The sequence below is a fragment of the Panicum virgatum genome, chromosome 7N (genome assembly GCF_016808335.1).
Source record: "Panicum virgatum strain AP13 chromosome 7N, P.virgatum_v5, whole genome shotgun sequence".
Lineage (NCBI taxonomy): Eukaryota > Viridiplantae > Streptophyta > Magnoliopsida > Poales > Poaceae > Panicum > Panicum virgatum.
In genome coordinates this window covers 10,885,152-10,957,240 of record NC_053151.1, presented here as the reverse complement: position 1 = coordinate 10,957,240, position 72,089 = coordinate 10,885,152, and the positions used below count along the sequence as shown (strand labels likewise).

The following is a 72,089-nucleotide window of genomic DNA, read 5'->3' as shown; positions in this document are numbered from 1 at the left end:
CATAGGGTAATTACTTAGAAGCTAGAATGATAGGAAAAATAATAAATTGTGCATTAAAAATTAATATACAATTTTTTGATATGCCAACTGTGTTCCTGCTTTGTCCGAGATCAAACTTCTCTAAACTTTAACTATATTTTTTTTCAAAAATATTAATATCTATAGTGTATTATCAATAAAAAGTAAAATAAATAACGTCTATACTCTACATTATGAAATAAATGTGCTCCCTCTATGCTAAGTTGTTGGGCTCTCTAGATGCATAGTAAAAATTATAAAAAAAACAATACGACCTACAATTTAATATGGAAGAAGTATTAATATATTGTATGGTTGATTGAATAATTAATAGAACCTTACTAATGTCAATGCTTTTTCATATAAATTTGGTCGTAATTTGAGAATTTTGACTTGTGACAAAGCTAAATTTTGACTTGTGACAAAGCTACAGTGAGCAAACATTGCAAAGGTGGGAGTATTGGATACTTTTCCCCTTATAAGTAGTGAAGGAGTTGAACGAGACCAGAAAATCCGATTCGAAGACCAAAGGTTAGATATACCATCTCGTTTGCCAACTCAAAAAGGGTTCTAAAGACTGAATTGTCGTTGAGTTCATGCGCCCAGTCTCGTTTCCTCGCATGAAACAGAAACCACATGTACAGTATAAACACGAAAAACCATTTCATACGGACTGAAGATCCATATCAAATTAAGTACTTAGTACATAATTACAGCTAAGATCATCATCTATGAATTAATTCTACAACCGAACCAAGTTGAAACCCAAACGAACAGAACACAGTACAAGTTCCAGACTGTCTGATTCAATAAATTGTAGCTTCATCTTGGTCAATCTTCTGCTGTATACCATAAGTTGCATGCAGAAGCATCAGGCGAGCCCATTTCAAATAGATCAATGGCAGGGTGCCTCAAATCTTCCACTCCCTGGTTCTTGCATGCATAACATTGACCTAGTGGAAAAGGTCAAGTGAAATGTATTAGTACACTGTAGTACATTCACATACATTTCAATACATGATTTACTTTACAATAATTATTACCATTTTCGTTTGGGTCCAAAGGATAACATAAATAGTGTTTTGTCCTAAAAATTTCCTTTACTTCGGCGAAATACAACTCCACAGTCCAATCAGCTGAATTTGGCATTTTCATCCTCACCGTGAAGTTATAATGATGGTACACCTTGTCATAGCTCTCCACATTAAAGCACTGGTCGCAAAGTTCATGAAGGTGGTAATCCTCCAGCTCCTGCTAACAAATCAAAACAGTAATATATTGTAAAAGCTTTGCAGTTTGAAATTTTAAATTACAGAAAACGACACGTACCATGAGATCCGGACTTATCTCAATGAGCTTCTTGAAACACAGCATCACCTCCTCTTTCATCCATGCTGTTGAAGCTTCATGCCTGCATTCACAATTAGTTTGATAAGATATTCTTCTTTGGTGGAGATGGAAATCAAAGTATGATCAAACTAATTCCAAAAGTTCATGATAAGTGTAATTCTCAGCTGAAGACATTAATAACTAGATCATTAAAAAAAGAATAAACCTCCACTAGAGGTATGACTAATAAGTCTGTAAATACACTACATGCACCAAGTTCAAGAGGAGGCAAGATACCAATTGTTTAGAAGTTTGACACTTGCTAAATAGGGACAATGCTAAGGTGTAGGGGTAAATGATACCATGAACGAATATTGTCAAGGTTCTCCCACAAATTTACCAAAGTGTCAATGTGCAGCGGCAATTGGACAATTTTTTACATCCCACCATATGATCATATCATATGGGTTAACTGTGTTGGGGGCACCACCTTCGGCCATCGACTGAAGGCCCGCACACAACTTGAATGCCACGACAAGGTCTTCTGCCGGCTCGGCAGGCCGAGCGAAGAGAGGCGAAGACGAAGCCGGGCGAAGAGAGGCGAAGACGAAGCCGGGCGAAGAGAGGCGAAGATCAAAGCGCCAAAGGCGAAGACGAAGCCGAGCGAAGAGAGGCGAAGATCAAAGCGCCAAAGGCGAAGACGAAGCCGAGCGAAGAGAGGCGAAGACCAAGGCGCCAAAGGCGAAGACGAAGGCAAGCGAAGCGAGGCGAAGGCCAATGCGCCATTTGCAAAGTCGAAGACCAGCAAAGGAAGGTGTAGGAGACCGAGCACTTCAGAAGCCGCGAAGGGATCATGTTCGCCGAACGATGATGTGCGAACTTGGGCCCGATGGGCTGTAATGGGCCCAATGGGCAGAAAGGGGTCTGGATGTAATCTACTAAGTGATGTAAAAATACGGTTGTGCCCCGAGAATATACCGGGAATATAGTTGTTAGGGGTTATTACAGTGTAATAATGGAGGGTGGTAGGTGAACCGTCACCTATAAATACCCGACCCCTGTACATTGATGGGAGACATTGAATACAGAGAGTGAGTTGTGCTTAACTGGACGAAGCCTTGTTTCCATTTCGGAGTTGTTCTCTTCGATAGGCGCGCACTTTTCCTCACTGTTGTAGTGTTCATCCATTCCGGAGGCACTCTCCTCCAACAGTTTGGCGCCCACCCGTCGATTCGACACACCACGCCACACCACATGGCGGCGAAGAAGAAGGGAGACGCTACTACCACTTCGACAGACACGACAACAACGACAACTCCGCAAGACGAAGCCGCCCCCGGACAAGAGCCCACAACTGGCAACGAAGACATCACCGTCGAAGACATCGCAGAAGGCCAACACGAAGTCGATCTGCTAGACCTTGGCATCTCTGCCGAAGACATTGCTGCAATGCGAAGGGTTGATGGTCGCCTCGAAGAGGCGCGAAGAGCCAAGATACAAGCTCTTTAGGAAGAATCTGCGGAGCCTCAGATCATCACGAGGGCGAAGGCGAAGGAAATTATGTTGACTGAAGCAGAAAGGCAAGAGCAGTACAACAAGCTGCAAGAAGAAGAACTTCGCTACAAGGCGTTACAAGAGAAGATAAGAGCACAACGACTGATGCTCAAAAAAATGCAGGCACCGCAGCCGCCGCAGCCACTGTCGAAGGGCACGGTCGCAACGAACCCACCAAGAAATGCAAGGGTCCGAACAAGGACTATACCAGTCGAAGAGATCTCTGACCAGTCTGAGCCAGAGGAGGAAGGGTATTATCGAAGGGTCCACCCGCGAAGAACGCCATTGTCCGAAGAGTTAGAAGAGATACAATGGCCTCATCGCCTCAACCCAGCAGTACTACCTCAGTTTGATGGTGAGTCTGACCCCGAAGAGTTTCTCCTGAAATACGAAGCCACCATATAGGCAGCTGGAGGAGTGTAGGGTCGAGATGGCGGACTAGAGGGGGGGTGAATAGTCCTTTCTAAAACTAATTGCGCCGGCTAACCGAAACTTATGCGGAATTGAAACTATTCGCTTAGCCAAGACTTCACCCCTCTAACTATGACTCTAAGGCACCTCCAAAAAGGTACTACACAAAGCAAATGGAGTGCCAAGCTAGTAAGAGCTCACTAACAATTCTAATGCCAAGTCATACAAGCCTAAGCACTAGTACTTCACAAACCGGGGGGCTCCTACACAATTCTAATGAGCAAAAGCACAAAGCCAAACTTAAGCTCACTAGATGCTCAAGGACAAGGATACACAATCCAAATCCAAGAGCTCAACTTGCTTAGCTACACAATCTAAGCAAGAGCAACTAATTAAGCTACACAAGCTAACTAGTTACACTAAAGAGCAACTACACAAGCACAAGATATAGATGAATGTAAATACAAGGCTTGTGATTTGGAGAATGCAAACCACCGAGAAGAGTAGACAAGATTGACACGGTGATTTTTATCCCGAGGTTCACTTGGTTGCCACCAAGCTAATCCCCGTTGAGACAAGCTCCAAGGTTGCCGCCGATCCTCTTGCTAGTGGTGACTCTCAAGTCACACTCTCCCACGTGGAGTGCTCACACCGAGCTCTAGCACATGATCCGGCCGGACCACTTGTTGCTCTTCACGTCTCGCTCAACTAGAGTTGCTCTTCGCGGCTCCCGCGGGGTGAGCACAATACCCCTCACAATCTCTTCTCCGAAGCACCGCACAATCTTCTTGCGGGCTTCAACGGAGCCTCTTGCCACCAAGCCGTCTAGGAGGTGGCAACCTCCAAGAGTAACAAGCACACCGGCTTGCAACACGATCACCTAGTGCCACTCGATGCAATCTCTCAAAGCAATCGCACTAGAATCGCTCTCTCACTCGATCGAATGATTACTATCAAGTTAGAGTAAGTAGAGGGCTCTCAAGCACTCTCACACATGGACACCAAGTCCTCAAGGTGCTCAGCCATCTCAAATGGCCGGCCACACCCTCTATTTATAGAGGGAGGCCCCAAACTAGCCGTTACACTCAAAACCCGTGAAAACAGAGTTTTCGCGGACTGTCCGCCTCACAAAAACCGGACTGTCCGCCATTCAAAACCAACGGCTAGATCTGCAATGATTATGTGTCAGAGTCGACCATTAGAGCCCCGGGCGGACTGTCCGCACCCCTGGGGCGGACTGTCCGCGGTTCAAAACATTGAACCAACCGATTTGCAAACGTCTCTGACTAAATCTAGAAGTGACCGGCGGACTGTCCGCTCTCCAGGGGCGGACTGTCCGCCGTTCAAAACGTGAGCACACACAGAAACCGCAGTGTTTCTGTCCCAGAATTTTCAGTAGGAGGCGGACCGTCCGCCCCCAAGGACTGGACGGTCCGCAGTTCATTTTGGACACCCAAGACAGAACTACCAAGTTTCTGCGCCCGTTTCAGCTTTTAAAGGCAGACCGTCCGCCCCCATGGACCGGACGGTCCGCAGTTCATTTTGGACCACCAACAGAGCCAAAAACGGTTCTGTTCGAGCTCATCCGAGATAACGGCGGACCGTCCGCCCCCTTTGAGCGGACCGTCCGCAGGTATATTTCCAGCAGAAATGTACCTCGGTAAAACGGCCATAACTCTTAGCTCCGATGTCCAAATTAGGTGATCTTGGACTCTATGGAAAGCTAATTCAGAGGGCTACACAACCCAACTGAATACTTGATCCAAAACACAATGGATCAAAGCAGTATTCCACTCCAAGAGACCACATAATTTCCGGAGAAAACCGAAAAACCTTTCTTGCTTCCCAAAGTTGATCAACATCAACTCCAACTCTTTCTCCTTTGCAAATGTGCCAACACAACCACGTGAACAACACCATGTGCATGTGTGTTAGCATTTCACAATCATTTTCAAAGGATTTTCACTTGATCTCACCACGCCACTCGATCCTAGCAACATCGCAATGTTAGATCGCTCAAGTGGCACTAGATGACCGATATGCAAACAAGTTTGCCCCTCTTGATAGTACGACCATCTATCCTAAATCCAGTCATGCACTTCTCTACACAACCTTTGACCGGTGAAATGAAATGCCCTACAAGTCATACCTTTGCCTTGCGCATTCTATTTCATCTTCCCAAATGTTGATGCCACACAAGCACCAAACTCCATCAAGCCTTTTGATCATCTTCATGAGTCAACACTTGGCTTGATCTTCCTTGAATGATTTGATCCACTTCATATCATCACATGACCTCTTTGGTCCATCGATCTTGACCTTGCTCGCTCTTCACCGTTGCCTCGGTCCATCGGCGCCAAATCTTGCCCAAGCTTCACCGCCTCGCGGTCCCTCGCTTCAAAGCCTTGACTTGCCCTTCTCCATTGCAACCGGTCCATCAAGCCAAGCCTTGTCTTGATCTTCTCCACTTTGGTCACATAACTCCATGTCATGTCTCATATGCAATGAGCTCCTCGATCACACTATATGAGCATAGCATCAACCCTTAGTCATTTCTCCTCCATGGCACATGTTGCTCATACTAGTGTCTTTGTGTGGACTAATCTCCTATGTATCTCAACATAATCACTTATTAGTCCACCTAAGTTGTCACTCAATTACCAAAACCAAACAAGGGCCTTTCAATCTCCCCCTTTTTGGTAATTTATGACAACTCTACAAAGATATGGAAATTAAGCATATTCCAAGCTAGCACTTCACACACACGTGTAAATAGCTAACTTGGTTTGGATTTTATGTTTCTTATCCACCATTAAGACCACTTGTAAAAGATTGGATAAGCACCATAAAAATCCGACTTGGTAGTGATAACTCCCCCTACATGTGTGCTCAAGAGATTTGATTTTAAACTCACACACATGCATAAATATGAAATTTGTGGGATTGTTATCACTACTAAGTGATGCTAAGGTATATAGGATAAACCTTTGAAGCGTGATACCAATTTGAGTTGCATCCTTGAAGTTCATTCCTTAGCATCAATGAGTAACTAGACATTTATCAAAAAAAAACTCAAGATACCTCATGAGATCAACAATATTAGCAAGGCTCTTGATTCACTTGTAAAAAATGTCTAGCTACAATCTATGCATGCTAGTTATCAAATCATCAATCAAGTTCTATGACTAGCATACATCACACACAAGCAGTGCATATATAAAATTTAAAACTTATGCAAATGCAAACAAGCACATGAATATGCACATATCAAATGCAAACAACTAAGTTCATGAGCTTGCTCCCCCTACTTGTGTGCTCCTCTTGTCCAAGAATATTGATCCTCCTCAATATTGCTCCTCTTGATCCATGTCCATGATCGCACTCTCATCTCATCTCTCCCTTTGTCATCCAAGGATAATTCATATCTTTGTTCATTTCTCTCCCCCTTTGTCATCAATGACCATAAAAAGGGCCGAAACCACATGAAATTGGCCATGTGAAGATCAATGGCTACCACTTGAGGTTGTACCTCTTGTACTTATAGGGTTACCACTTGAATACCCCTTGTAGGCAATCATATGAAGCGTTTGTGGTTTGATACAAAGAGTTGGACTTGGGTAGATTGTTGAGTCTTGAATCTTCATTTTTGATGGACACTTTCAATTTGATTGGAATTGACACCACTTGTAACAACAACATGTGGAAGCATGAAGACCACCTTGAAATGCCACATGTAGGACACTAGTAGGATCCTTGACCTTGATACTTTGTAGTGGGGCTCCTCCCCCTAGTCAAAGTGTTTGTCAATCTACTTGAATCTTGAGCTCTTCTTGATGAGGGTAGCTTTCTTGATTTGAATTGATCACTTAAAGTTGAGGATCACTTGTGGAACCACCATTGTTGCACTAGATCTACTTGAATGAATACCACTTGTATGACCATGTATATCACTTGTAGAGATACAATGATATACCTTTTGTTGAATCTAGTATCACTTGTAAAATCATGATGGATCACTTTATTGAATTTGACATTGATAACCAATTCTTGAACTAGATTGTTTCCATGAGCTTCTTTCTCTTTGACTTGATCTAGACTACTTGCCCAAATAATTCAACTCGGTTTGAACCAATGACAAGCTTCTTCACACCTCATTCTAAGGGTTATCTTGACAATGTTGAGTTAAACACTTGAAAGCTCATTTTCTAGATCAACTACTTGGGTTTACTAGCTCATGAACATGTCATATGTTACCACTAGATCATATCAAGCATAGAAGCAATAGTGGCATCATAAAACATTTAAAATTATTTTATTTTTCATGAATGATCACTATATATGACTATATGCACTAATCATGTCCTTAGCATAGTATGAATGCATATGTCAAGCAATTTCACCTTGCTATGTTGGAGTAGAGGATAGTCATTAGATTCCAATTTAGCTCTCCAACTAGCATCATGAAGTCCAATTATAATAGCTTGGTGAAGACAATGAATACCAATATAAAAATCATTCTTCACCCATATGAAATGAATATCACTTATTATCAAATGCACTATCTTGTTGTGGTTGGCTTGCTTCATCTCTTTGATCCTTGCTTGCATGAGAGAATACCATTTGAATATTACTTGAATTTTCATGAATCTCTCTACTTTGGGTGTTGCTTTCTTTTCTTGATCAACCCATTTGATATCTTCAACTAAGCATCTCCAATGACTCTAGATCACCACTTCCATGTTGGCCTTCCAAGCACCATGCTTGTCAATCCCACTCTTGGGCGGCTCGCCCCTCTCCATAGAGAAATGATCTCTCCAAGAACCATTCTTGACACTCACTTGAAATGAGTTTAGTTGATTGATCAAACAATGGACTTGTCATGATGAGTAATTTTGGAGTCTGCTCTAAGTCCTTTTTTTTCTACTTGAGGTTGGTCTTGATCTTCCAATTTGAGTACCAAAAATGTGATAAGTACACTCAAATGGCCTTGTACCCAACACGTGTTATGCTTCTAGCTCCTCTCAAAACCAAACCTAGGTTCCTCAACCATTTGTAAAGATGATTCCAACTTGAGGACCTTTCAATTTAAGTGACTCAAGATCAATCCAATATTTGTCACTTTTCTTGAGCAGATTCAACTTATCTCAGGCGGGCCGTCCGCGGTATACTGGCGGACCGTCCGCGCTTGCTAAGTGCACATATCATCGGTGTAACCGAAGTTTACCGGTGCATCTGGCGGACCGTCCGCGGTCTATGGGCGGACTGTCCGCGCTGCAATTTTCTGCTGATCAGAGCCTCTGGTGAAAAACTCCATGAATGGCGGACCGTCCGCCTCTTACACGCGGACCGTCCGCGCTACCAAATTTCAGATAGCCCAGAATTTTTCCAACATTCACAATTTCAACTTTGAATTGGGATCATTGCTCAAATAAAATTCCAAAAATCTCAAAACTAGCATGAACACCATCCAAAGACTCATATGAGCGAGTAAGAACAAGAAATCAAAAATAAATCGAGTAAAATCAAGAAAACTCATAAATAGCCCATAAATGCCTCAAAAATTCAGAATTTTGAACCAATGAGTGCACAAAAGAACCAAATGTCATAAGAACTAGTTTTCAAGCCATATTTGAGAAGTAAATGACATTTAACTCATTTTTCAATTTGCAAAAAGATTTTTCATCCAAAAGCAAGATTTAACACAAATAAATTTGCAAGCCATCAAATATTTTCAATGAATCACCCACAACATGATAATTGCACTTGTATGTTGAAAGTACTTTGGAGTTCATAAGCTTGTCATGGCATTGGGTTGTATATATGCAAAAGCTTCAATTCCTTGATTCAATCATAAGATCAAAAATATGAATTTTATTTGAATCAAGCCTCCAATGCCTTTGGTACCTACACACATTCATCCACGTTTTGATGGTATCCAAACTAGGTTGGGTCCTCTCAAGTTAGGAGCAACATACTTTGGCAATGTCTTAGTATGAATAGCGGGATGTTTTGCAATAGTAACAAATGAGGTACCATTACCATCCTTTCTAAGCATAATATTTGTATCAATTGAAATAGGCTTAGAATTGTTACCTAAGGGACATGAATAAGACATGTGTCCCCTTTCCCGGCATAAGTAGCATCTTCTCTTTTGTTGAACCTTTTCTTCCTTACTCATTTGATGCTTCTCATTGCCTAGTTTCTCATTGTTTGCTTGAGCCTTCTTCTCAAGCTTGTTTGGGCAACCCGAAGCTAGGTGACCCAATATTGCACAACTATAGCACTTGATGTGAGCATGTGGATTCTTCTCTTGAATCTTGTTCTTGCTCAACATCTTGGCATCTTGAATATGAGTTGGATGCCTTGCTCTTGTTTTGCCACCCCTTCTTGTTCTCTTTTTCATCATCTTCAAGTCATCAACTTGATTATCATGGTTGCTCTTGACTTGAGGTTGGGGTGCCTTCTGTTGCTCAACTTGTGGCATTGATTGAGGTTCTTGTTGCTTCACCAATTGCTTGGTTGGGCACATTGAGGTGAGGTGACCCTAAGTGCGGCACTTGAAGCATTTGATATATTTAATCTTCTCTTCTTCCTTCTTCAACTTGAGCTTTTCTTTGTTGGGGCAACCAATTGCAAGATGTCCCATCTCATGGCATTGAAAGCACATGAAATGAGATAGCTTCATTTCTTCTTACTTCTTCATCTTCCTATTATATTTATTCTTTCCCCATTTCTTGCCTTTGGCTTTGCTCTTGTTGGAACCAATGCCACTCATGTCACCGAAACTTCTTTGATTTTTTATTATGCTTTCAAGGGTGACTTTTGATTTTGTCCATCTCTCTATCTTGTTGCTCAAATACTTCACTTGACTTTGGAGCTCTTTGTTTTCTTCTACAAGGTTAGTCTCATATTGCATAGTAGAAGAAGAACAAGCATCTATATGTGAAGTACATGGCATAGACAATAAATCATCACATGAGGTGGATACATGTTTCTTTCCTACATCACAAGGGTTAGCAACATTTTGCAATTGATCTTTTAACCCATGTGATGAGCTCTCACTAGTTTTAATTACTTTACTAGAAAGCTTGCTAGTGAGTAAAGCATGGTCTAGTACCAAATTCTCATGAGCAACACTAAACTCCTCATGAGTCAATTTTAGCTCCTCATGTGAACAACTTATGACATAAAGTAGATGCTTTTGTTGTTCACATGTGTCTCACACATGGACACCAAGTCCCCAAGGTGCTCAGCCATCTCAAATGGCCAGTCACACCCTCTATTTATAGAGGGAGGCCCCAAACTATCCGTTACACTCAAAACCCGTGAAAACAGAGTTTTCGCGGACTGCCCGCCTCACAAAAACCGGACTGTCCGCCATTCAAAACCAACGGCTAGATCTGCAATGATTATGTGTCAGAGTCGACCGTTAGAGCCCCGGGCGGACTGTCCGCACCCCTGGGGCGGACTGTCCGCGGTTCAAAACATTGAACCAACCGATTTGCAAACGTCTCTGACTAAATCTGGAAGTGACCGGCGGACTGTCCGCTCCCTAGGGGCGGACTGTCCGCCGTTCAAAACGTGAGCACACACAGAAACCGCAGTGTTTCTGTCCCAGAATTTTCAGTAGGAGTTTGACTGTCCGCCCCCAAGGACCGGACGGTCCGCAGTTCATTTTGGACACCCAAGACAGAACTACCAAGTTTCTGCGCCCGTTTCAGCTTTTAAAGGCAGACCGTCCGCCCCCATGGACCGGACGGTCCGCAGTTCATTTTGGACCACCAACAGAGCCAAAAACGGTTCTGTTCGAGCTCATCCGAGATAACGGCGGACCGTCCGCCCCCCTTGAGCGGACCGTCCGCAGGTATATTTCCAGCAGAAATGTATCTCGGTAAAACGGCCATAACTCTTAGCTCTGATGTCCAAATTAGGTGATCTTGGACTCTATGGAAAGCTAATTCAGAGGGCTACACAACCCAACTGAATACTTGATCCAAAACACAATGGATCAAAGCAGTATTCCACTCCAAGAGACCACCTAATTTCCGGAGAAAACCGAAAAACCTTTCTTGCTTCCCAAAGTTGATCAACATCAACTCCAACTCTTTCTCCTTTGCAAATGTGCCAACACAACCACGTGAACAACACCATGTGCATGTGCGTTAGCATTTCACAATCATTTTCAAAGGATTTTCACTTGATCTCACCACGCCACTCGATCCTAGCAACATCGCAATGTTAGATCGCTCAAGTGGCACTAGATGACCGATATGCAAACAAGTTTGCCCCTCTTGATAGTACGACCATCTATCCTAAATCCGGTCATGCACTTCTCTACACAACCTTTGACCGGTGAAATGAAATGCCCTACAAGTCATACCTTTGCCTTGCGCATTTTATTTCATCTTCCCAAATGTTGATGCCACACAAGCACCAAACTCCATCAAGCCTTTTGATCATCTTCATGAGTCAACACTTGGCTTGATCTTCCTTGAATGATATGATCCACTCCATATCATCACATGACCTCTTTGGTCCATCGATCTTGACCTTGCTCGCTCTTCACCGTTGCCTCGGTCCATCGGCGCCAAATCTTGCCCAAGCTTCACCGCCTCGCGGTCCCTCGCTTCAAAGCCTTGACTTGCCCTTCTCCATTGCAACCGGTCCATCAAGCCAAGCCTTGTCTTGATCTTCTCCACTTTGGTCACATAACTCCATGTCATGTCTCATATGCAATGAGCTCCTCGATCACACTATATGAGCATAGCATCAACCCTTAGCCATTTCTCCTCCATGGCACATGTTGCTCATACTAGTGTCTTTGTGTGGACTAATCTCCTGTGTATCTCAACATAAACATTTATTAGTCCACCTAAGTTGTCACTCAATTACCAAAACCAAACAAGGGCCTTTCAAGGAGGCACATCTTGCAAGGCGAAGGCACTAGTCCTTGCGCTGCGAGGATTGGCTCAGCGATGGTATGCAAACATACCCCCAGGAAGCATTTTATCATGGAACCAGCTTCGTTAACAGATGCGCTCAAGTTTTCGAGCCGTCAGACCCGACGAAGTCACATCCTGTGACTTCCATAAGTTGAAGCAAGAAAGCATGACTTTACAGGAGTACCTTCAGAGCTTGATAAAGCTTCGCGCAAGAGGGCCAGATGTCACTGACCAGAGTATTATCGACTCAGTAGTCAATGGGATCAGCCTCGGCCCATGCGGGGAGTACTTAACCCGGCGAAGGCCAAAGACAGTTACCAAATTGTTCAAAATTATGCAAGAATATTGCATATCAGACCGTGCGAAGAGGCAAAAGCTTGAAGAAATGAATGAGAAGAGGAAGTCAAGAAACAGCGAGAGGTCGCACCAGAAGCCATGGCATTCCGACCAGTCGAAGCAAAGAACTGTCAATAGTGTCTCCGAGGAGGAGTCACGTGAAACCAGGCACCACAAGAACAAGGGCGCCAGAGACCAACGCGAAGACAGATCTAGCCGCGAAGACAGATCTAGCCGCGTAGATAGATCTCGCCGCGAAGATAGGACCAGCCATGATAACAGGTCCAACCGCGAAGACAGATACAATCGCGAAGACCACTACCAGAAAGGCCGAAGAGAAAAGGGGGCCGAAGGGGAAAAACATCATTTTGCTATTTCCATGGGAAGGACCAAGGTCATTGGACCAATGAATGCCCAATCGCAATTGAAACGAAGGCAGAGCTCGAACGCAAAAATGCACAATCAGCAAAACCAGTAAATTACACTTCGCAACCACCGCATCCAGTTCCTCTTCCACAAACCATATGGACCCCAACACCAAATTGGCTTGTATCATACCCAGTTTACAACTACAACCCATCATACACACCTCCAATGTCATTGCCTTCGCAATAATCCATGCCACCACCTTCGCACCAGTCGATGCCGATGCTACCCGCTCCGCAGTACGCCAACACATGGTCAAGGAGCTCCACGCCTCTACCCCCACCACCGAAGATCGAGTCAGGACAGATACCGGAAAGAGCAGGCGACGGACCATCCGACAGTATGGTTTACATCATCAACGCCATCTCCGGAGGATCCAATGAACCGGTTCATGAGACGAAGAGGCAACGCAAAGAATACTTCAGAACTATCTCTCATGTGAGCAAAGGCAAATGCTTCCAAACTCCGTGGTCGCATGTCCCCATAACTTTCACACAGGCTGATCTTCGACTGCAACACTACCCTCACAATGATCCCCTTGTCATCAGAGCCAACATCGGCAAGAATTCAGTACACTTCACAGGGAATGATGTCGGAAGGATCTTGGTCGACAATGGTAGCTCCGCAGACATTCTGGTATGGCAATGCTTCGTCAAGATGGGGTTCACAGAGCAAGCCCTGAAGAAATCGCAGTAACCTCTCATTGGCTTCGGAGGCAAGAGAATCGAGGCCCTCGGCAAGATAGAGCTCAACGTCACGTTCGGCGAAGGGGTCACGCAAAGAACAGAAGCAATAACCTTCGATGTGGTGGACATCAACTATCCCTACAATGCCATCTTCGGCCGCAACACGCTGGTGAAGTTTGCAGCTGTAATCCATCAGCCGTATCTATGCATGAAGATACCTTCGGCAGGGGGAGTCGTAACCGTCTACGGCAATCAAGAAGAAGCGCGCAGGTGCGAAGATAACGCGTACAGCACCAACAAGACTGTGCATGCCATTGAGGCATCCGAAGAGGACACAAAAACATTTGTTGCCGAAGACATGCGAAGAGATAATAAAAACAAAGGGGTCTTACCAGCAGAACATACAAAGAAGGTACCGTTATGCGAAGATGTGCCTGATCGTATGGTGATCATCGGCAAAGAGCTCGAGGAGCACGAAGAGGCAAGACTCATACAGTTCCTAAGGAACAATCAAGACGTCTTCGCATGGTCTTCGTCTGACCTGCGAGGAGTAAGTCGAGAAGTCATTGAGCATATGCTTACAGTCAACCCGAAGGCAAAACCGATAAAGCAGGGGCAGAGGTCAATGTCCGAAGAGAGGAAGAAAGCAGCGCAGGGTGAGGTGCAGAAGTTGCTAGACGCAAGTGTCATTCGCGAGGTGCAATACCCAGAGTGGCTGGCAAATGTGGTCATGGTACCGAAGAAGAATGGGAAATGGAGAATGTGCATCGACTTCACCAATCTCAATAAGGCTTGTCCGAAGGATGAATACCCTTTGCCTCGCATCGACACATTGGTCAATGCGGCGGGCGGCTCAGAAATGCTGAGCATGTTGGATTGTTTCTCCGGCTATCACTAGATTTTCATGAATAAGGAGGACAAAGAGAAAACTAGTTTCACCACTCCCTTCGGGACATACTGTTACATCAGGATTCCAGAAGGCCTCCACAACGTAAACTGTACATTTAACAGAATGATCAAGAAGGTGCTCGGGGACCAGCTAGACAAAAACATCTCCGCATATGTGGATGACGTGGTCGTTCGGAGCAAGAAAAAAGATCACATACAAGATCTTCGTGAAACATTTGCAAACCTTCGCCGGCACGGGCTAAAGCTAAACCCTGAAAAATGTGTCTTCGGTGTTCGAAGAGGCAAGCTATTGGGTTGTATGATCACAGAAAGGGGTATAGAGGCGAACCCTGAGAAGATCGAGGCAATCAGGCGGATGAAGCCGCCAACAACAAAGAAAGGAGTTCAGAAATTGACAGGTCGATTGGCTTCGCTGAACAGATTCATCTCCAGATCGGCAGAAAAGTCTCTCCTATTCTTCAAAGCACTGAAGGGAGCTGGCAACATGCAATGGGGCGAAGAGCAAGCGAAGGCATTTGAAGCCTTGAAAACATTTATAGAAAACCTGGCAGTCATGACCAGCCCTTCTGAGAAGGCAAAGCTCTTACTATACATCGCCTCTTCGGGTGCCGCGGTCAGTGCAGCTCTCGTCGAAGAGAGATTAATCGAAGGCGAACTTAAGCAAGTCCCCATCTATTTCGTCTCCAAAGCCCTGAGTGGCTCGAAACTACTTTACTCCGAAATGGAAAAAATGGCTTACACAGTAGTCACAAGATAAAAGTTCCAACTTCGTTCCCTCTCCGGGATATGTTTGAAAACAAGGAGGTCTCCGGCAGAATAGGCAAATGGGCTACAAAACTAGCAGAGCATACAATTGACTTCGTCCCCAGAACAGCAATCAAGTCACAGGTCTTGGCAGAGTTTATTGCAGACTGGACTCCAGCTTCGCCTTCGCAAGAGACACCGAAGTTAGAATCAATATGGCAGCTTGAATGTGATGGGGCATACCAGAGAGATGGGGCAGGGGCTTCGGCAATCCTCACTGCCCCATCGGGCACACAATTGAAATATGCAGCGAGGCTAGACTTCAAAGGGTGCACAAACAATGTTGCAGAATACGAAGGTCTGCTCCTAGGTCTTCGCAAGGCAAGAGCACAGGGAGCGCGGAGGCTGTCTATCAGATCCGACTCGGAGCTAATCACCAGGCACATCAATAAAACTAATAGAGCACTAAAGCCGTAGCTGTCAAAGTATCTGGCAGCCGTCCGAGGCATGGAGAAGTTTTTCCTCGGATTCAACATACGGAGCTTCCCAAGATCGCAAAACAAGAAAGCCGATATACTGGCGAAGGCCGCAGCTCAACATGATCCTCTACCACCAGATGTGTTCTTTGAAACATTGAAGCAGAGCTCTGTCAACTGCGCCGAAGAGCCTGTAAAATTCATCAACGCCATAACCAGCGAGGGCATTTCGTCCCTGAAGATGACAAGGAAGAAAAGAGAATGGCTCTCCGTGCTCGCAACTACAAAATCATCAACAGAAACCTATATCAAGGAGGTGTCTGCGCGCCCCACCTAAAGTGCATCTCTTGTGAAGAAGGCCGACAGTTGCTCGAAGACATTCACGCAGGCATGTGTTCTTCGCACATTGCAACAAGGGCATTGGTAGGCAAAGCTTTTCGCGAAGGTTTCTATTGGCCTTCGGCGGTTGCAGACGCGCACGAAGTGGTCCGAAAATGCTCAAATTGCCAAAGGCATGCACCATACAGCAAATTTCCACCAGACGAAGTGCAGTTATTGCCTCCGGTGTGGCCCCTCGCTCGATGGGGCATCGACATAGTAGGGCCTTTGCCCACAGCGCCAGGAAACTACAAGTATGCTGTAGTCGCAGTAGAATATTTCTCAAAGTGGGTCGAAGCTAAGGCACTCAGAGATATCACAGCCGGAGCCTTGCAGAAGTTCTTCTGGCAAAACATTGTGTGCCGCTTCGGCATACCAAAAGAAGTCACCGTAGACAACGGCAAGCAATTTGATTGCACCACATTCAGAGACTTCACCACGCAGCTTGGGACGAAGCTATGTTTCGCTTCGGTCTATCACCCGCAATCGAACGGCGCGGTGGAAAGGGCCAACGGCATTATCTTCGCAGGCTTAAAGAAGAATATCACCGAGTTGCCGAAGGGGAAGTGGATAGATGAGTTAACAAGGGTAATTTGGTCACACAATACGACAGAGTCAAGAACAACGAAGTTTACTCCGTTCAAGCTCTTGTACGGCGAAGAAGCTGTCACGCCCGAAGAAATCAAGCTCAAATCTTGGAGGACGTCCGAAGGGACGAACAATATAGAAGAAGACATGAAGCCTTCAATCGACACAATCGAGGCAGCAAAGATGCAAGCAGCAATCAACCTCGGCAAATACCAAGAAGAGACTCGAAGATGGAAGAACAAGAAGGTGAAGCCCAGGGAGATTCAAGAAGGAGATCTTGTACTTCGTAGAATCCCGAAGGCCAAACAGAAAGGAAAGATGCATAGCAAGTGGGATGGACCATTCATTGTCGCCTCCATGGTGAGACCAGAAGCCTGCAGACTTCGCACACTGGAAGGTATCGAAGACCCATACTCATGGAATAAAGATATGCTGCAAAAGTACTATGTGTAGGAACAATGTAAGAGCCCACGGAGAAAATAACCGAAGGGGCTCAACAGTTTAGCATTTATTTCCGCAATTTTTATTTTTTGTTTGCGAGAAATTCGCACAATGTATCGAAGGAATCGTACTCTTTTCCTCACGGGGGAAGCCTTCACACGTTCACTCTGAACGTCGGAGGTGTGAGGTTTTTAACGAGGCGGAACCCTGTGTAACCCCTTGTGAAATATAAGCAAGGTCCCCGAAAAGAAAAACCTCAAGAACAGGAATATGGTGAAAGCACCGAAGCGTCTATCCCTCTTCGCCAAGCGAAGAGGGGAGTCATCGGCACATAAAACAAGTGATGAAGCTTGAAAGAAGTAAGCACGGGACGCAATCCCGGATAGGGGCTTCGCACCCCTTAGCTTTACTTCCAACTAAATAGCAAAGTCCTTATGAGCGAAAAGCCTAAGGCAGAGAAGTCCTTGCGAGCGAAGAGCCCAAGGCAAAAATTCGAAGACATAAAAGTCCTTATGAGCGAAAAGCCTAAGGCAGAGAAGTCCTTGCGAGCGAAGAGCCCAAGGCAAAAATTCGAAGACATAAAAGTCCTTATGAGCGAAGAGCCTAAGGCAGAAAAGTCCTTGCGAGCGAAAGAGCCCAAGGCAAAAATTCGAAGACATAAAAGTCCTTATGAGCGAAAAGCCTAAGGCAGAGAAATCCTTGCGAGCGAAGAGCCCAAGGCAGAAATTCGAATACATAAAAGTCCTTATGAGCGAAAAGCCTAAGGCAGAAAAGTCCTTGCGAGCGAAGAGCCCAAGGCAAAAAGTTGAAGACACAAAATCTTCGTGAGCGAAGATCCCAGGGCACAAAATCTCGCGTAAAAATTCATCTACCCCCCGCAAGTCGAGCAAAGGGGGGATGGCGCTTCACAAAACGTACACACGCTCGACTGCGGCGTCGATGACTTTCATCCTCCCGCCCGTGCAAAAGGAGGGGGTGGCGCTTCGCAAAATACAAGTTTGCACAGTCGAAGGATAGAACCAGGGAGTACAAATATACTCATTTGTATATATAAAAAAAGAACAGTTCGTGTTACAGGAAAAAATACACTATGCAATAATAAGCGAAGAAAATGCACGTGTACACTTCGCACAAAAGCGAAGAAAGATACAAATTTCTTCCCTAAGCGCTCAGTCGAAGACACTACGAAAACTAAATCATGAAGTTACATCTGAAATTTCTTCGTCGAAGATAAGGCGGTCCAAGTCAGATATGACTTCGCGGATCGCAACATCTATTATTTCTTCGACTGTCCGGCGAAGAAAGGCTTCAAATTCAACCCCTGCAAGCGAGGGCACCCCATCGTTAAGAAGAGCCTTCGTCAAAAATCCCTTGGCGACGGTACATGAATTCATGCGGAGCAAACATGTCTTCGACAGGCTCCGGCTTCGGCTCTAGAAGGCCCCTGGGCTTTTTGTAAGGCCTATCGGTGTCCAAAAGACGTTTTATTTCACGGCGAAGACGGCGCTCAGACAGAACTTTTGCGTGTTCTTCGGAATTGCGCTGGAATTCCGCGAAGAAACGTTTTGTATCAGCGTTCCGATAGTCATATACGCATTCTCGGTCAGACCAAAACTCATCAAATGAAAGCCAAGGACGACGGGCACGGAACTTCTCCCAAGTTAAACCAGAAACATAAAAATTCCCGCGGTTCAAGCGCCAAGGAATTATACCTTCGATGATCCACACAGGGGCCAACGCAGGGTCCTGCGCAGACATCGAAGGCGTTAGATACAGTGATACTTCTGTTTTCAATACTACACTACTACAAAAATCACTAGGCCTTTAGTCATCACACCTCGCCGATCATCGGCGCATCATCTGCTTGCCCCCCGCCATCTTCGCCCTCGCCATGGCCGGGGCTCCGTCTTCACCGCCACCGGGGTTTTGTTATGTCAAAAAAAAGCATCAGCAGGTAGATTTTACTTGCCGCATGATAACATCTTGCACTAGTGCTACGTGCATATATATATGGTAGAAGAAAAAAAAGGCGACAACTTACCGTGGGTTGGATCTTGACGTCGTAGGGTGGTCCATCGATCGACGGCGGCGACGCTGCAGTCGTGCGTACGTACGTCGGCGTTGATCGATCCGCCGGCGTCGTGGTAGAGGATCCTTGTTTTTTTTTTATAATAGCGGCGGCCCTGACCGATGATACAAAGTCCGAGTTCTATCAGGCTCCAGACCCGGCCGATCACCAAATTAAATCGCGAAAGGTTTCGAAATATATACCGTATTCAAGTACGTTTAATTTACGTATGCAGCATAAAGAATATTCTCCAACAGCCCCCCTAGTATAGTTACAACAAGAAGGTAAGAAAAATAATATTGATGCTGCATGTATTATTGCAATACCAATTTGTCACTATATTGCAACGTGAAAACGATACAATCTCGACATTTGAGATGATCTATCCCCGCAGCATCAAAATCCAAAAAAAAAACTAAGAAAACGTACTTCTAGCAAAAATCGCAATCCCCACGCCGCAACGTCTGACGTTAACCATTGCAACACCAGAAATCGAATATCAAAATCCTAGAGAAAGAGGCGAACGGAAACGGAAAGGCAGAGAAGAGGAGAGCCGAACATTGCTCGGTTTTCTTGGTCCTTTAACGTCTCTCTCTCTGGCTCTCTTTTTTGAGCAAATTCAACTTCAACGTCTCTCTCTGACTCTCGCAAGAGCCATCCAATTCCAAACCAAGCGTCTTGGGAGCCAAGAAACCCAGAGGAAACCACGGCTCAGCAGTCAGGCCACGCAAGGTCTCTAGGTTCCGATCCGTTGCAGCCAAGATACCCCGTTCGTGACCGTGTCGGACACGAAGCCCGCTCGTCTTCTGCGACTGCAAGCTTGGCCGCGCCAAATCATCTACTCCATCCTCCTCTCCTCCTACGCCTACTAGGTAGCAGTTCCTGAAGCTACGGCGGCGGCGCCGAGGTGATGACGACGCCGGAGGAGCGGCTGGCGACCCTGCGGGGCGCCGCCGACGAGTGCGACGGCGGCGGGGACGACGACGAGCTGCTGCGGCTGCTGCTGCGGGACGACGAGAACCCCCACCCCGTCTGCCTCGCCTGCTTCGAGCCCTCCGACGCCATGCCCGCCGCGCAGTGCGTCGGGACGGCGATCCGCGCGAGGGCGGCGGCGCGGGCCGGGTGCCGGGTGAGGATCGTGGTCGCCGACACGCTCGCGCTCCTCGGCGGCAAGATGGACGGCGGCGACTGGGCCCGGGTCAGGGACGCCGCCCGCCGGAACGTCGGGGAACTGGAGGCGGCGCTCAAGGCGCTCGGCGTCGGCGTCGGCGGCGAGGTGGAGTTCCTCTCGTCCTCCGACGAGATCCTCCGCCGCCGCGCTGCCGAGTACTGGGGCCCGCTCGTCATGGACGTCGCCCAGAAGTTCTCTGTCCAGAGGGTACTCTTGGGCCGGGACGAGAAGAAGCTGACCGCCGGGCAGTTCTTATCCACCATCATGCAGTGCGCCGACGTCGTCTTCTTCCAGGTTGATTGTTCATGCCTGTCCTCAACTCACACCACAAAAGGAGAAGCTATCATATATTTATATATAGTTCGATTTCGATCCTGTTGCAACTTACAGAATTGATTTTATAACTTTATATATGCTATATTTTAATTATTTCCTAGTTCATTCACTCAAGATTATGGCGTAACAATTTTTAGCTATAGGATTTTGATGTATACAATGTGCTCCATCTCATCATCTCCTTAACTCCTTTGACGACAGGCAGACATATGCCACATGGCCATGGATCAACGTGAGATGAATCTTCTTGCGAGAGACTATTGCGATGCCAGCGGAAGGGATAAGAAGCCAGTCATTCTGTCATACAGTACGTGTTCTTTTTCAACAGGATATATGTACTGTCATATTTTTTTGCAGTTTGAAGATATAAGCAGGTTTCTGAAATTGTTTGCCCGTTAACGTTAACGACAGATATGCTACCTGATCTTAAGAAAGGCCAGAAGATAAACAACGATCAATCATCGGCTATATTCATGGGAGATGACAAGGTTCTTCTCATGATTCTTTTTTTTTGTTTAAGAACAGTCTCCATTACTTTCTTCTGACATTACGACCAATCGTCCACCTATGCTCTCTGATAAAAAAAAGTATGTGCTTGGTTAAGTTACTTTACATGCTTATTGGTAAGAACCTGCCATAAAAGTATTAACATGTATTAACTTTTTTAGAAAAGCTTGGACGCTCATTTTTAATATATATGCATGCTGTGTCTTCTAAGTGATGCTCATTTATGATCCTAATGGATATACACGTGATGCTCATTTTTATGTTAATGATTCACATAGTGTCTCTTCTTTTATGTTCACTTGGGTTTTTTCAAATGGTACCTGGGCATCACTAATCATTTGTAAATACTACATCTAAAAGATAACCTTTTTCTGTCAAAATTCTATTATACATGTCGCTATAAGTAAGTGCAAAATCTCATTTTTCCCTATGGTAACAAACTCCGTATGAACTTGATTATTACAGTCCAAAGTGAATAACAAGATAAAAACGGCTTTCTGCCCCCCTGCAATAGTTGATGGAAATCCATGCTTGGAGTACATAAAGTGCATCATTTTCCCTTGGTTTGGAAGGTTTGATGTGCTTCGGGCAGAAGCTAATGGTGGTAACAAGTAAGATTTAAAGCAAACTTGCATTTTTTTTCTGTTTTTAGGTGGGCCATTACTACAAGTGTCAGTTAGCTAATTAGTTCTACCACAATCTTTATGATATGCAAGATTAACACATAATATGCAGCATTAACTTTGTAACATGCCAAGACTTAGTTCTGGTTCTAGTTTCTAACATTTTTTTCCTCTTAAACAGAACCTACAACCAAATGCAAGACGTGTTCGTGGATTATTGTGATGGTGCTCTGCATCCTGCTGATGTGAAGAATAATCTTTCAAAAGCAATAAATGAGATATTGCAGGTAAAGCAACGCACCCCCCCCCCCCATCCTTAACTAATATGACTGAAAAATTATTGCACTTCTCCCCAACCTTTTTAAACGGGAATAGGCAGATTTTCTCAAATTGGCACTTTCCTGAACTTTTATATTCAGTTATGTTCAGTATATGTTCACTTTTATCCATCAACACTTCTATGACCTTGCAATTTCTATTTTCCAGGCAGTTCGTGATCAAAAGCTTCACTTCAAAAGCAACAATGATGCTGAAGTTCTGGTTGATACCGTTAAGGTACATGCTCCTTTCAAAATATAAATAAATGACAATTACTTCCATTATTGTAAAAAAACTTTTTTGGACAGTACACATGAGAGCTGCGTATTTTTGCATTATGTAGAAAAAGAATTTGTTCACAATGCAAATGACTTCTATTCACCACCCATGCTTTCATTCAACATCCTTCAGGCCACCCAGCTGTTCAAAAGAAACCTGACCTGTGTTTTGTGTCCAGTCCACCCAGTTGTCCTCGACTGAGAATCTGCCTAGCAGTATGCCCATGATGACAGCGGAGGAGCGGTTCAAAATCCTGCAGGGCATTGCAGAGGAGTGCACTGAGGAGGCCGAGCTGAGATGGCTGCTGCAGGAGAAGCCCAATCCAATCTGCTATGATGGATTTGAGCCTTCTGGCCGCATGCACATTGCACAGGTTAGGCACGACAAATAATCCATATGTCTTCTCAGACCTCAGTCAATTTACTCTTGGAAGATTTCTCTCTTTATTGATTTTATATTCCTATGTACAATGGAAATTATGAATTCTCGTCTTTTGTTTCCAGGGTGTTGGGAAGGCGATAAGTATTAACAAGATGCTCAAAGCTAGATGCAGAGTGAAAATCTGGATAGCCGACTGGTTTGCGATGCTCAATAACAAGATGGGAGGGGATTTGAACAAAATCAGAACTGTTGGCAGCTACATGATTGAGATTTGGAAAGCACTTGGCATGAACGTGGACGGGGTCGAATTCCTATGGGCCTCAGAAGAAATCGAGAAGCGTGGAGATGAGTACTGGTCACTTGTGATGGACATCAGCCAGAAAAGAAATTTCAAGAGGATAGTCAGGTACACCTATTCTCATCTGCAGTTCGTTTTCCTTCAGATGTCATGAACAGACATAGGATATGGTTATGCTCCTAGTTTTTTTTTTGTGCAACTAACTTTTCCTTAAATACTGCACAGGTGCTCCCAAATCATGGGTCGAAGAGATACTGATGCCCTGACTGCTGCACAGATTATGTATCCCCTCATGCAGTGTGCTGATATATTCTTCCTCAAGGTTAGTATGCACTCAGCAACCTAGCTGGTACAGCTAATGTGAATTAACACTATGTTAGGTTTCTGGTACGCCGTTCTTTTTTGGTAACACTATACCAAATTATTCCTTTCCTTCTCCAGGTAGACATATGTCAGATGGGCATGGATCAAAGAAAGGTGAACGTGCTTGCCAGAGAATATTGCAACGCCATTAGAAGAAATAATAAGCCCATTATACTGTCACACCGTATCCTTCATATGTGATTATTACAGATTTATGTTGCTATATTCGTCCAAAATTAATGTTAATTAGGTTTGTAAAATTGTTTCTGTTAACAACAATTATAGATATCCTACCAGGTATTAAAGAAGGTCAGCAGAAAATGTCAAAGAGCGATCCATCCTCGGCCATTTTTATGGAAGACGATGAGGTTTTTATCATGATGCATACTTTTTTATAAAAAAAAAATTGACAGCCTTGCTTATTTCAACACTGTGACCACTTTCAGTGGTCTATTAGTCAGTTATAATGTATCAAAGGGTTCTCTTGCAAAATAATAAAAGTTTAGAATCTATTAATCAATGCTTAATAATGCCCTTCTTTTCCTGTGCCCATAATCCTGATCAACCTGTTTATTGCAGTCTCAGGTGAACTCCAAGATAGCACAGGCTTTCTGTCCGCAGAAAATTACTGAAGGAAATCCATGCTTGGAGTACATCAAGTACATCGTTTTCCCTTGGTTCGAAAGGTTTGAGCTGCTTCACAAGGACGCTGACGGTGGTAGCAAGTAATATTCCACTAAACACTTTTCCAGTTAATCAATCTACACATACATGAGAGGATGGAATGTACAGCACATCATAACACAACACAAACTGAATTTTGTTTCCAGTTGTAACATTTGCTGCTGTTAAACAGGACCTACAACAGAATAGAAGAACTCTTTGAAGATTATGCTAGTGGTGCTCTGCACCCTGATGATGTTAAGCCTGCTCTTGCAAAAGCAATAAACCAGATACTACAGGTAAACCCCTCCTCTCTCCCCTGCTGTTTGGTAACTGTTTTCAGTTCTGTTCACAAAGTGTATGTTCATTTATACTAAAAAAAATTATGCTTACGCAACCATACCAATTTCTTTGATTTCCCCCAGCCTGTTCGTGACCACTTCAGCAACAATCCTGACGCCAAAGTTCTGCTTGAGACAGTAAAGGTACATTCTTTTCCAAACGAAAAAATCGTCAGGCACATTGTGACTGTAATTTCAATCTCATTCATCCTCGTACTGAGTGCTTCGTGATCTGAAGTTTAGCGCTGAGCACGCACATGATCTGAATTTTAGTACTGATCGCATTGCTGTTGCTCCCTCTCTGCAGGCGTACAAAGTAACGAATTGATCTGAAGCGCAGGGTGGTGCAGCTGCGCTTGATCGTATCACCACGGACCTCGGACGCAGTAGCGTATGATCAGCTGCGTCCACACGTAGAATGAGTGGATTATATATTGCAAGCTTGTTTAGTGCAGAATCTCGTTTTAGTCACGAAGTAACTGAATCCCCATGGTTAGCATAACCTGTGATGTGAATATGTTGATCTCTGTCCCGGCTTTCGCGCGCGCAGTGGTCCAAAATTCAAAACGCATCGTGTGGGCCGTCCCCTCATCCTGGACTAGTACTGGGCTGAGCAAACTCCTCTTGACTGGCCAGCAGGCCGTCCAGATCCACTCACTTATCGTGTGTTGTAAGCCAAGCGAATACTTACTTTTTCACATGTTAGCCTGAATTTGTTGTTTTCTTGATAAGCGTATGTTCATTTATACCAACAAAAATTTACTCTCTCCGTTCTTAAATATATTACGTTTAGAACAAAGAAATTAGTTCATTTTGAACTAATTTTTTTATCCTAAACGTCATATAAGCTGGAAAGAAAGACATTAATCCACCAGCAGCTTTAGAACCACAAATAAAAGTGCTACTAGTAGCAATCGTAATAATTCTGTGTTGTTATAGGATTCCCATTGGTAACCAGTTTTCTAACACAGGTGCCAGCCACAGAATTGAAGAACTAAAGGGGGAAAAAAGACTTATACTACTTCACACACATTATTTAAGAGTGGATCAAACAAAAAAAATTCTACCTATGATGCTTTTGTGTGTGTAGGTGATGGAATTAGAATCCCAAGGGAGCCCTAAAATAGAGAACATAGCAAGGGGATGGCACCTAGTTTTTAACTTGTTTCACTGAACACATACTAATGCAAAAATCTACTACTCAAACCTACAAGTGCCTCCCTAGATCAAACACATACTGAGACCATGATTTTGAATTGTCTACCACTAATAAAACCGTAGAATGCAAAATGGATTACGCACCGTTTCCGAATTCCTCCACCTCCGACGACCGACGCTTCGCAGCGTGCAAAATCGCTGGATCCATTGACGATAAGGCCCAATCGCCGATGAGAAGAGAGATGAGAGAGAAAAAGAAGGGGAAAATGAGCTACCGAGGATGAGGAGACAACCCGGTGAGTTATCAGCGACAACCACCTTCATGGTGTGCCGGTCGGATCTGGAAAAGAGCTCCAGAAAATGGGGGGAGGGAAAGCATCGATGCGCTCGAGGGAGAGAGTATGCATCAGGATCCAAGAGCAGGCACACCAAAGAAGGGAGGGAGCGCGCACCAAGATCAGGGATCGGGAAGGTGAGGGAGAGCGTTAATCTAACAGAGCCTCTCCTGCTGCCCCAAGACGGAGAGAAGAGCTCGACGAGAGAACCTGGCAGGAGTTCGGGACCGGGGGTGACTGGGTAAGCAAGGCGGCAGTGCAGTTGATTAAAAAAAACGGCCGTACTTTATTTAAGTATTTTTTGTTTCGATACATCCAAGTGTTCTACATTTTTTTATCCCACAAATAATCAAAATGATAATATGAATATAAGTGTAATTTTTTTGGCCCAAACCTAACTGTAATTATTGCTTGTAATTATTGATTACACAATATTTGTTCTTTCCATTTTCAGGAAATAATAATTAGTTTCTTGGATCTTCCTGTGACTCCTCTTTCTGGGTTCCCGAGGTCTCTTTCTTATTAGAAGCAGCATGGATATATGACACACTTTCCCGAATCGGCAATGCGTCTGGATCATGATTTATTAGAGTTATGAGGTGGCCAATGTGTTTATGCCATCCCCTTTCCAATCCTGAATGCTTCTCTGGTTGACAAATGATATTCTGTTTCAAAGTGTTAAGTAGGCCTCTTTTTGTTAGAGAAGAAGCATGGATGATACATTTTTGTCGAACTTCAATGTTTCTAAACTAGCTAGGATTTATTGCACGTACTTATGTCATCTGCGCGCTTGCCTATTCTGAATGCTTCTTTTTCCTGTTGACAAATGATATTGAATGTTGTACGACCACATTTGAACAATGCTGTGGGCGCCCTTCGCTGCCGACGTTGCTTTATTAGGTAGTAATTTCACAAAAATGTTAGCATAGATTTTGACTCCGAAACTGATGATGAATTATTGAAGCTCGGTATACCAAAGGTGAGCATTGATCGTAAGATTTTTCTAACCGTGTTTCATAATTTGTCCTTTTTTTTGTGATATCCGTTTCTGCATATCTTTATTACTTCTCTAGAGACAAATGCCGCGCCCTTATTGGTGCATGACAACCAATAAGAACTCCAACGATTCGGAGTTTAATCTGTAGAACATACATGTCCTTTTTGTTATCATTTACCATGGCAAACATACGTTGTTGTGATGAAACAGCCCGTAGGAAAGGAGGATTCTTAAAGCTTGATGCAGTTGAGACTTGCAGCACGATTTCCTTTTGATTCAACCATCAAAAACCACATCAACATTTGGATATATAGTTATCTAAAATAAGCACAGTATTATTGTTGGAAAGCATGAACGATGATGGGTGTTCCGTTTATATAGCATCAACATTTAGAGCGCTTCAGAAGACGCATCCGCGGATCTGCCTCGCACCCGCGCCCGCCGCTGTTGTCTACAGCGACGCCACCGTCGCGTCGTCCCTCGCCCTTCAACACAAGCGTCCGCAGCGGCGGTGGCGACGCCGGACGAGCCGGCGAAGGAGCCGGTTCTCCGTGATGGCGGTGCTCTTCCTTGCGGGGTCGCGCCCTTCTCGTACCTCGCCGCCAGATGTTCGACTATGACATCAACAACAAGGGCCTGCCCCCGGGCGAAATCAAAGTTGCACATATACCATTGCTCTAAGAGTAGACATATCTAGATTCGAGTGTTTGGCTTCATCAGGACATACTTGACTTCAGTATACTCTTAACCAACTCTCGAATGTGTTTAAGATTTTGGATAGCTGTGTAGAAATTCATATTGGACAATTGAAGACAGAACAAGCGGAATAGTATGGGCCATTCATACAAAATCTCTTGCAAGATGTGACTATAGTTACAAATGTTAGTTGCCATCCTTGTTTTAATCAGTTTTGAGGATCATTTAGGGTAATCCACTAAATTCAGAGCGAGATTGTTTTTTTTTTCTCAATTTGATATCATTCTAATGTTATGTAGTTTTATTATTCCCTTTTTTTTCTGGGCAAACATCAAGAAAAACAATGGAGAAAGCCTTTTGAACATGGTTGCAGATTTACAAGATATCCTTGTAATAAAAGGGAACCATTGTGAATGTTTGCAACCACCGGTGCAAAGAAAGTGGCAAGATCAACCTTCATGCACTAGACCAGGTATATGTAGAGTACAGTTACTGCTTTCTACCAGAAAGGTACCGAGTTAGGCTTTCAGCACATATACCTTTCTTCAGCAAAGTTCGATATTCTCTGATATGCTGTGAAAACTATCTTCTCCTGCAAAGGAAGACGAGATGGAAAAAGAGTTATGATACATGGTTTTGCAAATTGATCTATGAAATCTAATTTTAGAGATCCATATCAGTTGTCATTTTTGTCATGTGCTTGCCCTATCTAATTCTAGAGCAGCTACATCGCAAAGTACGGATGGGGATTGGAGCACTTTGCCTATGGGAGCTTCAATGCTACCAGAACTACACCGATGAATAAGCTTCAATGCTACCAGAACTACACCGATGAATCCGTAACCTCATTTGCCCAATTTGACTTGAGTCAATTTCCTAGATAAATGTTAAATTCAGATTTTGTAAGCAACAATGAATTTCTATTAAGTATGGGTGACAGATTAGTTTGTAGCCGATTCATCACCTGTCATTTTGTACAACCAAATATTCTTAGACAGCTCCAGAAGTGATTGGGAGCCTGCACAGTATGATGTGCTAGATGCAAATCACTCTTCCTGAAGTATCTCAAAATTTAGTGCAATTAGTCACCATAAGAATGTACCTTTGCTCATCACACTATTGCTCTTGCATCAGTTGGCTATTATTTGATAAAATATTTCACTGAATGCAAAGGTGTCACTACAATGCCTCATTGCCTCTACTTCTCTCCGTAGATTTACCGCAGTATGTGATTGACTTGAAGTACACATATACTGGTGATATTGCTGAATTCATCCAGAAGGAGGCCCCCTTGCCACCTTTACTAATTGCACATTCATTTGGAGGCTTGATTGTGCAGCAATATATATCATACTTGCAAGGTATGCTCCTACTCCCTAAAAGATTGCTCTATCAATTCTCCTTTTGCGATGATAGTTCTTAGCATGTTCAGCACGTTTCTATTCCATCTTAATTGATACGATACTTCCAAAATCTGTTATTTTTTCTACCTAGATTTCTTACTGGCTTATGCTTTGAGCAAAAACATTGAGGTAATTGGACGGACTTATCATACTTAACAAATCATGAAGTTAAATTGGGAGAAAATGACTAGGGTATTTCCTTGGCATTATCTTCACCATGTTGCATTATTTTGTCTAGCTGGTCATTTGTTATACTTCAAGTGTGCTAAGCTAAACAACAACCATGGTTATTGACTGGTACTAATAAACATTGATATACTAGGTGCTCCATAGATTGTAGATTCCACCATTGTTGATTTGTCGAAATTATTAATAAAAAAGATCATAGAAAACCATGATGTTTTTGATAACCAGATACTACAGTTTACTTGATTAATAGTCTGCTGTTATGAGCCACTCTCTATTCCTAAAAAGACAGCAGTAAATCATTCATAACCAAATGTCATGTACATGAGAAAATATAATACAAAATCAGTTTAAAGGTTAAGCAACCACATGGGTTGACGCATGGAGGGTTGTTTCCGCTTCTAGCTTAGCTGCCAATATTTCGTTTCAAAGTAAATAGATTTCCTTTTTCAGACAGAATAAAGTAAAAGATTAAAGATTTTAACTGACGCTTTAGTACTGTGTTTTCCATTCTTCCTATGCAAGCTGTTGCCGGTTCAGTTTTAGTTTAAGGTTGGGATCATTGGTTTATTTAGTATGGCATTAATCGCCGTTCTTCGCCAAAAAAACAAACTTGATCCATGTGCCATCAGCGTACATTGTCAAGTGAGTTCATCACCATCTCATGTTGTTTACACTGTCGTTGACATTTAGCATTAGGCCTTAGAAAAATTCCTGTTGTCAAACAAAGAGTAGTAGCTGGAGCAAGATTATATTACACAATGGAAAAAAAAGATGTGAGCAAGAGTAGATAATATGGTTTGAAAGGAATTTCATTTGGATGCGGGCCCTGTTAATTCAGAGTTCAGACCTAGATAATAGACTTTGTTGGCTTTGGTTTATTTATTGGCTTTCTGACGTTGGGAGCTATGGCTGACTACTGCTTGCATAATCTATTTTGTCTCTAAAAAATTGTAGATACTTATAGATAAACGTCATGCATACTTTCTCCCACTGTTAACAATGGAAGCTTACATGTTGTGGTGTTATAGTCAATCAATTCACTAATCCAAGATGAGAATCATCTTGCACAAAGAAAACTTTGGTAATATTATCGCACGAATAGCTCTCTGAAGAGATGGCAAATAATAACAATCAATATTTAGAAAAAATAAATCTCTCCAGCCATGTAAAGGTTTCCTCACAGTCGGATATCTCCTCTAACGTCAAGCTCCTTACCAACAGGGTCAGGGATTTGTTCTTTCCTTCTTAGAGTTATGGATAACACTTATATTCTGTAGTATTATTAATCTTAAAATCAACCTAATATTTAGATTGTTATGTTATTAGAGATAATCATTTTTGTAGATCTTAATATTCAGATCAACCAAGATTGCTCTGTATCACCAACTGCAAATACATGATAATTGACAGATGCCTAAACATAATACGTTTATGCAACATCTATTAATCGTAGTCAGATGCATGTCCTCTGTACTTCACGGGCAAATGGATGTAGGCATACCTTTCAGTTCATGGAACGAAGATCATTTTGTTTGATCAGCAAATAGAGAGATTGCCTAAAGCACTCTGGATACATTTGAAGCAATATTGCTTATATGTAGTATTGCACTCCAAATCTGTGGTGCCTCTCTGATCCGATTTAAATACTAAATTCCTATCATTCTTTAACATGTAGGAGCATTTTATAATAAGGCCAGCCCTGCTTCCATGAGCCACGAGGACAGAGAGAACATGAAGCACAACGATGAGGCACATCACCTGCACAACACGGTGAACTTGCTCAAATGCAATGCGGGTCAGCAGCCGCAGTGTGAGGGGCTTGTACCTCACAACATGACATAATATTTAGCATGTCACTTATTCTCTTTTAGTTTTTTTTTCATCTTCCTTGCTTTTGGGTGTAGCATTGTAGAGAGATCATCATGGTATGCTTACATTTACGGTCAGTGTTTCGTAATAATAGTATGTAAAACGTCGAACCGCGGGAGGTCGCAGCTGGCGGGCCGCCACCGCAGGAAGCCACGGTCGGGGTGGCCGTACTTCATACATTTCTGGTGCTCCTGGATGAGCGGGCAGGTGAGGTCGGTGTAGTAGGGTGTCATCGTCGGGGACCCACTCGCCCGGCTTGCACTACTAGAAAACGGGCCATCGGTCCTGGCCAAAGGTACCGGCTGCTGTTGCAACCCATCGGTACCGGCTGCAACAGCAGCTGGTACCTTTGGCCATCGACCGACCTAGTGGAGGGCAATTGGAACCGGGTGGTGGTTCCAACTGGTTCCAATGCGTCATCATAGGAACCGGTCTGAACCACCACCCGGTACCAAATGAAGACTACGCTAAAGGCACCAGTTTATAGGAATAATCGGTTCCTATGGTAATGAAATGTGGTAACTGCCAGGAGCTCGGGCCTAAGGCACCGGTTGGTGCCTTGACCCGGTGCTATTGAATTAATATTAGCACCGGGTCATTGAAATCAACCGGTGTCTTTGGCCCGAGCCTATAAATACCCCAAACCCTCCCCCTCTCAAGCTGCCGTGAACTCACTGTTCATGGTAGCTGAGTGGGGTGAGGGGAGGCGAATTTTCGCTTTTTTTTGAAAAAAAGGTTAGTTATTTTTTTTATAACTTAGCAATTAATTTTTAGAAACAGTTATTACTTGATTTAGTTTATATATGTGATAATTATTTTTATTTGTAGCATCTTATTGTAGTTATATACGTTATCAATTTATTTGATATTTGAATACTATCAAATTATTGTATTTATATGTTTTTTCAATTTATTTGATAAGTGAATAGTATCTATTTATTATAGTTATATGCATTATCAATTATATAAATATATTGTTATAAATTGGTAGTATGAATGAACTATTTGTACAGTACAATAATGTATATAAATGTATTGTGGACCCAGATGAGTCGGCAATGGATGTACATGGCCGACCGGCGTTCAAAGGAGTTCATGGATGGCGTGCATGAATTCATAGAAGCGGCCGAGAAACACAAGTATGGCGGTTTCGTTCGTTGTCCATGCAAATTCTGTAAGAATGAGAAGGATTACTCATCATCAAGAACCATCCATAGTCACTTGTTCAATAGTGGTTTCATGCCGAACTACTATGTTTGGACCAAGCATGGCGAAAGAGGAATTGTGCTGGATAATAATGTAGAAGAAGAGGACAGGATTCCTGACTTTGCAGCCAATTATAATTCCTTTTTCAATGACACTGCAATGGGTGAGCCTGAAGAAGATACTGAATGATACGTTGTAGAAGATGATCTTGGTCAGATGCTGCGCGAAGCTGAGGAAGGTTGCGAAACAAAAAAGGAATCGAGAGATCTAAAGCGTATGTTAGAGGACTACAGAACATTGTTGTACCCTGATTGCAAACAAGACCAAAAGAAGTTGGGTACCACATTGGAATTATTGCAATGGAAGGCATCAAAATGGTTTGTCTGACAAGGTATTCGAGGAGTTGCTGAAACTTATAAAAAACTTACTCCCTGAGGGTAACACCTTGCCGGAGACAACATACGAGGCAAAAAAAGTTGTTTGTCCTTTAGGATTAGAGGCACAGAAGATACATGATTGTCCTAATGACTGCATCCTATATCGAGGTGAGTATGAAAATTTGGATTCATGCCCTGTATACAACGCATGCCGGTATAAGATCCATCGAGATGATCCAGGCGACGTTGAGGGGATGCGTGTCAAGAAGAGGGTGCCTGCCAAGGTGATGTGGTATTTTCCTCTAATACCACGTCTGAAACGTTTGTTCATGAACAAAACGAATGCTAAATTGATGCGATGGCACAAAGAAGAACGTAAGCAAGACAATATGTTGAGACACCTCGCTGATGGGTCGCAGTGGAGAAAAGTGGACAGAACATTCCCAACATTTGCAAATGATGCGAGGAATATAAGGTTCGGCTTAAGTACAGATGGCATAAATCCTTTCGGTAAGCAGAGTAGTGGCCATAGTACCTGGCCTGTGACACTCTGTATATACAACCTTCCTCCCTGGTTGTGTATGAAGCGGAAATTCATTATGATGCCGGTGCTTATCCCCGGCCCGAAGCAACCCGGTAACGATATAGATGTGTATCTGAAACCACTGATTGAGGATCTTCTATTGTTGTGGAAAGATGAGGGTGTTTGTATGTGGGATGCGCACGCAGAGGATCATTTTAACCTGCGGGCATTACTTTTCGTAACCACCAACGATTGGCCAGCACTAAGTAACCTCTCCGGACAATCCAATAAGGGTTATAGGGCATGCACCCATTGTTTAGAAGAAACCGACAGCATGTACCTCAAGCACTATAGGAAGATCGTGTATATGAGTCATCGTCGATTTCTTCCGATCAAGCACCCATTAAGGAGGAGGCATGCTCACTACGATGGAAAGGCAGATCATCATACCAAGCCTAGGCACCGTTGTGGGAAAATGGTGTTTGAAATGGTCAAAGATATAAAAGTAGTATTCGGAAAATGACCCAACAGCAGATCAGTGCAGAGTGATGACGGACGTGCACCTATGTGGAAGAAGAAGAGTATTTTTTGGGAGTTATCTTATTGGGAATTCTTAGACGTCCGCCACGCAATTGATGTGATGCACCTAACAAAAAATCTTTGTGTGAACCTTCTAGGCTTCCTTGGTGTCTACGGTAAGCCAAAGGATACATTGGAAGCGCGGCAAGATCTTCAACGTATGAAACAATGGGCTGCCCTACATCCAGAAAAAAGGGATAAAGGACGTCATTATCTAGGTCCTGCGTGCTACACTCTTAGTAAGGAAGAGAAGCAAAGTATGTTCGACTGTTTGAACAGTATCAAGGTCCCATCAGGCTACTCTTCGAATATAAAGAGGCTACTGAACTTGAAAGAGAAGAAATTCGCACACGTAAAATCCCATGACTGTCACGTGTTGATGACGCAATTGATTCCAGTTGCACTTAGAGGTATTCTACCAGCTAATGTTCGAGCAACAATCATAAAGCTATGCGCATTTCTCAACACAATTTCTCAGAAGGCAGTCGATCCATCGAGTTTAAGCAGGCTACAAGAGGATGTTGTCCAAAGTTTAGTCTTGAAATGATATTTCCTTCATAATTCTTCAATATTATGACGCATCTTCTAGTTCACCTGGTCAAAGAGATTGGTATTCTCGGTCCTGTTTTCCTTCATAATATGTTCCCTTTTGAACGATACTTTGCAGTCCTAAAGAAATACGTTCGTAATCGGGCTCGTCCAGAAGGAAGCATTGCGAAGGGTTACATCACAGAGGAGGTCATTGAATTTTTTGTTGACTATGTGGAAGAACTCTGCCCAATTGGGATTCCAGTATCACATCATGAGGGGCGGCTGATTGGAAAGGGCACACTTAGAAGAAAATCAGTAAATGCCACAGATCATGCCACGTTGAGCAAAGCACATCTCACAGTTCTGCAACAATCAGCCTTGGTGGCTCCATACATGGAGGAGCACATGCAAATTGTGCGAAGCATATACCCTTTGAAGTCTGAGACATGGATTACAAAACATCATAACGATACGTTCTCCACCTGGTTGCAGAAGGAAGTCATGGCCAACGATCAAATTCATGAGCAGCTAGCTTGGCTGGCCAGGGGTCCGGCAAATTCAATCCTGATGTACCAAGGATATGAAATTAATGGTTACACATTTTATACAAGAGCCCAAGATAACAAGAGCACCAATCAAAATAGTGGTGTCCGTATAGATGCCACCGACTCTAGTGGCAAAACAAACTCATATTTTGGTTACATTGAAGAGATCTGGGAACTCGACTATGGGCCGTTGAAGATACCTCTATTTCGTTGTCAATGGGTTAAACTCACAGGAAAAGGTGTCGATATCGACGAGTACGGAATGACAACGGTAGACCTTAAAGAGCTTGGCTATCGAGACGAACCATTCGTCCTAGCTAAAGATGTCACTCAAGTTTTCTATGTGCAGGACATGTCTAGCAAACCGAGAAAGGACAAGTCCAGGAATAAATCAAGTTTTGTAGGTGCCAGAGATGAGGCAAAGCGCCATATTGTTCAGGCAGGAAAAAGAAAAATTGTGGGAGTCGACGATGTCACAGATGAAGAAGAATACAATAAAGTTGAAGATATGACTCCGTTCGCAGTGGAGGTTGACACAAGTATTCTTTTAGCCGAAGAGGAGGCTCCGTACGCACGTCATGATCATAATTAAGGGACGATTGTAAAGCGAACCATCGTTAATATTCCCTTAGTTGAATGATTATGTCTTGTAACATTTTCCGTGAACATTATCAGATTTATTATGCAATGACCTAATTTATTAGTCAATAATCAGATTTAATATGCATTTAAATGATTTATTATGCAATTAAAAGATTTATTAGGAACTTTAATGATTTATTATGCATTTACCCGATTTATTATGCACTTTAATGATTTATTATGCAATTACCCAATTTATTATACACTTTAATGATTTATTATGCAATTATTAGATATATTAGGCATTTAAATGATTTATTATGCAATTAAAATGATTTATTATGCAATTAAATAATTTACTATTCAATTATTTGATTTTGTAAATAACCTATTGGTACCGGTTGAAAACTACAACCGGTACCAAATACTTGGCGAAAAAAACGGGCGCGCGGGAGTCGAACCCGAGCCTCGGCGATTAGAATAGTTAGGGTTACCACTGTGTTACACGGTGTTATCGATCTCACTGGCGGCAAAAGGCTTAAAGTACAAATATTTCAAAAGTCTTAGGCACCGGTTTTTTTTCTAACCGGTGCCTTAGGCACTTTTCAATTCCCGCCCGTTGTAGGCTTAAGGTACCGAGTGGACTTATCACCCGGTGTTATGGGTTACCTTAGGTACCGGGTGAGTTACAAACCAGTGCCTTAGGCCCTATTAGGCACCGGTTGGACTTACCAACCGGTACCTAAGGCCTTTGGGATATATAAGTTCCTGCCCTGTTTCCTTCTTCCTCACTTGTTCCTTCCACTGCCGGCCCTCTCAATGCCCCCGATCGTCTGCCGTCGCCACCTCCGACGATCGTCCTCCGCCGCCGCCCGGTTGTCCACCGCCGCCGCCTCGATGCCTGGACCTCTTTCCGCTGCGCCGCCGCCGCCGCCTGGACGCCTGGCCACCCCCGCCCGACCCGTCTTGGTGCGCCGCCTCCGCCTCCGCTTCGACGCCGGCGCCCCCTCCCCTTCGCGCCGCCACCTCGGTCCGGCTCTCCCCGGCCGCCTTGACAGGTACACCCCCTCCAATCCTTTCTTTCACCCAGAGCCAAGCCCCCAAACCCATACGCCCAGAACACCGCCCGTCGCGGCCATGGCCGACCCCTACCAGCCCTTCTCCTCCACCTTTTGCTTGCGCAGCACACGTTCCGGCCCCACCCCTCTCCATTCCACCCTAATCCGAGCCCCCACTCTCCTCCCTGCGCCCTGGAACGCCGCCCGTCATCGCCATTGCCACCGCCGAGCACCACCCCGCCGCGGAGCACCCATCCCTGGTCACCCCCAGACCACGACAACCCCCTATCAAGCTTCCCCTTCCCTCCCTCAAGCTCACACACTGCTTTTCCCCATGCAAGTCGCTCGGAGATCGCTGGGAACGCCGCTTGCCGCCGCCGCGAACGCTGCCGTCGAGACCCGTGTGGTGAACTCCTTCATCCATGCCGAATCCGTGCAAGACGACCCCCCAAAGAGCTTCACCAGGTCGAGGCAAACCTCCCCGGCACACTCTCCGCCCGAGCTCGTCACCGGAGCAGTGCCACCGCCGCTCGACCTCGCCACCAACTGCCTGCGCCCGCGGATCCGCTTCCACAGGCCACCTCCGCATGCGTGAAGACCCTCTCTAGGTAGACCTAGGTCTCCTCTAGCGATTCACCCACGGGCCGCATGCCGCTGGCGAGCCTCCTCGCTGGATTCCGGCCGCCAGAGCCGCATCCCCTGCTCTGTCTCCGGCCAGGGGCCTAACCGTGAACTGTATTTCTTTCTAGGGGCCTAACTGTAAAGTCTCGTTTTCTTTTTTTTGTTTCAAAAAACATAAAACATGTAAAATCGCTAATAAATCGTAGAAAAATCAGAAAAATGCAAACTCAACTGTTATGGGTTCCTTATAACTAGATCTACAACTTTTATTGCATGCACTAGAATTAGTAAAGAATTAGAGAGAATTCATGAGAATTAGTGAGAATTAGATATATTAACTTGAATTGAATTATAGAAATATTTTTAGAATTCAATTATGGATATAGTGTTTTCTTTATTATATATTTGATAAAGACTTGTATGTATCATATATTTATTATTTAATTATGTCATTCAAAGACTTTATTTCATCATGTATTTAATCAAGTATTTAATCATGTATTTATATATAAAGTGTTTGTATCTCTCATGTATTTATTATTTAATTATATCATCCAAAGGCTTTAATTACATGTATTCTTCATTCTTAATTCAAATGTGTCATTTATATTACTGATGAAGCTCGCAAACTCGCGCTAACACGCAAACACATGCTCGGTCTCTCGCTCACTCACTTACTAACACACACACTCACTCACACTTGTACACACTCACTCACTCACACTCACTCACACACACAGACTCACTCACACTCACACACACACTGTCTCTCTCTCCCTCTAACATACACACACTGTCTAATACACTCTAACACACACACACACACTCTCTCTCTAACACACCCTAACAGAATTGTATAAAGTATCGACCCTCGAGACACACACACACTCACACTAACACACACACACACACGGACTCACACACACTCACTAACTCTCTCTTTCTCTGTCCCTCTAACATACACACACACACTCTCTCTCTCTCAAACACGCATATTCGTTCAAAGAATTGAATTCTCCTGCTTCATTTAAGGATGGACACATACTCTAACACATTTTTACGGTTTCAGTTATGGATGGACCCCTTCGGTGATGAGCAGGCCGCCGGGCAATACATGTTGGACGCAATAAACGAAGATACGAGGGCCAACACCACCCAACCAATCGCTGAAGAAGATGCTCGGATAGCTGATTCGTTCCTGAATATATTTGGAGATGCTGATGAAGAAGATGATGACTTTGCGCCGCCGCCCAATCAACAGCAGCATGTTCCAGTACGAATCTTAAAACTATATGCATGGTGACTTCGGTAGATTAGTTTTGCGATTAACATATCTTTTCTGTAATTTAGTCGACCTCCGCATCGACTTCGTTGAGCCAGTCAAAAGGGAGACACCGGCCAACCAAGAAAATGGAGGGAAGACAGGTTGTCACAGAAGTGGACGCAGAGGGCTGTCCAAGTGCTCCAGAGGATGCTAGCACAAAATTTGTCAACAAATGTGGGGTTATTGTTCGGGCAAGAATTCCGATCACCACAAGACTATGGAAAACGACCAAACCCGAAGAACAGCAACACGCCGTGCCTGCACATCAAAAGGAAATGCTATGGGCAGAACTCAAGGATATGTTCACTCTTTCTGAAGGAGTTGACCAAGAACTTGTGAAGAAATATGCCTTGAGAAAGATGGCCCTTGCCTTTGCAACTTTCAAGAAGAAGTTGTACACCAATTACATCAAGAAGGATAAGGAGCCGAACTGGGACGATCTTCCTCAGGTTAAACCATACTGGGAGGAGTTCAAACAATACAAACTATCAGAGGAAGCCCAAAAAAATCCGAACAAGCCAAGGTAAATGCAGCAAATAAGAAGTACAGCCACCACCTTGGGGCTGCCGGGTACAAGAAGTCAGTTAAAAAATGGCAGAAGATGGAGCAGGACCTTATGGATAGAGGCATCAGGCTGACGACTTGAGATTGGCCGGATAGATCCAAGTGGTGGTTATTTGCTAATGGCGTGACACTAAACCAGTTGGATGGAAGTTTGGTCGTGCCCAAGCATATGCAAGAAGTGTCCCGCGATCTAGTCGCTGCAATAGACGAGACTCAACAAGGAACATTCCTTCCTCAAAGGGAGAATGATGAGCTGACAAGGGCATTAAAGAATCCGGAACACCCTAGACGAGCCCGCGGCATCGGCGTGGTCCCATGGAAAGTTGCTTGGGCCGGAGATCCCTCTTACAAGACTCACCGAAAGAGCAAAGCCGAATAGGAAGAGAAACTTCGTGCCATAGAAGAAAAGATGAACAAGAAGGTTGCGTCCTTGGAATCTCAGATGGACGCCAGGGTCAATGAGGCGGTGCAGCTAGCTCTGAGCCAAAGGGGCACTGCTGGGTCGCACCCGGATGTTGTGATAAGCCCGGCCTCTCAGCGACGCAGCAGCTGTGCATCCACGGTGGCGCCCGACGTACAAGCGGAACAGCAACCCCAGATTGAGCCAATGGCGGTAGATGACCAGAGGTATCCAATGGATGATGTCACCATGCCGACACCGTGCGAGCTTCATGTGCGAGCAAGAAATATATCCATTCATGTCGCATACGGGTCATCCCTGCCCCTGAATCCTTCTACTACAATTCATGGAAGGCCGATACCCCCTGGCTACACCTCCGTCACAGTCGAGCAGATAGTTGGAAACAATGAGGATCTTGAGCTCGACTTCATTGGAGGGGATGGAGAGAAGACATTGGGAGACGCACTGCACGGGGTTGTTCTATGGCGCAAGGCCGACATCAAACTTACTGCAAGCACAACGGCTCCAGTGCAGACCGATCGCCCGCCTCCGCGGCCTACCTCACCGTCGTCCCCACTACCACCTCCTTCACCACCGTCTCCGCCGGCGCAAAGGGCCACGAGTACTCCAACTCCTCCTACACCAGAAAAGAGAAAGAAAAAGACAGCATCCCTCCCAGCGGCTGGACCCTCAAAGAAGAAGCAGAAAACAGTCGAAAGATAATTAACCTACGAGAAAACCGCTGAGGAGTTGGAAGAGGAGACTGCTCGATATATAAAAGAACAATTGAAGCCTAAAGTCCCCCCGCCGAGGGAAAAGGTACCTCTAGAACTAGGGAAAAAGCTTCTCGCAAACCTAGACAACCCACCAAAACCGAAAAGCTTACCCTCGGACTATGATCGTACTCTGACAAAGGCACACAAGGTGAGAAATCTGAAGAAAAAATGTGGCAAGGCCATTCCTCAGCTTGGCACACAACAAAAAGAACTCGAGCCCCTCCGGGTGCCAGGGTTGCCACTCCTACACCCGACGGACGTACAACTCCAGGCGGACCTACAGGCCGCAATATTTCTTTCTGAAACTGGATTAACGCTAGAGGAGGCAATGGGGCATGTGGAGGCAAAAATCCCTGTCGCTCGCGCTATTACTCCATTCCAGCATGGAAAACCTTTTGTCACTGAGAAAGAGGAGAAAAGTCTAGGCATGCAGATGTTCAATTTGTATAGATGGTACTTGCGAATGGCGAATGACGAAGGGAAAATGTTTGGACTCAAGTATCATGACCATGATTTCTTCCGCGGGGAGGACGACTTCTGGGTGTACTTCCAAAATTTATATCACATTTACCATCGACAAGCCCTCGACGCCTCTATCATCACCATTTGGGTTTTGTAAGTATCACTTACATCTACATTAATACTTTTTGTTAACAAGAACATAATTATATGTGTGCATTATAAAATTTCTATTGCATCGTTTAGACAGGAGATCCAAAGAAGCCGAAAACATGGATGGCACCATCAGATCGGCTTCATGTCTCCTTTGCTAGTCAACTAGAAATTGATCAACGAAAGTTACAAGGAAACATGCCAAAACATGTACGATTCGTTGACTAGGCAAAATTACAAATCCTATATATTCATACCATACAACTTTGGATAAGCCTTGGTCGACTCAATCCTCTGTTATATTACTAAATAAATACTAAGTTGTCTAATACATTTATGTATATATCCTATCTATATCTGCAGTTATCATTGGATTTTACTCATACTTTCCGTAGAGACCGGCAATCTTATAGTCTTTGACTCAATGAGAAATCCAAAGTCCGCAATCCAACATATCATAGACCCCTTGAACAGGTAAGTTCAGTTTGCACAATCAAATCCTTTTTCTGTTAATAACAATTCCTGAATATCAAACTTAACTTTGAGCGCAGGGTTTGGAAAAAATTTGTGAAAAATAACAAAGGACGTGGTCAATGGAGGCCCGAACTGAACGTTAACATGGATTATCCGGTATGTTCATTCATAAAGATTTGTCTAGTTAAGTATATAATCCCAAATTGTTCTATAAATTGAGTAATTTATTTGTTTCTCCTTAAGTGTGCGAGACAACAACAAGGAACTGATTGGTGCGGGTACTACGTATGTGACTACTTGTACATCATGACTCCATGCGAGGAGGCTACTGATGAAGAAACGAGAGTACGTCCAAACCGTTCACTAGTATATTTTCATAATTGTACTAACACACATGATGTTAATCTTTTTTTCCTAAATGATAGATGTCTCAAATGAGGGATGAATGTTACTCTACTGATCGGATCAACGCCGTGTGCGAGCAGCTCGCCGGATTCATTTTGAACGAGATCTTGGATCCTAGAGGCGAGTTCTACCACGACGGTCACATCTATAGAGGACTTCCATCGACCTCCTGAGGGAACTAGTAGTTGGACTGCTAACATGACTTGTACATTTGTAAATATTTTTAAACATTATGCCTTGATGTTTGTAAATTTGTAAATATATTAGTTCATCTAATTAGCTTAATTATATGCTCGCATTTCACTTTTAGTTAGTTTCAAATATTCTCTGAAAACGAACACGAACGACCAATGAACGTATAGTACTGTAGAGCTTGAGTGCGTTTAGCAATTATAAAAGAATAAATAGTAATAAATATAATAAATAAAACTAGATTTGGGAAAAAAAGGGAAAAGGTTATTGGTACCGGTTGGAAATACCAACCGGTACCAAAGGGGCTGCCACCTTACGTCGGCGTGGCAGCCTCTTTGATACCGGCCGGTCTTTCCAACCGGTACCAATGGAAACCTAAGGCACCGGTTGAAAAACCCGGTGTCTTAAGGCGAGGCCATTGGTCGCGGTTGCGGGGCACCGGTTGGGAAACCGGTGCCTTTAGCCCTTCTCAGCTGGTGCCCAAGGCCCATTTTCTAGTAGTGTTGAAGATGTCGCAGCCCCTGGGCACTCGGGCCACGGCGGGCGGGGGAAGGCAAAGTGGCGAGGAATAAGGGACATCCATGGCGCCGTTCGTCATCGTCGCCGGCCGCCGCTGGCATCCGTGGTGCTGTCTGCCGCCGTGGTTGCCGCCGCCGACCCTGACCGCGCCATCCGGCTGGAGCGTGGTCGTTGGCGCTGGCATCCGAGGAGCGCGAACGTGCGGTCGGGGTCGGTGGCAATTTAGAGAATTACTCTCATTCAAACAAAGAGAAGTATTTACCATAGTAAATCTTTTCATTGCAATGCTTTCTTTATGAAAGTAAGTGGTGAAATAATGAGAGCTTGTAGCACAAGGTTTCACGCAGATACCTAGCATATCATATCTATTGATATGTGTGGAAATTATGTTCCTATATTTACTCATTGGTAGATCAAATGAATTTGGTCAGTTCAGACATCTTAGTTCTATATGGGTTTTGTATTCTGAATCTAAGCACAAATCGCAACATACACTACATAAAATCAAGTCACACCATGACTTGAAATAGTCAAGTTGATTGTGGTACAACTGACTAATGAGTTTCTTCCTCAGAAGGATTACTTCAACCATGATGGTCACATATGTGTGTTCATAGTGAAATTCTAGAATGAATTTCATATCATCTCCAATCACACACAACATAATATGTGATCATCATAAGACGGAATTTGAGATGAAATATTTGGGTAAACCAAATCATGCTTTAGTCTACACTAAAGCATAAACATCAGCCTTCCAGTATCCAATTGATATTGGACAACAATATCCATCGACACTTACGGTCGTTCAATCCCCAAAGATGGATCAATATCCACTTAGACCCTGGGATGACAATCTTAGTGCCATAAAAGCGCCTATGTATCATGCAATTTGCAACAGGCCTGATATTGCATATGCAGATACCTTGCTAGCTCATAAGGCTTAACTCCAACAACACTGCAAGATGGGAGTCAAAGAAGATATCCATAGATATCTATATGGCACCATAAGATCTTGATTCATCAATAGATAATTCAAGACACAACCGTAGTGGGATATCAAGATATTGTCTATTTGATCCCCATAATGCCATACCACATACTGATGTCATTGTGGTAAAGTTCTCATAGGAGTCATTAAAATCAACTCTAATGATTACTTACACCTATCATTCTGAAGCGTCAAATAAATATGTATGTCTTCATTGAGTGACCACAAGTGATTCCATTGAATCATCAATCATAATATATCTTGTATTTTGCTTGGATGCAAACAGGTTCCAAAGAAGCAATATCATCATATTGCATCTATCCTCATCAATTATACGAGGATATAAAATCTTGCAGATTTACCCAAAGTCTATCAATTTCCACATTTTACATGTGTCCATGAAATTGATATGAGATGGCTTCAATATTTGCAAGAATCAGGGGGAGCTATCTCCTACCTGTTTTTTATGAGTTTTCCTCACAAGGTTTCTCATGGAAAGTTTTTAATGAGGTAACAATAATACAAGTATATGTCCTATTTTTTATTTTCCCCACTGGGGTTTTTTAAGGAAACATCAAAGGAATACATTGTCCTCAAGCTTGTTATGGGTTTTTCCTCTTCAAGGTTTTCTCATACAAGCACACAAGAGACAATTACAAAATATACTGTAGCAATTTCTCCTAGTTTTCCCATTGGGTTTAATGGAGTTTTTAACGGTATATCAACATATTCTCCTCATATTTTTCCTACATGGTTTTTAGAGGAGTTAAATATATTATGTCGTATCTCCAATTTTTCCCCACAGTGGTTTTTAGAGGAGATACCAAAGACATAGTGGTTTATCAATCACAATAAGATATTCCTCCGACTTTTCCCTTAGGGTTTTTTCGAGGAATTAACAAACACATTGATCTCAAGGAGGATTCGATCAATGGGGAGTGTTACAAAACAAATATCTCGGGATGATCTCATCCTACGTACGAAGACGGTTCCTCCAAACTGAAACGACCCAGATTCCGCGATGCCGAAGTCTAAGTCTTTACTCATTGCGATAGTCCCAGGATACACTTAAGCTATCGCAATTCATATGTTTCAATCGGTATCACATCCATATCTTCGAATAACATTACATTATACATTATTGGCCTAAGCCTGTACAAGTCCAACAGGACTGGATCAAGCAGAAATCGTAGTCTAGCAGTGGATAGTAGGTCTTCAAGTCCATCTCCACAGGCATCCTTGAGCGTAGCACAGTGATCCTCGGTCATTCCATCCTTCATGGGGATAGTCGTCATCCAGCTTATCTCCAAAACCTGCGCGCGGAGGCGGTTCCTCGGAAGCGCCCCCTCACAAGGCGGTTCCTCGCTCGGACTCTCCGAACGGACGGGAACATGTCCCTTCCCGTGTATATATGTAAAACATCTGATCAATGAATAAGTTAGTTGCATTACTTCGTCATTCTTACTCTCGTTTTCTCGAGTTCCTCGATTCTACTCAAAACAGTGGCGACGAGCACGGGCTGAGCAGGAGCGAGGAGAGCAAAGAGCTTGGCGAGAGATAGGCCGTTGGATTGCAACGGACGGCGCCGATGGATAATTGCAGAGGCACGTTGTTTGGGTAAATGCAGAGGACTCGATCCGTCTAGGGGTGGGGAAGGCGCTGTGGGCGGGCAACAGACAAAAGAGCGACTCTGTCAAGTAGGAGACAGATCAGGACCAAAAAGCATGTAGTCTGAAAAATGAGAAGCAAAAATGAACATTATTTACGTTCTGTCAGCAAATATAATAATATAAGTTGGTTTAAGTATAGTAATATCCATTAAAAACGAAAATGCATTTTTAAGTCACATTGTTATCTCCTAATAAGAGCACTAAATTGCACTCCGTACATAGACAATAGACTGAGGTATCTACGATCCGTAGATGAAAAAAAAATGATTTGATGGGCACGTGAGGAACTTGACAAAGGAGGCTAGATGAAGTACCAGATAATCTGAAAACTAGAGTGGCAAATAACATTCATGCATGATCCCATATGGACAGCTCATCCATTTTAAGGTACACAATAGTTGCTAAGGTTAACTACAACCAAAAGTTCCCAAAGTCCTATGTTAAGGTCATACTGCACTGGGTCCTTACATGGCTCTCGGTCTGATCCTACCATTGAAGCATACAGATCCTTCCATTGAAGTCTTAACAACAAGCTGATCCAGACTAGTCAGGGATTCATTACCGACCAAAAGATCTTCACACGCAACACAGCACCACCGATAGTAAGTTGATCTTCATCTCCACGGTTGGCCCTTGGCGTAAACAGGATGCATCTCGATTCACCGTCCCCAGGCTGCTGAGCATCAATTATCAGCATATCCTTCAAATAGACAGACACAACAGGCCGCATAAGCTGTAGTATCATAGCTCCACGACCATCAGCACCACCAGTCATGGTGTCAGCTGCTTCTTCACTGCTATCGTAGAGCAGAAGCCTGTCCTTGATGCTCGTGGTGTAGGCAGTGATTTTTCCATGGAAAACTCCCTGCACAACTTCTACTGCCACAGTTGCCTCCACTGCATCTTTCACAACTGCATACGTCACATCCACGGTGCTGAGCCTGGTAGCAAGAGATTTGGTTTCGATCTCGCATTCCTTCACTGTTCGACCTGTACCCCTGATAGATAATATTCCTTTACTAAATTCTCTGTCCTGTCCTAGATGATCCTTGATCTTGAGATCAGTCTCAACATAGATATCATCTAGCAACGCGAGTCCTCGTTTTGGCCCAGTCAAGAGCAATGATTCATCCTGCAATAAGTTTATTTATTATAGGACACCTAAATTAATTTCCTACAAATATGCTATGAGGTTAACACACGCATAAATAACACAAACTAGCAAGGAGATACCTTAGAGCTGATGAGTTGGCAATGGTGACTGTCACGACAGAAGTGGTAAACACACTTCTCATCGACGCTGTCCCTGACAATGACAGTGCCATAGACATGGATTGGGAAGCCAACATCTGAGCTGGCTATCTTGACGTACAGGACGTTTACGGCATGAGTAATGAGGCGCCAGTAGTCTCTCTTGCTTTGGTAGTCTGCATCAGTAAACCTCATGGGACCAAGGGGTGCTGTCGAACCATATGCAGAAAAACCAAGGAATTAATTAGAGTCAATCTAGCTTGTATCCGTGTGTTTTTTTGAGATCCGACACCCGGTTGTTTTTTTGGCTAAAGACACTATTTTCTAACAACACCAGAACTGGGTGTTTCAGCATCAGCTGACACCCAAAATCAGAGAGCCATCAAATCGCTTGTCACCAGACCGGTTGCATATTCAAAGCTCATTCCAGAATACACCGTGCTTGCACTGCTGCACGATTCATAGTACTAATTTCAGAACACACCTTGTTTTGTTTATACCAACACACATATTCTGGAAAAAAGAGCACCGCAAGAACCCACTGCTAGCCACACAAAAATATAAAATGACAGTCCAACCAGTATCCCAAATAAAGAACAGAAATACATGATGATGATATAGAAAAATTAGTAATAGAAGGCAATTAATAATCTGGACATTGCACTTCAAACATAAAGACATCGATATGGCATTAAACACACCTTATTTTAGCATTCATACACATTGTCATAGTATTAACACGTTCAGCTAATCTGACATAGTTCTAGCACATATATATAGGAACACACATGTAAGTGACTCATATTACACCCTTTAGAAATAGGAGGAACATGTTTGCAGATGAGAAGGGGTATCCTTCACTTCATCTACAACAACATACTTATTCATCAGATGAAGAATTTTCCCTATATCATTGAAATCACAAATAAGGAAAGACTTTTACTAATGATTTGGGAAAAAAAGATGCAATCACAATGATTGGTTCAAAATATCAAGACAAGCTACTTATTACAGTCGATTTGCACTGTAATTACAGTGGTGGCATCCTGTAATTACAGCGCTGTCACACACTGTAATTACAATAGTGACATACTGTAACTAAAGTATTACACCGTAATTACATAGGCAACACATTGTAATTACATCTAGACATCTTTTAAAAAACCCATCACTTTGCAAACTGTAATTCATGCTTTTATAGAAATGTAATTTAACTAGATTCGGATTGTATATGCTATAAGAAAGGATTGTACAAAGTACTTCAGGTTAATGCCACTCGGTGTACAGTGGATCACCACACTGTAAATTCATAGATTAATACAAACTAAAATTACAGCGATCAATGCACTATAAAAGTTCAGGCTTATTACTGTAAAATGCATACAAATGGAACCTGCTATTTATGTTGAAGAAATGGAGTGAAATATAATTTTTGCAGCGCTAAAAATACTGTAACTCTTGAATTGAATCGCATATTTACTAACATATAAAATTATAGGCAAAGATGTAACCATACATATCAATATGTTAATAAAGACATATTGATACAAATTTAATAGATACAAATTTAATAACTCTTGAATCGCATATTTACTAACATATAGTACTCCCTTCCCAATTACACCTTCATCAATTGGCACTATAAGATGCAATACAAATGAATTGTGATGTCTGATGAATACACACTAAGAAAATATATCAACTGTAAATTGAAGGATATTCATATTCTATAGTATTTAGTATCAAAACATATCTGTAGTGTAAAACTCAATCAATGCACATCACCCCTGTATTGATTATAACATCAGACTAATCTAAAAATCAGCAGCAATTCTGACCTCCCGTGAACCAAAAAAAAAGAGATGCAGCCTTACAAGTTATTAGAAGTTTCACTTACCAAGAATCAGCATCTCATCTAACATACATGTGAAATACAGATCATATATGCAAAGCTCTAGTATCATAAATATCATAATTCATAGGAGTATGCATAATATAAAAATGTAGGTAAAGATAACTTAGACCTGCACGGTGGATGAATCTGGAAAACCAGTAAAAATAAATAGATTCAGCAAAAGTTTTTTTACTTTAATTTGCAAATTGCTACAATTCATAACAGTTAAAAGGAGTAATGAATGAATGAGAAGAGGACATGAAAATTTGGATGATAATGCAACATTGACATTTCAGGTATGAAAAAACGACAGCACAATGTTAATAAAACAAGTATATTAGTTTATTACAGTTATATGGCATTCAAGTTACAATACATCTCTCACGACTGTAGTTGGAATAAAAATTGCCAATCACATCATATAGTTAGCATGTGCTGGCAGCAAACTGACACCTAGTATGTTATAATGTTTATGTCTCTGCCCAAAAAATGAAAATGTTTCTACAGCTAGACAACTAATCCTAGCACACCAGTCAAATAGTAATCCTAGCACTTGACAAAAATACACCAGTCAAATAGTAATCCTAGCACTTGACAAAAATATACATTTCTCATATTTTCTAAGAATGAATCTACGGCGGAAAGAGGGTAAGAACAGATTACTCATAAAACATAAACCTTATGCTCACTGATAAATAAGCATCTGGCTAATATAAGATTAACACTCAATCCTAGCGTCTAAAACCTACATGCCATCTCAGAATGAAAAAAAATAGTATGATCCAAAAAACAGTTGGCTTGCAAGAGAAACAGCTTGATGAAAACCCTATCAATTAGATTCCTAAAACAAAGTGTGGAATTGTTTGCAACAAACGCACTAACAAATCGATTAATACTATTTTCCACTCTCGATAATGGTAGCACTAGTTCCAGCTAACCAAACATCCCCCTTCCCTGTAGAAAATTGCAACCCAACTGAGCACTGCCCCAACCACAAAATTCATCCATCTAAAATGAGAAACAAAGACTGGAGAGGTAGATCTGAGACACAAAGATTTCAAACACACAAATAATCGACAAGGATTCGATCAACACAAAAACATCACCATATGAACCACATCCATCGAGAAAATCCAGGACTAATGACTACATCTACCAGCGAACAGAGTGAAGGGAAAGCAGCCTAGACCTGCAGGTTGGGATGAAGGTTCCGAGGGCACAGGACACCAAAGAGGATGACCTTCCTGCTGGCAGCAAGCGCGTAGATGGAGACCTGTTGTGGTCGGTCGTTCTTGATAAACCACCCCTGGCCACTGTAGCTGGACTCGCCAGCGCCGAACGAAGCCATGGCAGATCCAATATGGAAGGCAAAGGCCGAAGGGGATACAGTCAGTACAGATGAGACTACGGAGTAGTCGTGGTGGAGTGGTGTGGGGGATCCAGATTCAGTGAATTTCCTTGAGCAAGTCATGTTGTAACTTTCTGTTTATCTCCTGTGTCCATTTCACATCCAATGGCGCTGGATGATTAGGGTGAAAAATACAATCGAGAATTAGCGATTTCCACCCGCTCAAGACAGGCAGGCACATTCATGCGCGGCGCGGACATTGCAGCTGCTGGGTTGTTCCGCTGCTTGCCGCTGTTCGCACCTGCCATCTCAGAGGTCCATGTTTTGCGCTCTCCCGCACCACGCGGCCTAGAGGCACGGGACCTGCCTTGTCCTGCGGATTCCGCACCACCGCCACGCCACGAAGGAGGGAGGTTCGCTTCCGGCACAGCCATGCGCTGCAAAGGTGGAGTCAGGCTGCCGGCAGCCGCGCCGCTTGTACCAGCCGGCGATGGAGGCGCATCTTTGGGTCGGGCACGAGTGGCACACACATGCGGGGACCGCGGATAGGACATGGGTGCGGAGCTGGGAGCCGCGGTGACCATGCACAGGCGATGGCAATGGAGGAAGAAGGCTAGCGAGGTTTTATGGCTGTCAGGCAGGACCCATGTCTAACACTTTCTTGCTTTTAGGTCCCTTTGCTGGTGGCCCTTGGATCAGGCTTGAACGTTACGTTGGATATAGGTGCGAAGATAAGGCATTACTTTACAGAGAGGTAAGTTACTGAATCTCATTTGTTTTTTTTTTTGTTTTTTGGAGAACAGAACAAACAGAGATCAAATGGACACAAACAAACCAAATCACCGGTCCAGTGGACAGAAATTCGTGTGCTAGTGCTAGACATGGTAGAAACAACCGAGTCTCTTTAGATTTTCTCGATTAATCAATATACTAATTTGAGTTTCATTCCATCAATCATGCTTAGTTGCTTACAGTTGAATTGAAGATGATATAAAAGTGCAGGCACCGAAAAGAACATTTTTTTAACATCTGGAATCACATCACATGAACACACGTTTCTTTCCATGGTACGGTTGGATGGATAGATGAGACATGGGTGGACGATGGATGTACTTACACTCCTCGTCCAGGTCGAACGATTTGAAGTCGACGGCGGTGAATCGGTTGTAGTAGAGGCCCCCCTGTTTGGGATCGAAATCGATAACGCCACCGCGACCCAAGGCTTCCCGCTTCCAGCCGCGGGGGTCCCCGGCCTTGAGCAGGCGGCGGCCCTCCTCCAAGGCTTCCTGCCTGAACCTCTCCGCCTCCGCCGCCCGCTCCGCCTCGGTGACGCCTGAGAAATCTGGCTGGACTAGGTTGAGCCGAATGTACTCCTTCATCCACACCAAGCGCTCTTCATTCACCTTGGCCACCTTCGCCGCCAGCTGCTCCTTGCTCAGCCCTGCCGAGAATTCCTTGGTCTTCATCCCCAGGGTGAGGTCCCGGATCTTCGCTTGGACCACGCGCATGTGGGCCTGAGCCTCCTGCACCTCCGCCCACAGACGCGACTTGGGTGCCCTTGCCCTTGCATCTGCCTCCACCTCCGCCATGGCGACGAGAACACGCAAAGATCGGGGTGAGAAACAAAGCCGATATAGGGTTTGAGGGTGTCGTCTGGTTTCTTCTCAGGTCCTCCCTCGCCTTCCAATCCAATCTTAACAAGAGAAAAGGCTGGCTCTCTTTTTGCTCGACGAGCGTCAGCCCGGCCCACTATCCCACACCCATGCTACGGCCTTTTCCTTTCCTCTCCACCAGCATCAGCCCAGCCTACTATTCCACGCCAATGACTGGATTATAGCATTTTAGAAGATATATGTACATCACTCAAAAAGAAAAGAAGAAGATATATATACTAAGTCAACGTAAAAATCGAGTGATTATTCCTAAAACAAATTGAGTGATTAAGTAAAAAAAATCATCCAGATTCCAATTTTATGTTCTACTCTCTATGATTCTAGTCGTTTTCCCATAACATTTTAGCGGAGGTGCCAAATGACCTCCATAGCTCTGCTTTTGGCGAGCTCCCCGCCTCCATACACGAGTCTCAGGGGGCTCTCAAAGCGTCTCCTTTCTTCCAGTGAGAGGGACGACCGAGAGGCAACCGGGGGGTTCCGGTGCTCGTGGCAGCGAGTCCGCCGTCCTTCTTCGTCTTCGTTGGCCTTCGTGCCCGCGGAGGTGAGGGGGCGGCGAATCCTCACCGTTGGCGTAGCGTGAGGTTTCCCGGCGGCGTTCGCGGGTGGCGGCGGCGGCGCCATGGTGGATTTTGTCCCTCCGGCTCTTCGTCCACCTCGCGCGGGGCACGCTCCCGCGCGGCGGCGGACCAGTGAGGGTGGATGCCATCGGATCTGAGGCGGCGGTTTTCGGATCCGGTGGCCTCCTGTTCAGGAGCTCGGGGAAGGCGCTCGTCGGAGGTGTGGCCCTTCGGATCCGGCGATGGCGTCGGGGAGAAAGACAGGTTTGCTCTCCCTTTGCGTAGTGTTTGTGGAGGAGATGCAGCTGGGGGTGATGGCGTGCGGCAGGAGGGTCGGAGGAGTCCGGGAAGAAGACCTTCTCTTCCCGGCGGTGAGCCACCAAGTCGATCTGGAACCCGCTTCTTCAAAAGCCTGTGTGCGATTGGAGCTCCTTCGATCCTGGGTGCGATGCCTTGTTTCCTTCTGGCTTCTGGCTCCGGCGGCGACTCCGGCGACGGCGACAAGGAGGACTAGGCGTCTCGAGCGTGCTCAGAGGTTTCTAGGGACCTGTTTGTAATTTCTTTTTTTGTCAGGGACCTCTGTCTAAGTGGGCTGAAGCTGCTGTATCCTCTACATGCTCTACGTACGCGTCTGTATGCGTACGGCATTCTGTACATATTCCTTACTCAATAATACAGACGCTCCCCCCCCCCCAAAAAAAAGCTCTGCTTTTGGCGGTGAAAGATTCCTCTGCTCACCGTGGGGCCTGCTAGGAGAGGTGTTGCGTGTGCTTTTTTGCCCAACGCGTGGCGCATGGGGGCAGTTAAGGTGGACCATTCTAGTGGCATAAATGCTGAGCAACTTGTATTTTGGGACAACCCGTGAATCCTAAAACCACTAGAATTATAGAGGAACAGAGGGAGTATCTAACTACCCTATAAAAAACGAGTTTTGAAAAAACTATTTTTTTACCCAAAAATTTTTACCCACCTCATATATCTACGCAAAGTCTAACGAACGACCGGGTCGCGCAGTGCGTGAGCGCGCGACCCGCGTCAGCCTGCTGTGGCCCGTCCGTGCCCCCGCGCCTCCAGCTGTGCGCCTGCGCGGCCTGTTAGGCCCGAGCGCTGCACCCTCTCCCCTCTCGCGTTTTTGGGCCGGCTTGCTCTGCCTCTGTCTCCCTCTTCCGTGTTTTGGGCCTTCATCAGCCATCTCCGCACGACTACAATTTGCAGGCTGTTTTACAACAACTTGCTAGTTTTTAGATTGCATGTACATAACTTGCTGATACTATGCAGACAACTTTGCTGTTGTTTAAAAAACATTATACCTTCATAAACTTGCTGCATAATTATGCACGTTGCTAAACATTACATAACATGCTATATATTCATATGAACTTGCCACAACAGGAAACTTGCTACAAGATACAATGAACTCACTAAAAATCATATGAACTTGCTAGATATTACATAACTTGTTACATAATCACATGAACTTATCACAACTGAAAACTTGTTACAAAATGCCATGAACTTGCTATATAATCATATAAATTTGTTAGACATTGACATAACTTGCTATATCTTTCCTACATAACTTGCTACATGTCGAGGGGCATTGGCATCTAGGAACGACGAAGCATCGACTTTGAGCCGAGAGCTGACATATAAATACTGTTTTCTAAGGTAGTTTTATTTTCTAAATTTTCTCATAAAACTATGCCATTTTATTTGTATTTCTTTTTCAAAAAAAAATATTTGTCTCGTAGCAACGCACGGGCCAATTGCTAGTTCACCCAAAAGTTCTTTGCCCACCTTATATATCCACCTTCAAGGTGTTCCGCTGCACAACTCAACTCGAACAGGTAAAGAAAGATTTTGGTGGAAAAGCATGCGTATATAGCAACACCGTAATTCGTAAGAGCGTCTTGATCCACCACTTGCCATGAGACCTTGGCTGCCTCAGCAGTGGATGGTTTTGGACCTGCTTTCCTTGGCGGAGAGGCAGATGCCCTCTGGTGAGAGCTGCAGCACAGGCACGACGGATGGAATTCGTGTAGTGGACATCAATGGTGGGCCGGCGGTTGCCCAGACACACGATGCTGGTGACGCACCACAAATATTGGCGTCTTGGCTAGTTGGACTCGTCGTGGGACGGCCATGATCAGGATTCAGGACAAAGCCATGACCCCGAAGACCCAACCGCATTGACCCGCACTCCCCTATCATTGTCCTCTCTCACGACGAGCACCAAGCCCCAGCTCAGCTCCTCCTCACTAGGTCCTGCCGAATTTTGTGACAACTTGCATTACATCTTTCGAGGTTATGATTCGGGTATAATCTTTCTTTAGCATGTTCTACGACAATAGAACACACAGAACGCGCTTACTCTTTCTTAAATAGTTCTTAGAGAGTGTTTGGATACATGAATTCTAGACAATCCATAGATGTATCTAGACATACCATGTCTAGATACATCCATGGATTCTAGAGAATGCAAGGAACCAAAGCACCCCCTTACAGCCTTACTTATGATGTGTATCTGATAGAGGCTCATTGGTTGGGATTTCTCTTTGGACAAATCTCTTCGCTTTTCCGTCATTTTAATAGGGGAATATGAATTGAACTATGCCTTCGTTAGGTGGCATTTGCAACAACCACTACTAGAAAATGAGCCTTCAGAACCGGTTGAAGAGGTGCTTAAGCACCGGTTTTACAACCGGTACCCCCAAACCGAGACCATTGGCCTCAGTCTAGGACACCGGGTTTTTCACCCGGTGCCTTAGACATCCATTGGTACCGATTGGAAAGACCAACCGGTACCAAAAAGGCTGCCACGCTGACGCAAGCTGGCAACCCATTTGGTACCGGTTGGTCTTTCCAACCGGTACCAATGAGTTCATGGCATTTCTAGCATCATTTCCCGTTTCCCTCGCATCCTTCACTAGCAGCTTTCAAATAATCGTTCACAAGATATTAAATCCATCGATATAAAATATTCCAATCAACCACATGCTCCAAAGAGTTGTTCACAAGATATTAAATCGATCGACAAAATACTCATAGATTCCACAAATCATCCAAAGAATTGTTTACAAGATAGATCTAATCCATACAATCTCACATGCATATCTATTACTGAAAAATAAGAAAAAAAAAGAGAAAAAATCACCCACGGCTAGCTCCCGTCCGGGGCGGCGGTCAGCTTGAATGAGTTCTTCACGCGGGTTAGCTTCCTCGTGGCCGCAAGCTTCTTGAGCTGCCCGGCCAGCAGCTTGCGGAAGTTGGCCGGCGTCCCGTGCACTACCGCGCGAGCTGCTGGCCGACGCACCGCGCGTGCTTTGCCTCGGGCCACGTGTGCTCCTGCTCGCTCGGCTGTCTTCCCTGCCCAAGAACCGAAGGAAGAAAAGAGGAAAATGAGATGAGCCACGAAACTTCAAATCCAAATTACTTCCTCAAATCACAACAATTCAAAACAAAACTCAAGCTACAAATGTGTAATCTTAAGGATTAACAGATCCAAAAACAATTTGCCAAAAAATTGAGTATACTCGTGAATAAAAAATCACATGAAAAAAAATCACATGCTCACCTCGCCGGGCTCATGCTCTCGCTCCTCGCCTTGGCTCTGCTTGGTGCGGCCCCGTTGTTGGATGGCCACGGTTTCGCTGGGACGGCTTGACCCGCGCCGTCGCCGCGGCCCCAGGCTTGATGCAGACGCCGTGGTGGATCTCCAAGGGCCCCAGGCTGACGCCCCTGCGCTGCGGCGTCGGAGCCTGCTTGATCGGCTTGAGGCCTTGCGCGGCGCGCGGCGGCGGCAGCAGCTTCCCAGGGAGCAGCAGCTTCCCAGGCTGAGCCCCCGCATCCGCGTCCGTGTCCGCGCCGCCGCCTTCGCCGCTGGAGCGGGCGCTGCGTCCCCACGCCGAGGATAAGGTAGAGAGAGATGAGAGAGGTAGAGAAATGAGGGGTAGAGAAATGAGGGGCAGAGAGATGAGAGCTCAGGTGCCGACGGCCAGAGACTTAATAATATCGTGATGTCTGCTACAAAGGCACCGGGTGGTTGTTTGAACCGGTACCTAAAGCCTGTCACCTTCATTGGCCCCGGGTTGTGGTATGACCAAGTGCCGATGTTTGCTTCAAAGGCACCGGGGCGTGCTATTACCCGATGCCATTAATGCATGGGCTAATTGGAACCGGCTCATGGTTTTAACCGGTGTCTTTGATATTCAATTGGTACCGGTTTCTGACGCGGCGTAACTTTCCGGCGCTTGGCATAGGCCAAAAGTACCGGCTGTTGTTACAACCGATATCAATGTCTAGTATTAGTACCGGTTACAATATGAGCTGGTACTTTTGGCCTGGACCTTTATCTCGTTTTCCAGTAGTGAATATTCACATGGTGATTGATTTACGTCCACAGTTCATTTTTCAGATGAACAATCGCATGGTGCAACCAGTGTTTACTTTTTTTAGAAAGGTTTTTCGTCCGGCTTATAGAAAGTTTAATCATGCTAGGATTACCAGCTTACAATGAAAGCACACAACTAATTCAATTCTAAACACCCTTCCACTGAAAAGTGAAAATTCCTCTACTAACCTAAACACCTCTACTAAACATCTCCCGCTGCTACCATGGCGGCCAAGGGCAGTCGCTCAGGGGTGGAGGAAAGCTTCTGGCCGACACCTCCAGAGAGGTAGGGGCGGCGGCGGGCGCCGCCTCCGTCCTCCTTCACCACGACCGCTGGCCAACGATGGCCGGGAGCACACGTCCGGGAGCCTCCATCGTCGCCGGCACCCGCTGACTTCCGCCCTCGCGGTAATCGTCTTCTTCCGCCGTTGACCTGCACGGATCTGGCCACGTGAGGCCAAGAAGCGAGATTGCCGCCTTCCTGGCAAGACGCCAGCAGTGGCGGAGCCACGTTGAGGCCATCCTGGGCTCCGGCCCCCCCTTGCCATGGTCAATTTTCAAAGGATGCAATAGTTCTGCATGGCTCCATGCATGCATGTTGGGATGTTCCTAAATCCTACAACTGGAATTTGCATGCCACACCGCATGAATTCTCTCGATCACTTCGGGTCAGTTTGGTTGTTTTGCTTGCTTGGGGTAGCATATGCTCATCAGTTCATGCATGCAGTTTCAGCCTTTGCGCCTGCTTGCCGTGAGCTCAGCTGCAGCTTGCAGCAGCCACGCTCATCTGGTGTCCAGTGGATCAAAAATATACGAATGCAATTTGGCCTCTTGATTATCCTTATCAATGTGATTGCTTTCTTATATACTGCACCTTGTTCAATACATTTAGTTTAGCCTACAATAAACCAACAAAAGGACATATGAATTGTGTAAAATTTTTATTTACCCAGTACCCACCTCAAAAACTGTTTTATTCATATTTGTGGTTAAGTATTGATTAGGTCATTAACATGAATTTGTCTCCACACGACCCCACTAGATTTGCCTACAGCCCCCCCCCCCCCCCCCCCATTTCAGCTCTGGCTCCGCCACTGGACACCAGGGCCTCCTTGCGGCTGGCTCAGGCAGCAGCGAGGCGATGGGGGAGGGGAAGGGAAGGGAAGGCGGCGGCTAAGTTTGGGAGGCCGCCCCCAAGTCGCCTCGGAGAGGGCGACGCGGGGGGCGAGGAGCCCGATCTCACGTTCTCTCACTTTGCCCGGCTGTTTCGAATTGATCCTCCTCACACGGTGTTTACTCAAATTATAATCCAGTAGTTTCAACTTTTCAAGTTTTGCAGTTTGAATTCATCTACTTATTTTAGTTTGCACTTGTAGAAAATATGAAGCGGTGTGGCTAACTGAATGTTCAGGTCAATAACAAATTTCTGATTTTTTTTCTTGCAGAAACACACTTTCATATAATTGATTCTTTGCACTTTTCCATATGAAAAGCAAAGATAACTGGATGGGTAATATTACTGAATGAGATGTCTGGTATTCAGGTTCATAATGTTCTATAGCGGAGATATGTGATTATGGATCTTGCATTATTTTTCAAAAGATATAAGATGAAAATAATTCTTCTCTAAAAATAAGCATGTCTCTTATTAAATGCTAATATGTTTGGGTTCTTTTGTTTAGTGAACCAGGTTTTTGTTTGCTGTGTTAATCATTCCAGATTTGCCTAATCCTTTCCTCACCGCTGAAACCCAAGGCCAAGGTGGGGGAAGAAAAATAGAGAACAGAAAGAACCTCCCTGATGATGAATCTGAATACTACAAATGGCGTGCATCTCGGGCCCACCAGCCAGTGACACCAAACACTGGAGACGAGTTCACTCCTCGAAAAATCATCGGACGAGCCGATCCTCAAACCAAACACGCTACAACTGCACGCCGGCCTCCTCCTCACCGCCTCCGCCGCCTCGCCGGCCGCTCACCTCCTCCCCTGCCACTCTTTTCCCTCGATGCCGCTGAAAGGATCGGGTGCTCTAGCCTAAGAGGGGGAGGGGGTGAATTAGGTGCTAATAAAAAACTTGACCTATGGCTCCAACTAGTTTGCACAAAATTTAAACTAAAACAATTTATCTAGATGTGCAACTAGGTTGTTCTAGTGTAAAACCCCTATCCCAAAAGAGTTTAACAACCTATAGCCTTTCCAATCAAGAAACTATTCTATGAAAGTAAAGTCACATAAATTGCTAGTAGAAAATGCGAAAGCTTAATGAGCGGGATAGGAGATAGCAAACTCTTGACGCGGGTGTTTATCCCGTGATTCGGTTAGCCACAAAGGCACACCTACATCCACGTTGTTGTAGCACTCACTAAGAGTATTGCTACTCAGCCACCAAATCTCTTCCGTGAACACAATCACGGTCACCTTGGCCCCGGGTTCCAATAAGGAGTTTCTCCACAAAGGATGGGGGTCTCCACGTCCCCCACACAAAGTGTCATCGCCACTCCACACCAAGTCGGAGGGTCGATGACGTTGCCGGCGAGCCTTCAAAGCTCCAAGGTGTCGGCGCACCAAGCTCTTGTTTTGGTTCACTAGAGAACCACAGCACAAAGGCTCAAGGCCTTGCAATCTCACTTACTAAGAGCTAATCCTTTACACAACACTCTCAAAGTGTGCTAAGGGCTAAGGATATAATTTTGATGCTCTTGTATGGCTTGGAGATGTTCTTGGGTGTGTGTGGGATGTCCAGCAACTCCAGCAAATTTCAAATGGCCGGGGTGAGGCGTATATATAGGCCACCAAGTCATGTAGCCGTTGCTCCAACGGTCAGCAGAAAATCTGCGTATCATCGGATGAACCGATGCCTCTGGCAGGGGTAGCGTCGGTTCATCCGATCACTCTAATACCCGAAGTAGCCGTTGAACTCCTGACAGCTGACACAGTGACCACCGGTTGAACCGATGCTTTCCCGTCGGTTAAACCAGTCACTCAGAGCATTCTCCTCTTCTGCTGACGTCATTACACCGGTGCTTTGCTCCGATGCACCGTCGGTTGAACCGGTGCTGAAGAAACTTCTCCTGGGCACTTGACATCGTCTCTGGTACACAGTACGCCCAATGCACCGATGCCCTTTCTTGGACCGTCGGTTCAACCGGTGCCTATAGGCTGACTTGGATTCGATTTCCTCCTGCACCAAACATCATAGCGTCGGTTCTTTCGACAAGCGTCGGATGCACCGATGCTTAGGCATCGGTTCTTCCGGTGCTCCTGATCCGAAGAGCTTTCAGGGCGGAACCCCCGTAGGGGCGGCCCTTCGGGCCTTGGTACGCCTATCTTCTCTTTCTCTTTGTCATCACTTGAACCTAAAAGCCTGAGAATGGTCATCTTAACAATTATATTAGTCCGAGTGTTGTGTTGTCATTCGATCACCAAAATCACTCGAAATGGCATAAATGGTGCCATGTTCGTTTCAATCTCCCCCTTTTTGGTGATTGACGACAACACAATCAAAGTAAGCATAAATTTGCAGAATTTGACAAATTAACCACTTGATACCAATAGAAATCAATTGAAAACAGCTTACGCTTGCTTGGATGTTTTCCACCATCCAATGATGACTTGGCCTTGACTTGGCCTCTCCCTAAAACCATGATTTCCCCCTTTGTTCCTCCCCATTTTTCGCTACTTCTCCCTCGTGACTTGATTTACTTAGGTATTTCTCCCCCTTTGGGATATGCTTCTTCTCCTTGAGAAAAAAACCTTGCTTTGATCCACATTTCTCCCCCTTTGGAATCAAATCACCTAAAAGGTCTTGCTCCAACAAAGGTCTTGCAAAACAATATAGCTTAAGAGAAGATTAATAGCCTAGGGAGTTAGTTCCCTGACTCATGATCCAATTGTATGATATCAATGAAGATACCAATTGAAAATATCACTATGGTGGATCACAAAAATCACGAAACTAGCATGACATGAACAAAACTCTCCATAAGTGTGTACACAACATGATGATGTGAAAATCAAGTGCACAACTAGATATTATAACTAGAGAGCTTAGATCATATCATGCACGGAGGTAGCTCTAAAGTAAATAGGATATGACAAAGATATTAATTGAAAGAATTTAGAACCTTGCATACCTCCGGGTGTTCTTTGTTTATCTTGCATGTACCAATTTGAAAGTGACTTCCGACCAATTGAAAGTCTTTAAACAAAGAGCACATTGTACACCAAGGTTAAGCAAATATATGAGCACATAGCCTATGAACTTAGATATAAGCATTTAAGTTCAATAAAGCATGGCTCAATATGCATGAAGGCACAATTTATCTAATCACTCTTATAGAGTTGTTTGTTCACAATGATCATGAGAAACATTCCCTTATAGTGTTAAACTCGTTAGTCTCAAAATCACAACCTATAGAATGAACTCCCCCTAAATGTGTGCATTTAGTGTTTGAATCACCAATCAAATATATGCACAATGTTTTTGACAATAATGGGAAGTTTACTCTATAGCTTTTGCTCATGGTACACATATGAAAGACATACCTTATGAAGTCCATGTACCATGAAAGGTAACCTTGTGTAGCTTTCTACACACTTATCAAACATTGTAGGTTGCTCATGGGTTAGAATCATGACACAAGCAACCCACAATATATAACACTAGGAGATGCAATGCAAATATCCTAGTAAAAAGCAATGGAGCTACACGATGCTTGAATTGAATTCTAGCTACCATTACCTTATGGGGGACTTGGGCAACACATGTCCAAGTTGTGAGCTTAGCTTCTTTGGCTTGAAGTTTCACTTCAACTTGTGAGCTAAGCCTCCAAATCCCCCGTAGCTGTTCTTGGGCTTCAAGTCTCCTTTGGCACCCACACCATTTGAGGCCCCTTCAAGTTTGTGATGACATCCTTGGGCACCCAAATGGAGTGGTTCCACCTCCTTCCTTGCTTCCCAACCTTGTGAGCAACCACATTGCCATTGATCTTCTTTTTGATCACATAGGAGGTGCTATTGCTTTTGTTCTTCCGGTTGGGCTTGGTGTAGATGAGAGAACTCTTAATTGTGAGTTTCTTTTTGTTCTTCTCATCCAAAAGCTTCTTCCTTGGTTGAGAACACTTGTTGGACTTGTGACCTTCTTTGTGGCACTTAGAGCAAGTCACGGTGGACCCCTTCTCAAGCTTCTTCACCATGTTTTCACGGTTATCTTGAGAAGGTTGAACATTGCTCTCTATGCCTTTGCTCTTCATTCTATACAAGTCCTTCATGAGCCTTTCCACTTCTTGCTTGAGCTCATCATTTTCTTTGGCAATAAGATCATCACATGATTCTACAACAACATTCTTATTGCATTTCTTATTGCAAGGGTTAGAGCAAGAATCATCAATTAGATCAATGCAAGAAGTTGAAGCATCTACCCTAGAGATAGGAATTGCACAAGGGATAGTTTGCTCCATTTTCAAAGAGTCATTAGTATCATTAATGCTCTCAAATTTTAATTTGAGCTCTTCATGCTCCTTGCTAAGCAAATTGAATTTGCACATCAAATCTTCAAAATTTGTAGCAAGAGAAGCATTTAGATCTTTGAGAGCATTAAGGTTTTTAATTTCTTTTGATTGTTTCTTAATGACCTTTTGGTGCTCATGAACAAGATCAAGAAGTTCATCAATTGAAAGAGAGTCAGAGTCTTCATCACTTACATCGCTATCTATACTTTTTGCCATGAAGCAAGTGTTGGATGATGATCCCATGCGGGTGGTGAATTTCTTGTTTGATTCATCACTTGAACTTGCACTTGATTCCTCACCACCGCTTACCCATTCACCAAATACGGCATATGATTCATGCTTGGGCTTCTTCTCCTTCTTTTGCTTGTTCTTCTTGAACTTCTTCTCAACCTTCATAAATTGATGGTGAGGCCCATCTTTGAGGAAGACCATATACCCCATTGAATTGTTTTCCTTTAAACACTTGTTCATCTTCTTTACTTTCTTGTAGAGGTTGGGGTGTATTGGCTCTTGATCATCACTTGAGGAGCTTCTTGCATCCTCTTCTTCCTCATCACTTGAGCTACATTTGATGATCATCTTCTTCAACTTTTTGACTTGCTTGCATGCAAGTGCACTATGTGTTGGTGAAGAAGGTGGCGCTATTGGCTTGATATCATGACGTAGCTCATGGGCGATCACCTTGTTTAGGACTTTGTTTGGTGTCATTGTGTTGAGATCTTTCTCATATAGAATTGTTGTCACCAAATCATAGTCCGGCCTTCGAAGTGAGTGAAAGATCTTGCGAATGAGTTCCAAATCTTCAATTTTCTTCACATCTAGAGAGTTAATCTCATTCACAAGAATATTCAATCGTGAGTACATAGCTTCGACATTTTCATGATCAAGTTGCTTGAAGCTATTAAGTTTATCAATGAGAACATTATATTTTTCATTTGCAACATCTTTTGTGCATTCATGGTTCTCACTAATAGTTTTCCATAAGACATTAGCATTTTCGCAAGCAAACACACGGTTGAACACATTTTCACCAAGAGAGTTTAAAATAGCACACTTGGCTATAGCATCATATTGTTTCTCTTGTTGACTATTGCTCTTAGTTCCTTCACTCGTTACTCTCCAAACATTTAGGCCCTTTGCTTGGAGGTGTGATTGCATCAAGATCTTCCATTGTTGGAAGCCCGTGCCATCGAAACGTGGAGGAGGTCCTAGAGAATCCATCCTTTCCCCCTAAGAGAGCTAACTCATTAGGCGGTGAAGCCTACCGATCTAATGAAGAGGGTGCTGTTGAAGGTACCAGCTGCAATTATACATTTGAAATCCTAATTAATTTCCTTTATTGAGTTCGGGTGTCATCTTGCAGGGACTGAAATTGGGCACAAGAATGCCCATGGGAATGATGGATCATCCAAACTCCGAGTTTGTCCGCTGCTACCTCTGGTGATTCACAATTACAGCCAGAAAACTCTTACATATAGCCAAACATCTATTTTTAACACTTACAAAAGTTAAGCTAAATATGACTCCTGCCATCTGATTTAAAACCACTTTTCCTGATTCAAACTCTGACTTCAATGTTTCCTCTTGTTTGTCAGAGAAAAAACTCTGGGCCCTCGCAATTTCTAACACTATTACTGGTTCACGGCTTCTGCAGCATACACACTATTGTTGCAAGCCACAGACTACTCGTTCAAGTAACACGTACTACAAACTCTGGACCTCCATTATTTAAAGTAGGAATTCAACCAAATGGCCTTTGACCAGAATTACTTTCCCAGTAGATCTTTGCACAGGTTCAGTGTTTCTTGACTGAGGGCCCATTGTCGAGACCTATATATCGACTTTTCTCGAATCGTGAGTTCCTGTTTCCATTAAGCTAACGGAATACTACAGTGGAGTATCAGAGTTTGCAGCAAAGGGACCACCAGACACAAGGCCTAATCCTAGAAAGAAGCGGCCAACCGGGCAACACCTGTTAACTGTGCTTCTGTTCTCTTTTCCTTTTCAGTAAATCTATACTCTTTCGTGGGAACTGTTTCTCGGTTCATTAGCACGCTGCGATTAAATGACCTTAATTCTTAAGTATTCCTCCCATATGTCTCACTGACAGCCGTTAGTTTAGTGTACTTCGAAACACCATTTGTGGGTGGGGAGTAGTTGATCAATTTTTTTCCAACCCTTCAGTCTCCCTCCATGAGAGGATGAAGTGCTTGTTTGTACGGCGATCCTCCCCTTGTTTTTCCTCTACTATATATAAGGATACACAGCTCTCTTGTGTGTTTGAGGAAAAAAAAAGATAGTATCTGCTTCTGCTGACTTTTTCAGTTTTCAAGCTTATGCTGTTATTTAGCACCCAATGTAATGCCTTGTGGGCAAATAAACGGTATTATTTCCTTTTGCTAACCAGGGTACCAAATCCATGTAGTTGTTTCCTTTATTTCTTCACCATTGCAAACAATTTTGATATAGTTTATGAATAATACTTATTGCTTGTCAATTTATTCTTTTGCAGAACCAAGTTCAGGATATAATTAGTGCGCTACCAGATCATATTCTGCTCTGCATCCTTGATTGTCTCGATCTGCCTGTAGTCATCCAGGCCAGCACGCTCTCTAGGCGATGGGCACATCTCCCTCAATCACTCACTCTCCTGCCCATAGATGCCTCACACACACTTCTTGCCTCGCGAGAAAAAACGAGAAGGGAAATTGCACCATGGACCAGATTATGACCACATACGCAGGTGCCGTGAGGAGGCTGCTGCTGTCGTCTTCCTCTGACAACTGAGCCATTGAACGAGTGCAGCTCAGTTTCTACCTGCCAGATCCTTACATCCGCTCCATTGGCCATGTTGTTGGGAATGCCATGGAACGTGGCAACACCAAGAGCCTCAAATTCACAATCTGGGCAGATAATCATAGTACTACTCATCCAAGCTATGAGCGATGCGTGTTGCTGGGCAACGCTTCATGTCCTTCTTCCAAGCTTGTCCCACTGCATTCAGATGGCTCACCAGTCTTATCCTGCAAAACCTCACATTTGAAGACTCCGATATCCTCAATTCCTGCCTGAAGCTGGAGCTTCTCTTATTGACCTGCTGCAACTCTGTCATTGACCCTGTGACTGGGGAGGATGCGGTCCTCACAATAGATGCACAACAGTCAGCACTCATCGCCCTTGAGATCACCACTTGTGGGTACGTCGGGGTCGACCTGATCCTGGTGCTAACTGGATTGGCGTGAACCCCGCAGTGCGCTTTGGCTGTGTGCCTTGCCTTCACAGCATTACCCTCCGTCATGCTGTTCTTCATTGGCAGAGACCATTCACGTTGAGCAGCTGTTTGTCCAACACCACAACCTTATCAATTATTTACGGAACAGAGGTTTCCTACTAGTATCCTTTTTATATCTCAATTTGATTATATTTACAATACATAGTCATTGTTTTAGTCTCTTGGATGATTTTGTTTTTGTTTTTCCTGCAGATTTGGATTGAACCTGAAGATTCAAAGCATCTCTCCCCTGCATTCTCTCATCCGAGAGATGTTTATCTTTACAATATTTTCTATGAATGCAGAGACTTTGTTTGTCCTTGAAGCTGCGCTGTCTCTTTCAAACTTTTTATTTTTATCCTAAGGTGCATCTTTGCTTATTTTGATCCACTTACTTATGGTTGTTTTTTTAATTATGACATTACAGCACCCCAACATATCATGGTTTCAAGTTAATTTTAGAAATAACTTTTGCTTATGTATTCAAGAATCCATTTCCCCTCTTTAAAACAAGGCTACAACTTTAGTAGAAGTTAACAATTGAATTTAGATTTTTTCAAAAGGCCACTAACTATACAGACAAAAGTTGTCATGCCACTTCTTGTTACTATGTTTAAAATTCAAGTCAAGCTTGGTGTTGCACTTTGATGTCTGACTGATATTTCTCTAACCTACTTCTCTTTTTTGAAGTTATATCGGCATCCATGCGAAAGGAGTGGATGCGAGGATAGTGCTAAGAAGGTCAATGTGCTCTGGGATCAAGTATCACCTGACTTCAAGCACCATTGGTTTGAAGGAGGCTGCTACTTTGCAGTGGATGGGAAGCTGACGAAATACATAAGGCTTGTCATAGAGCTAGCCATGGGCTTGAAGAGGATCCGCTTGCTTGATCAACAACCGTGCGCTGCCCTAGGTGCCATGAATGATTTGGATACAAAATGAGTTTAGGGGGTTATATGAACAAAACCTCCATACCTCATGCTTCCCCTAAAAAAATCTTATGCTTCTTTCTGTCAAACGATGCAAATGGTGCACGTTCTACAGCTCATAATCATGTGTAGTAATTGTTTTGCCTTATCAAATTTGCATCAACAACCCACATATTAACATCTTATTAAACCTCCACATCTTAACATCTTATTAGAAAAACACATCTTAACAGGTGGCCAAAATGACGATGGAAATGACAAACAATTTTCTACAATATGTCACCTTACAAATAGTGTTTCCATAAACTGCGAATTCTTGAACAAACCATAACAGGCAAGAGCTAAAAAAGACACAGTACCACCTTACTACTTTGTGCAGGTTACCGGTAACCGCAGCATCACTGAATCAGATGTGGTTTACACCAATGAAGCATACAGATCCTACCATTGAAGCCTTAATGACAAGCAGGTCCAGATCAGTAAGGGGTTCATTACCGACCAAGCGACCTTCGCATACACGCATCACAGTACCACCAACAATAAGTTGATGTTCATCTCCAGGGTTGACACTGGTAGTAAACAAGGCGCTTCGTGATTCACCGTCCCTAGCCCAGGCATTTATCAGCAAATCCCTCAAATAGACAGATATGACAGGACGCATAAGCTGGCGGCTCGGCGAGGACAATGTGACTCTAGGTGAGGCGGAGCAGGGCGCGCTTGCCAAGGCGGTTGAGCAAAGCAGGCCTTGTAGACCCCCACTGTCGGCATCCTCTTTCTCACAGGGATCCTCCGCAATGCCAGAACTCTAACCCATTATATTGGCAGCTGTGCTGATCCCCTGGATCCTCTTCAAACTTGCTTCGCTATGCGCCTCGTGGGATAGGGCTTTCACGTCTTGTTTTCTTCCTCTCAAATTCTGGGATTGCAATAGTAATTCATCCAAAAAACAATTGAAGACGAAATTTATCTCTATGCGCTTTGTGCAATCTTGTGCCATCCAAACACTAGCATTGGATTGGAGGCCAATTTCGATTCCCACTCTTGTTTGGTATTGGATCCATTTTCAGGTCACGATATAGAACATGATGCTTTTTATAATATAGATCAATTAGGGGTTCATTACCGACCAAGCGACCTCCACATGCATCACAGTAGCACCAACAATAAGTTGAACTTCATCTCCATGGTTGACCCTGGGAGTAAACAGGGTGGGGTGCTTGGAGATTCACCGCCCCCAACCTGTTGGGCATTGATTATCAGCCTATCCTTCAAATAGACAGACAAGATAGGCTAGATAAGTTGGATCATAGCTCCCCGACCATCACCACCAGTGACAGCGTCAGCCGCTTGTTCGTTGTCGTAAAGCACGAGCCTGTCCTGGATGCTAGTGGTGTAGGCAGTGATTTTTCCATAAAAAACTCCCTGCACAACTTCAACTTCAACTGTTATAGTTGCCTCCACTGCATGTTTTCAACCTCACACTCCTTCGCCGTTCGACCTGTGCCCCTAATAGATAAGGTTCCTTAACTAAGTTGTGAGAACCGCCCAATTTGATACTATTTTAAACGAATTGTCGATCATTATCATCCAAATGAGAGTTAACACGTGCTTGCCGGAGAGCGTGCCACGTGTTATCCCAGGGGCGTCCCGACCAAAATGGGGGCCCAGTGCGAAATGCTAAGATAAGGCCCTAATGGTCTAGTAAAATCAAACAACAGTAATAAGTAACATATAAATAGGATATTTCAAAAATTATCGTAGCTATTTTTCACTTGAAGGACTTTATTCTTTGGTAATTCTTTGAAATAAAATCTTGCTCAAGAATCATATTTGTTTCTTTCTACGCTTTTGATAGCCAGAATCATATTTCCTATGTTGTTTTGTCGACGACATGACTTGCATTTGTAATGAAAAGAACAAAATTAAAAGATGTATTTTAATCATCAAGACATCAACATAATTAAACAAGGAAAGAAGAAAATAACACAGAATTAAATCTTACTCTTGGGCTGGCCTTCCGCCTTGGCGAGTGCCTCTGCAGGTGCAGCCAATTGCAAATGCAAGTAACGATCAAGATGGAACACACCTGCGATGGAATTGGATTTGAATGCAGATGGGCGTTGGGCGGTTTGGGCTCTGAACGAGACACGAGTCCTACTCAGTACTCACCTGTCACCGACACCGCAGGCCGCGATGCTGCTTGCCTACTTGCTTTGGACGAGAGTAGAGACACGAGTCTGCCGCCGGCCGCGATGCTGCTTGCTTTGGACGCACGCAGCGGCCAGGGGCGATGCCTGCCGCGATGGCGATGCTGATGCCCGATGGGCGAGAAAGCCGAAGCGTCAGGGTTTCGCGTCGTGTGTGCGTCGAGAGAATTAGAGTGCTGCCGATCGGTTCAACTTCTATTAATTTGGGCCTCGTTTCCTATAGAATGGGCTGCAAACTCATGGAATTGAAACCTCCTATACTACTATATACTAAGATGTACTTCATATTTTGGGGGCCCTTCAAATTTGGGGGCCATGTGCAGTCGCACAGCCCGCACGGGCCCAAGGACGCCCCTGTGTTATCCCATATCTAGGGACACGAATAACTGATACGTCATTCATCCAAAATAATATCAAATCCGGTAGTCCCGGTATGTGCTCCAACATACGTCCAGAATTAGCATATGCACATACCGTTTACAATCGAATACATCGCCAATAATCCACAAAAGAGCAGTTTTACAAAAACAGAGTTCGAAACTTAATATTACAAGTTCAATATAGGTGGGTTTCAAGCTTCACTTACAAGCCTTGGGCTCACGAAAGTCATAATAAACAGAAACTTAAAGTTTATTGTATTTACATACTCTCACGGAGCTTGATTACGATAAAGACTTACTAAAGTAATGATGCCTTGCTCAAGGACACCATTACAGCCACCATGACCTACTCTTCCCCCACGTTTGGATCAGCGGGGTAGAAGTGGCCGAACACCACTTCCGGCTCACCTGCAACTAGGTTTAGAAAGCAACATGAGTACAAAAGGTACTCGCAAGACTTACGTGATTACATATACAAGGATCATGCAATGGCTCAAGTAAAAGCTTTAAGGTTAAGTAATTATTGCAGAAGCATTAGCTCTGTACACTATCACCTATCAGAATTAATTAATATTGCCCAAACCCCCAAACAATTTTAGTTGATTACGAGTATATCAAATAAAGTGACACAGAGGTGCCATGAACCATTTCCACCAAACCAAAATTCTACGAGGAGTTCATGGGATAAGGAGCTTGCTCATAACCGAGAGCGCGGCAATTCGAATTGATTATAACCTTGCAAGAGTGTACTACTTTACCCACACGACGCAAGGACCATGCGACTCACCCAACCGGCCAGAGTTGGATAAGGGGATACTCGCGTCAGCCGTTCCCAACAAGGCTCGATCATTGAACCTCACACCTAACTTACGAGTAGAGACTTAGTTCCACCAGGGACATCTCTAAACTTTCCTACACATAGGTCCACCTGGGGACACACTAAGCCTCTCTGCATAGCCCGTAGCCACGTATCTAGGACTGCACATCAATGATCAAGTGAAAGGAGGTAATTGGCTTATCCGTACCATTATATTGGATATGTGGTAGTACGGAAAGGTGCTCAAAACCGACATCATCCACGGACGGTCCTTAAACGATTCAAGCGGACTATGCCCCATGTGACTCCATTCTCTAGGCCCTACCATTCCGCTCGAATCTCGATACTACCAAACTCTTAACAACCCAACCGAACCAGTGCAATCAAGGGTAATCGGTAAATGTGATCCTCCAAACCATTCCTGTCTAGCGAGCAATGTAAGTATTCTAAGCAGGGCTAAGCATCTAGTCAAGTTAAGTAATTAACTAACTAACTAGTGCCAAGAACAAGGATAACAAATCAAGGAAGGACTATGCATCAAGATAGGTACAACAATGCAATACATACATACTATACATATATATCCCAACAATACCCAGGTGGAATAGCTAAACTAAATCAAATTAGACAGGTGCAAGGAATATGCTTAGCTGCTTGCCTTGGTTAACTTTAGGCTCAACCACGAACGAGATTCCGGGTTCAGGCTCCACGGACTCGGTGGGCTCCACGGGTTCGACCTCCGACGGTTCGGTCACTATAATGCATGAATGCAATGCAAGAATTAAGAAATGAACTTATACAACAAGCATAAATCATGAAATAATTTGAGCATGCCGAGAACATTGCAAGGAACTCATGAAAATTGGATTTGCAGCAAAAGCATTTTCCTATAATTAATCATAAATATATTAGTTTTCAGCAGTTCAAAACAAGATAAATCAGAAAACACATGCAAACTTATCTAAGCAACTCCAAGAAAATTATCATAGATACTAGGCAGGAACACAAGGCTAACAAAACTAGTTTTGCCATTTTACCACTTTCCAGTGCAAAGTTCTATATTAAATCATTTTCGGACAGAGCAAACAAAAACACACTAAAACCCTAACAAAAATTAGTGAAACATACAAAACAATATTTTTCCAAAGTAGAACCCGACGATATGAACCCAACAAAACAAGTTTCATATTTTTCGGTACTATACACGAATTTCTATGGATTTCGCAAGTTTGTAGACAAATAAAACCTAAGAAAACCCTAGCAAAATTGCTATGTACACCCGGATCCGTCCACACCCGCCAGGCCAGAGACCGACAGGTGGGCCCCACGGGCGGTGGCCCTCCCAGGCCTGGTCAAGGCAAGGCCAGAGGCCTTGGCCCGCCCGGGACCGCGGCCACGACGCAGGCGCGGCGCAGCGCGCGGCGACCGCGGCGCGGTGGCGGCGCGGCGGGCGCGAGCCGGTGCGGCGAGGCGGGGCCGAAGCAGGGCAGGGGGGCGCGCGCACCGCATGTTCCAGGTGATAGTGAAGCTCACCGGCAACGTGGATGGCGTGGAACGTCAGCGGAGGAGCAGCGCGACGAGCAGGGGCGGCGGCGGGCGGAAGCGCGCGCCGGCGGCCCAGCAGGGAGGGAGAGGGGGCTAGTTTAGGGGCGAAATCGGTCACAGGGAGGGAGGTGAAGCTGCTCCTACGAGGAATCGGCGAGGGGATCACCGAAGACGACGAATCGCGGTGGCCGGCGGAGCTCTTGGTGGCGGCGGCAATGGAGATGGGGGCCAACGGGGCTAGGGTTTGGGCAAGGGCCGGTCGGGCACAGGAGCTAGAGGGGAGGGGGAGCGGACGGCCGGTGCAGATAAGGACGGGGCGGCACGAACGCCGTAGAAGGCCGGGGAAGCGGTGGAACGCCCCTGGGAGGCCGGCGCGTGGCGTTGACGGCCTGTGCGCGGTCGCGGGATGGGCGCGGTGTGGCGTGCAGTGGACGAGGATGGCCGGCGGTGAGGCTGACACGCGACACGAGGATGGTCGACGGTGAGGCAGACGCGTGGCATGCCACGACGCGTGGGCCGACGCTCGACGTCAGGGTCGTGACAACTCTCCCCCCTTAAGAAAATCTCATCCCGAGATTTAGGTAGACAAGAGGGGAAGGATAAAACTTGGACTAGGTTGAGGCCATATTCACCTAGACAAGAAAAACCTCTAAGAGATGGTGCATAAAGACAGGGATGATGTGGCATGAGACATTCCTTAGGGTTTTCTTGATGGTGATTGTGTACACATATAACAGTATCCATAAAAATAAACTTCATTAAGAAAGTGGGGTGTGGTAGGGAGAAAACTTACTCATTGGAAAAGAATTCCGGGTATTCTTGACGTAACCAATCCTCACGCTCCCAAGTGGCTTCATCTTTGGAGTGATCGCTCCATTGAACCTTCACAAACTTCACCATGCTACGCTTTACTCTTCTTTCGTCATGATCAAGAATGGCAATTGGGTGTTCTTCGTAGGTAAGACCCGATTGAAGGTCAAGTGACTCAAGGTCAACGGCGTCAGCTAGAACACGATGGCACTGCTTCAATTGAGAGATATGAAAGACATTGTGCACTGCGGAGAGTGATTGAGGAAGTTCCAATTGATAAGCCACTGCTCTAACTTTCTTGATGATCCGAAAAGGTCTGACAT

General features: G+C 44.3%; 3 protein-coding genes, 1 long non-coding RNA gene and 1 pseudogene across 4 annotated transcripts; 2 read left to right on the top strand and 3 right to left on the bottom strand.

Moving 5' to 3' along the window:
* Window positions 1–666: 666 nt before the first annotated feature.
* On the bottom strand, window positions 667–1,539 carry LOC120682933. The gene is made up of 3 exons (XM_039964944.1): window positions 1,348–1,539; window positions 1,062–1,269; window positions 667–971 (listed from the first exon to the last, which is right to left on the bottom strand). The coding sequence occupies exons 1-3, from the start codon at window positions 1,405–1,407 to the stop codon at window positions 850–852; spliced, it is 390 nt and encodes a 129-aa protein (XP_039820878.1). The 5' UTR covers window positions 1,408–1,539; the 3' UTR covers window positions 667–849.
* An 18,575-nt stretch (window positions 1,540–20,114) lies between these two features.
* On the top strand, window positions 20,115–25,309 carry LOC120680723 (tyrosine--tRNA ligase 1, cytoplasmic-like). Its single transcript, XM_039962248.1, has 15 exons — window positions 20,115–20,771; window positions 21,015–21,120; window positions 21,225–21,301; window positions 21,786–21,931; window positions 22,125–22,230; window positions 22,430–22,498; window positions 22,719–22,913; window positions 23,044–23,327; window positions 23,445–23,541; window positions 23,661–23,766; window positions 23,868–23,950; window positions 24,162–24,307; window positions 24,439–24,544; window positions 24,671–24,730; window positions 24,894–25,309. The coding sequence occupies exons 1-15, from the start codon at window positions 20,217–20,219 to the stop codon at window positions 24,912–24,914; spliced, it is 2,157 nt and encodes a 718-aa protein (XP_039818182.1). The 5' UTR covers window positions 20,115–20,216; the 3' UTR covers window positions 24,915–25,309.
* A 20,161-nt stretch (window positions 25,310–45,470) lies between these two features.
* LOC120681881 lies at window positions 45,471–51,361 on the bottom strand. Its single transcript, XM_039963538.1, has 3 exons — window positions 50,793–51,361; window positions 46,416–46,642; window positions 45,471–46,314 (listed from the first exon to the last, which is right to left on the bottom strand). The coding sequence occupies exons 1-3, from the start codon at window positions 51,262–51,264 to the stop codon at window positions 45,730–45,732; spliced, it is 1,284 nt and encodes a 427-aa protein (XP_039819472.1). The 5' UTR covers window positions 51,265–51,361; the 3' UTR covers window positions 45,471–45,729.
* Window positions 51,362–54,912: 3,551 nt separating this feature from the next.
* LOC120680690 lies at window positions 54,913–55,879 on the bottom strand. The gene is made up of 2 exons (XR_005677769.1): window positions 55,480–55,879; window positions 54,913–55,271 (listed from the first exon to the last, which is right to left on the bottom strand). It is a non-coding gene; the product is annotated as an uncharacterized LOC120680690 (long non-coding RNA).
* Window positions 55,880–64,728: 8,849 nt separating this feature from the next.
* On the top strand, window positions 64,729–66,021 carry LOC120680928 (annotated as a pseudogene).
* The last annotated feature ends 6,068 nt before the right edge of the window (window positions 66,022–72,089 follow it).

What these genes read in the sequence shown, in the direction of transcription:
- LOC120682933 (XM_039964944.1), bottom strand. Translation starts at nt 1,407, where the DNA reads ATGAAAGAGGAGGTGATGCTGTGTTTCAAGAAGCTCATTGAGATAAGT. An exon ending in AGATAAGTCCGGATCTCATG is followed by an intron (nt 1,270 to 1,347) that starts GTACGTGTCGTT and finishes ATTTGTTAGCAG; the next exon opens with GAGCTGGAGGATTACCACCT. An exon ending in TTTGGACCCAAACGAAAATG is followed by an intron (nt 972 to 1,061) that starts GTAATAATTATT and finishes CTTTTCCACTAG; the next exon opens with GTCAATGTTATGCATGCAAG.
- LOC120680723 (XM_039962248.1), top strand. Translation starts at nt 20,217, where the DNA reads ATGACGACGCCGGAGGAGCGGCTGGCGACCCTGCGGGGCGCCGCCGAC. An exon ending in GAAGCTAATGGTGGTAACAA is followed by an intron (nt 21,932 to 22,124) that starts GTAAGATTTAAA and finishes CCTCTTAAACAG; the next exon opens with AACCTACAACCAAATGCAAG. An exon ending in TTCTGCTTGAGACAGTAAAG is followed by an intron (nt 24,731 to 24,893) that starts GTACATTCTTTT and finishes CCCTCTCTGCAG; the next exon opens with GCGTACAAAGTAACGAATTG.
- LOC120681881 (XM_039963538.1), bottom strand. Translation starts at nt 51,264, where the DNA reads ATGGCGGAGGTGGAGGCAGATGCAAGGGCAAGGGCACCCAAGTCGCGT. An exon ending in GTTCGACCTGGACGAGGAGT is followed by an intron (nt 46,643 to 50,792) that starts GTAAGTACATCC and finishes ATGGTTCGACAG; the next exon opens with CACCCCTTGGTCCCATGAGG. An exon ending in GCCAACTCATCAGCTCTAAG is followed by an intron (nt 46,315 to 46,415) that starts GTATCTCCTTGC and finishes AACTTATTGCAG; the next exon opens with GATGAATCATTGCTCTTGAC.